At 46.6% G+C, this 72,089-nt stretch overlaps 1 protein-coding gene across 1 annotated transcript; it reads right to left on the reverse strand.

Annotated features, from left to right (window-relative positions):
* Positions 1 to 1,809: 1,809 nt before the first annotated feature.
* On the reverse strand, positions 1,810 to 19,807 carry LOC120843386 (chitinase-3-like protein 1). The gene is made up of 5 exons (XM_040214741.1): positions 19,727 to 19,807; positions 18,643 to 18,849; positions 14,004 to 14,183; positions 6,877 to 7,089; positions 1,810 to 2,079 (listed from the first exon to the last, which is right to left on the reverse strand). Exons 1-5 carry the CDS (start codon positions 19,805 to 19,807, stop codon positions 1,810 to 1,812), a joined length of 951 nt encoding a protein of 316 aa, XP_040070675.1.
* Positions 19,808 to 72,089: the final 52,282 nt, after the last annotated feature.

Consider the following 72,089-nt stretch of genomic DNA (forward strand, 5'->3'; position numbering starts at 1 on the left):
ACGATCATCGTTTCTCTTTTGTTTTTATCGGGGTTCATAGTTGGAGAGTATTTCTAAACCGGATAAACTCGTAGTGTTTCGGGAAAGGATATTAAGGGGAAAAAGCTAAGATGTACCCATTTGTACCCCTTCTAAGATATAAGTGGACTTTTTCTTCCAGATTTCTATGGTGAAATCTCTTTTTATCTGCACTTGAAGTGTATGATAGGTGTTTGCTCCTCCTCTGCGGACCACTTGTAGGCACCAAAGGAATGTCCCGATTGATTTAGACGTACCTCTAGCGTAACGCACATACACGATTATTAATGTATGGTTCAGCGAAATACTAGAAAAGAAAATGGCTTGAAAACGAAAAATGTATAAATTTAAGAAGTGCTTAAATTTCAGAAAGCCAGTTTGTGTCCAGGCTGTAAACATTGAGGACAAGTGTCCGGCTGCTAGCATAGATATAACTAAGTTTAGACGGTGGAATTATACGTTACTAGAAGAAAATATATCGTATATCTAAAGCTAGTTGCAAATATTCCGTGATTTTAAAGAAATAAATATCCCAAAGTATGCATCAGCTCTGGAGGAGGCGCATGTGCAGTTGCCGTCGACAGAAGGCCGGAGTCAGGTGGGTTCGAGATGGCTTTCTTCTTTTCGAGTGGACGCGGTCGTTGCTGTCTGCTCAGCGGTGCTGGTTTTGGATGTCAGCGATTCTGCCTCGGACGACGTCCGCAAACCCTAGCGGAAGGTTAGAAGATAGGTGGTATATAGATGCCGCTCACTTTGCATGCGAGAATTCTTAGCTCTAGTATGGTGCCCGTTAGGGCAACACCTTCTTGATAACAAGGGCGAATTTCTGAGTTTTCAGCGTCGCCTGAAGGAGGACGACTCAGGGCATAGATTGGACATCAGTGCTGTGTTGCCGTTTCATTGGGAACCGTTTTTAACGCGATAGTGTTAATGAGCTAGTGTCTAAAAAAATGAAAAGCCGGCTTCAGTGGCGTTACGCAAAGGAATTCTGATTGGTCGACAGGGTCATGACGTCACAATCACATGACCACGCGCGAGAATTTCAAACAACTCACAACACTCACGTGAGAAGTGACGTCACGCGTGGAATAAAGTGATTAATACATGACGTGCGAGCAAATTAAAAGTCGCCGTATGTCTCAAAATATTTCACTTTATAAAGTAATTCACTTGCCTTAAAGGAAAATGTAAAGTATTTTAGGCGGGATTTGGTCCCATGATCCTCAGGTTGCGAGTCAGATACGTTACTGACTAGGCCACGCAAGGCACGCCTGCGCGGCTAATGAGGAGGCGATGGGAACGGGGCCCGATAATGCTATAGCGTTCGACTTTTAAAGCCGGAGCCTTAAGCGTCATCCAAGTTTTCTTAATGATTAAACACGCCAGACAAACGCGGACGCAGCCTTCATTTCCAATCTATGCTCCGCGTGGGCCTCCTTTAAGGCGGTGCCGGAATTTCAGCACTATACGGCCTTACCATCTACGAGGTGTTGCCTAGTGTAACTAAAAAACAATTTTGAAGGTCACTACGCACGTTACACTTCGGCTGCGCTAAACCTAAGCGATATTGCGCAAAAACATACGTCTAATCTGAAACTTCAAAATCTAACGCGTGTAAGCACGACCATTGCAGACAAGACGTCGTCAACCTGAAACAGCAGATCTTTTTTTTTTTATAGTTTCCCTTTTCTTTTTGTACAAATCAGAAAGAGAAATAAAAGGTTCGTATGCAGTTCTACTAAAAGTTGCAGATATATTATTCCGAAGTTCAAATATCGTTCAACGGTTCCTTCAAGCTCGTAGAAGACTGTCGCAATAGGGCTCGGCGGCTCGGTGTACCTTGATAGTGAGGGCCGCGTCGCTGACGACCTTGGTGAGCGGGTAAGGGCTGCCCGGTTGGCAGACGCCCGAGAAGTCGTCCCATTCCGGGTCCGCGACGCCCAGGCAGCCCCGGGACCCCGTGGAGATGGCCACGTCGGAGAGGAAGTCCCGGAGCGTGTCCTCCGTCAGGTAGCCCACCCACTGGCTTCCGCGCCGAGAGATCACCCCGTACTTCTTCACCTGCGTCGTAAAACCGCGGTAGCACTGCTCATACGTCATGCGAAACACAGTCTGCAAACACTCTCCAAGGCATATACATAATTAAACAGCGCACAAGGAGAGGGACAGAAAAGGAAGACAGAACAGGCAAGCGCTGACTCGCAACTGACGATTTACTATGAAAAGGAGAAGGAAGAAAACTACACACATGAACATATATCGGAAAAGAGAAAGATGTGAAAAAGCTAATAAATTAAATAAAATTACACCTAAAATAATTATAGCTGAAAAGGAAAAACAAAATAAAATGAAAATCAATCTCTCAAAGTCCTAGGCATGTCCAGTGCCGGCACTCCGAAGCCTTGACCATACACCTATTTGTGCGCAGCTGCCCCCATAAACTCATACTCGCTGTCTTGTAGTGTTAATGATGGCTGGCTCACACATTTGGATTCGAGCTTTCTTATCCAAAAGGCTTCCACTATTTCTCTTGTTGTTTTTTCTTTATGGGAAGCTAGAACAGTTGTTGCACAAAAATCTGGATCACATCCACAGGTTCTGCAGTGGATGGCTAGGTGGCTTCCAGTGGTGGTTTGAAGAGACTGTTTATGTTCCCTCAAGCGGTCGTTGAGGCAACGCCCAGTCTGTCCGACATAGGTTTTCCCGCAGGACAGAGGAAGATGGTAAACCACTTGTAGAATGCAAGACACAAAGTGCACCTTGTGGTTTTTCATGCAACAAGCCCTGCTCTTGTCCACAAGCGTGCAAATTCTACCCAGTTTGTTTGGGGCTGAAAACACCATGGGCACGTTGTATCTATTGGCAACATTTTTTAAGCTGTGCGACGTCTTGTGGATACATCCACAAGACGTCGCACAACTTAAAAAATGTTGCCAATAGATACAACGTGCCCATGGTGTTTTCAGCCCCAAACAAACTGGGTAGAATTTGCACGCTTGTGGACAAGAACAATGACAGCAGGGCTTGTTGCATGAAAAACCACAAGGTGCACTTTGTGTCTTGCATTCTACAAGTGGTTTACCATCTTCCTCTGTCCTGCGGGAAAACCTATGTCGGACAGACTGGGCGTTGCCTCAACGACCGCTTGAGGGAACATAAACAGTCTCTTCAAACCACCACTGGAAGCCACCTAGCCATCCACTGCAGAACCTGTGGATGTGATCCAGATTTTTGTGCAACAACTGTTCTAGCTTCCCATAAAGAAAAAACAACAAGAGAAATAGTGGAAGCCTTTTGGATAAGAAAGCTCGAATCCAAATGTGTGAGCCAGCCATCATTAACACTACAAGACAGCGAGTATGAGTTTATGGGGGCAGCTGCGCACAAATAGGTGTATGGTCAAGGCTTCGGAGTGCCGGCACTGGACATGCCTAGGACTTTGAGAGATTGATTTTCATTTTATTTTGTTTTTCCTTTTCAGCTATAATTATTTTAGGTGTAATTTTATTTAATTTATTAGCTTTTTCACATCTTTCTCTTTTCCGATATATGTTCATGTGTGTAGTTTTCTTCCTTCTCCTTTTCATAGTAAATCGTCAGTTGCGAGTCAGCGCTTGCCTGTTCTGTCTTCCTTTTCTGTCCCTCTCCTTGTGCGCTGTTTAATTATGTATAGCAACCACCAACTAGCCCAAGTATCCACCATTTTGACTCTCCAAGGCGCGTGTCTTCCTTGTTTGACGGTCACTGTCCGTTGACCGTATACAAACACTGTCTGCAGGAATGTTTGACGCCAACATGAAGCTAACATGCTTGAAATATGCGTTAGGCGTATCCGCACATTATTGGTCATCATGTCTACAGAGAAACTCCGTGTCTCTTTGTATCAGATTTGTGCAGTGTGACTGGGGCTTAAGACTATGGTGTCTCAAACGCTTTTTTCAAATGGCGTATTTAGCGTCCTATGGAGCACCAAAGTTTTCAAACATTTCTGAGAAAAAAAAAAATTCAGCCTTTCCAATCTGGTGAAGGAGGAAGAGCAGAGGAGCTGTAGCTTCTGTTCTCGACGGTGGCTTTCCAGGCGAGAAATCTGCTCTTCTTTTGCAAGGGAATCTAAAGTGCTCGACCCAGTGGAACTTAAACCGACAGCCGCCTCGCGGCGGTTGCGGAGCAATTCGTGCTGCTGCGCACGTCGCCGCCTCGTTCCGCTCCCGTTCTTCTTCCTCCGAAAAAAGGTTGCCGCCATCTATGAGCGACGGCGGCAAACATTTGTCTGGCTGTCGCCGTCGCTCATAAATGGCGGTAACTGTCCAGAGTTTGGTGTCATTGTTTTTTTGTTGGTGGACACGATCCTGGGGAACATAGCCCTTAACAGCTCCGCTGTAAAAAAAGAAGTGCTTCACAGGGGAGAAGCTGTCGACCACTATACTCCATTTAACCTTATGATGTACCGCAGGAAAGGCTACAAGCGCGAGCTCGTTGCTCTAGGGCACGTCTCGGCGGCACAAGCTCTCGTGCACTAAGGGCTGTTGCCAACGCTACGAGCTCGCGCTTCTAGACTTCGCTGCGGTACAATATAAGGTGAAACGGACTATAGAAATTGTCACGATTCTGGTGGTTGATTGGAGACGTGACAACGTAGTATAGTCAAATGGGCTGGCTTCGGTTGCGCTGGTGACGCGGCGTTCGAACCCGCGGCTATCTAAATATGGGGCAAATAACCCCGCTAAAAAAAAACAAAAAAATTGCGGAACAGGGGTATTTTATATTCACTTTTACTGTCTTGCCACCAGCAGGATCGCAAAGATCTGAAGCGTTCCTCATTTTTCGAGTAACCAGGTAACTATCCAGGGGCCAACAACAAGAAAAAACGTGCGAACACACCACTCAGATCATGCGTGTATCAGGCACCAGAAAGGGGGTTTAAACCACATTAGTACATATAGTCATCATTGCTAGAAGTAAGAAAAATTGTCACATTCATTGATGCGGTTCTTGGAGCACTTATATCTGTAACTAGTAAAACAAAAAATGTTTTTTTTTTTAATTTTTTTTTTATTTGAGCTACATTGAGTGCTTGACGAGATGACATCGTCCCAGACAATATTCTAAAATACCACATAGTTGCGGCTGATGTAAAGACATTTTGTCAAGTCTACTGAAAGTTGTGAACGAATCGTTCAGCACGGTTCTGCCCTCTTGACCTCTTTCCTGACCATAGGAAAAGTAGCAGTTTTCAATATCTCCGTCCAAACGCTTATATTTTCCCAATTAATTTGCGTATGGAGCAAATGGCCATATCAAAACGTGATCAATTAGTTCTTCTGTCAAAAGAAACTGAGGTTAGTATAATGGGAAAAAAAGTATTTTAAAAATTTATTGTTTCAAAATACAAAGTATTCGCGGAAGTTGTATAAATGCCGACACTTCTACGACTATTCAAATTAAACAAGAAAAATACAAACAATTTAGAAGACACAAAATGTGCTCCACGCACACGGCTATTACTTTTGAAAGTTGGTGTACTTTAAGGGACGTTGTCCATTTTTGTTTTGTCTGAGAGTTAACCTCTGTAACACGTGCGTTTTTCAACGAAGGAATGCTTATATAGGTGAAACACAGATAGAACGTCTCAAATCCCTAGCAGAATGCTCTCTTTGTGTTTTACCTTGGTTTTGTCATAACTTTGATAGCAGTTCCTTTATATTTAGCGTTCTTCTCCGCCTTGTTTTGAACATAAAGCGTGCACGCCGACTCAGGACAACATAGAAAATTATAGTGATGCTTACCGAAAACCATCTGTTAAGGGAGGCTTATACCATCATTTAGTGTGTCCCCAGAGCTCTTGAGGTCTAAAAAATATATTACAGTACAGTTGAATTATATGAATAACGCCATCTTTGTTACAAAGACTGATGCAAGCAGTTAGCCGCGTTAGACAGGCGCAACCATCGTTCCCAAGACTATTTATGACAGTTCACGAACTTGCGATGAAGCTCAAACCTATGTTGAAATTGATACTACAGTTCTTCGGCTATCCACGAGATTGTGGAAACTAATTCTCCGCACAAAATTTATTTCTTGAGAGCGCTTGGAAACCATCGGTCACCGGTGATTGATGGCCTATGGGCGCGGTGGGAAAAGTGTTTAAACGCTCCTAGTAAAAAACCGTTGCTTAGCTCGACACTTTTGAGTGTTGTTGCGAAAATCGGTGAGAAACGCGCGCCCTTCCCTCGTTTCGAGGAATAAGGGGGAATTCTGCAAGGCCCAATTAAACAACGGAGAACCAGAACTATTTTTCTTTCACGCGTATTTAAACTGCATGCACTCACACTCTGGGCAGGTGGGGTTTTGTTATCCTAATTGTTTTAGCAAGAAAGCATCGATTAATGTTTTATTGCTCTCAAACCCTTGGAAGGAATGCGTTTGAACCATATTGTACTTTTGAAGAAATAAGCAATTATATTATCAAAATTAGACACTAGTAGACTCCCTTGATAATTCTTTTGTTACAGGATAGCAATAATTGGCACGACTGACATTTCAAACTCGCCCCTAGCAGTACATTATTATCATACATTAAGCACTTGGTACTGCAGATTTGGTATCTTTGGACTACGAGGCACATGCGCTAGCCTATTTTGATAAAATAATGCCATGCAACCTTGCTACCTTGCAAGCACGGCAAGAGTCAAGCTTACGGAGTAAGTTTCAGTGCGCTCTGTCGCAAGGAATTTTAGCTTCTCGGGTGCCTAATGTATCTACAATAATCATTTCACTAGGGTAATACAATACACAATGATCGATATTTTCTTTGGCACTCACATCACTGGTCCTCAGTAATACTGATGTGCTGCCTACCTTAGATCCTATCCAGTGTCGGACGCAGATGTCGTCGAAGGCCACCTGACCGAGACGAGCGCCTCCGATGACCCCGGGGCCCTCCGCGGCGTCCCCGACGTCCCAGTGGTCGCTGTTGCGCAGCGCCAGGGAGGTCCCACTCAGAGACACCAGGTAGCATGACTCGTGCGAGGAACCGAGGTCGAGAGACGCTCGCGCGTACTGCTCGAGCACCTGTTATAGATCACTCTTGATAGTCCCGTGTCTCTAATCTAGCACTTGGCGAAACATCGGCAAGGAATCCGGCGGCCGTGATTGGCCATTGCCGCGCTTGACCTTGGTGCTGGCTCATCACGGCCGCCGAAATCCTCGTCGAATTTTTCGCCAAGTATCTGGAATAAAGCCTGATCTAGGGTAACTCTTTGTCAACGCCAGGTGTTGAGTGCGTAAAAGATCTGATGAAATCTAAACAATCAACAAATCTTCTAGTTGTAAACTTAATAAAAAGGTATCGAGATGAAAGTTTAAAGTTTTTAAATGTAGGCCATTTTCATTAGGTGCAAATCGCGTCCAAAACTTTGGTCGTGAGAAGGTCCAAGTCTTCTTCAAATCTACAAACACAATGGATTTAATGTGTTGCTTGCACTGACATTACACCAGCGGTCGTAGTAGTGGACTTGCTGAGCGTACCTTCTGCAACATAAATTTCACTCTTGACATTGAATTTGTTTCCTTCGGGAAGAATGTGTAGGAATGAATGACCCAGAATGACCACCAGCTTGGTGAGGTGACGTCATATTGAAGCCATCCTTAATGGTAGGAAATAGAATTCCTCCAAAGAACTTCCGACAATCTTAAATCTGGGCAACACTGATTTTAAGTTGCACACTGGCATAGCTTTGATATTGTGCCGATCAAAAGCTTTCACATAGTCTGTAAACCCAAAGCATATCATGGAAGGTAACTTAATGAAACTTTTCAAATGAACCTCTGATTGTATTAACTCTGGGACTTTTAGATGTAAAGTGACTCACTGCCAAGCTTTGTTCTTGAACTACGCCTTCACAGAATTTCAACATTCAAGAACATTATAGTTGCAGCAGACTGGTTGTATACTTGACGAAGATTGCCGAGATCAATGGCCGACAGATTTACACTTCGTTTCCCCTTCATACCGCCGCAATGGATAGAAATCCAGGTTCTGGTGGTAGCCACTCTTGCGCAAGAGTTTCTGCTGCTCAGTTCCCAGTGCCCTCTAAGCTTACCTAAAGTCACTGGATCTGAGAAAGTAGCGCCATTGCCTTCTCATCTTCCAGCCGGACACAAACAAATACCAATATACAGACGACAAAATCTCTCAAGGGGATTGGCTCATCGCTGTCGTTGTCATGGTGACCGCCATTTTGGACCCTTTCAAAGCTTCGAAGCTACGAAAGGGTCGGTAGAACCAGTCGCACCAAGATCGCTACACAGCATCATCGTACTGAAAGCGTTCCTCGGCCAATATGAGTGTCTTTGGCACTGTGCATGCGCAAGAAGAGCAACACTCATGCTTGTGTGTTGCTCTTCTTGCGTGTTTCAAGAAAGTAAAATATTTTTTAAACGCCTCCAAGCACTGACGCAGTGTGTGATGCCGTCCATCTTCGTACCGCCATTAAACGCAACGCCAGTGCTTGTAGGCATTGAAAAATAATTTTACTGTCTTGAAACACGCAAGAAGAGTAACATAACTGTTAGGGAAATAAGCATGAGTAATAAGTTTATTGCACGCGGAGTGCCAAAGACGCTCATATTGGTCGGGGAACGCTTTCAGCACGATGATGCTCCATAGCAATCTTGGTGCAACTAGTTTTAACGATTCTTTCGAAGCTTTGAAGCTCTGAAAAGGTCCGAAATGGCGATCACCATGGCAACCGACAGCAATGAGCCAATCACCTTGAGAGGTTTTGTCGTCTGTATATTGGTATTTGTTCGTGTCAGGCTAACAGGCGGGAAGGCAATGGCACTACTCACTTTAAGCTTATCAAGCGGAACACACGAAATGTGTCTTATCTCATGAAAGGGCTATCCTGGCGGCAGCCGAAGAACTACTTTGCACTCAATAGAGCAGTCCGAGCAGGGGAAGATGTTCGTTCAAGGCCGGAAGAGCTGCTGGACAGGGGACAACACAGCCACTTTTCCTTCAAGTCGATCTACACTTTCCAACCTCATTCGATACAAACATCAAATGCTTCCTGAATTATTCATCCAGTCACTGTCTGTTTCTAAAGTCACTTATTCATCTTCGAAAGTATATATTGGTCGGCAGCCAAAACTGCTGGGTGCCCATGGTCTAGCGATTGGACTCCCATGTTTGGGCCGTTCCATTGAGTGCATTGTCATGCAATGCGCTCAATGCGTTCAACGCTTCGGCCGCCGATAGGATAGCACTCTCGCGATATAATACACCCTTCGCGTGTTCCGGATAAGATTGAAGAGCACTGTACTACCACGATCAATATGAGTGCGAACACCGCTCCGCGTGTCACGCGGTACTATCAGTGCCCCTGTCGACTTCTCTTTGAAGTACACGTGCAGCTTGGTCACCTTGGCTTGGTTTCGAGACGTATCGCCTCTAGCGGTCGCCGCACCACTCTGCACTTCCGGGTCGTCTGCTAGCGAAAAACGGCCGGCGAAACCGCGAAACTGAGGCCGGATTCTCAAAGCGAACTTACGACGAAAAAAAATGCGTACGACAAATTTGAGAGAAAATCCGTATTCTCGAAACGAAATTGTCGTAACTTTTGCGCAGGTTACGACAAAATCCTACGACAGCTCCGAAGCTGTCTTACGCACTTTCTACGATCAAATTAACATGGCCGACAACGTCGCTCAGTTGCGCGGTCGCGACTACCAACGGACATTTATTTTTCTACCTGCTCTTCTTGCGCGTCCAAACTTCAAGCAGCAAGAAAAAAATCAAGTGCTTGAAACCGACCACGACGAACATGAACGCTGGATCCACAGACACCCGGAAACGGCAACAAAGGCAACGATCCAACCGACCAAGCGAGCTCGGCAGAATATATAGGCCTAGCAGGCACTCTGACCCATTCCGGTGCTTGGCCAAGACTGTCTGCCCACGACCGGCTGGCTTGCTGAATGGAATATGCCCGCGCGACCCTTGTGGACCCTCCCCGTACGAAAAGTTTGATAGCTGAACTAAATTTCAGAGGTCAACCTATTCCCCTTATCATCTCGATCACCTTGTTTCCCGAGGCAGAGGTGACGAACGCTGTCGTCGAAAAGGGACTCCTCGATTCTATCTTTTTGTTTAGTGTGATATAGAGCTCAAATAAACGCCGTGTGGATTACCTTCGCAACACGGTATGTACACTTTGTTATTAGTATGCCATTTTTAACTGTCGAGCTATATCAGTTTGTGGGAGCTACGCGATGCCGGTCCAACCTTTCTTTGCCGAGTGTCACGTCAGTATCGAGTTGCAATCGTAGAAGATCGGTCCCGAAGCGCTTACCGAAACGCAGTCTGAATCCAGCACTTCGATCAAACGCACGCGTCCGCTCCGAGTGTGAACAGGTATTTGCGTGACTCTTGCTGACACTCTCGTAGTTCAAACGTATCTTTTTTAACGTCGGCTCACTCCTGCATTTCCGAGGCCGCGAGAAACGCCGCGCCGGTTTGTTTCCATCTACGTCGCTTTGCAAACGACTGGCACGGGTCTTTTACCAACGATGACAGTTGTGTTGACTTCGTAGCGATCGAGTTTGTAGCAGTCAACGAGGCGTTTAAATCGTGTTAGCGTCGATATACCACTGCACGGACACGAACCCCAGACAAGTGGTGGTGGAAAGGCCACCCGTGTTTATAAGAATCAGCTTGAACACTAAACATTTACACACAGACACAAACCTCCTTGCACAGACAGGACAGGACATACACAGAGCTGTCTATCAACGAGTGGTCAGCCTGTGTTTGTTATTAAAAATCCACGTGCTCCGAACTATGCCTAGCTCTCTAATTGGTTGTTCGTTTTGCCGAAGACGCCGTTGCCATAGCAACAGCACCGGAAGTCATCGTTTCTCCGTAAGAGGTCGTAACTTTCCTCCTCTCACTTAAGAACGCGTTTGTGAATACCGTTTTCGCCTCATCTTACGATGATCGTAACTTTACGAACTTCGTAGCTAAGTTGTCGTAGGTAAGAGGTTTTTTATGAATCTGGCCTCTGTTCACCAATGACGAAGATAATTTTTCGCTCGCAATGTGCGCCCGCAAAAATATTTGTATAAATATTTTTAGGGTCATCCTTTTGATTAGGAAGTTTTAGTAGACTATTCCCCTGATAAATGCGTTCGAGCTGCAAAGTAGTGGTCCGGTTATCGAACGATAACCCGCAGCGACACTGAACTTTATGCTGTGTCATGTTGCTTTTACAGTGCTAAGGAGCGAAGGGTATCATTTAAAAGAATGGATATTTGGGCGAGTTGGGTGGGAATTCATCATAAAAACAACGCGATAAAAACGACGAGGACGTCCCGTCTGTTTCTTAACGTCATCGTCGTTTCTTTCGCGGTGTTTTTTTATGATGAAAAGTATCACCCACGCTCGCACCGCGCTAACTTCTTGCCTGTGCGAGTTGGTGGTCCTTTCTTATCGCAAAACTCACCCGAAGAAAATAATAGGCAGTCTTAGTTGATTTTAAATATAGCACAAAAAAGACGGGACAAAAAGGGCGAAGCAGCACACAGGACAAGCGCTTCTTCGTCATTTTTGTCCCGTCTTTTTTGCAATATATTTAATATGAATGTCAATTACCAACTTGGCCAGCAGACCAAGCTTTTACCGAGCTTAGTTGATTGTTTTGAAACCTTCGATAACAATATATTGCATGCTTAAAGTGGTCGGCGAACTAACGGGTATTGTAATCGGAGTCAGGGGAATATTCTACTAAAACTTCCTAATCAAAAGGATGAACCTAAACATGTTTATACAAGTTATTTTTGCTGACACACATTGCTAGCGAAAAATACTTGTCATTGGTGAACGGTTTCGCGGTTTCGCCGACCGTTTTTCGCAGCACACAACCCGAAAGTGCCGAATGGTGCAGCGATCGCTAGAGACGAAATGTCTGGAAACCAAGGTGCACGTGTACTTCAAAGAGCTGTCGACAGGGGGCACTGATAGTACCGCGGGCCACGCAGAGCGGTGTTCGCACTCATATTGATCGCGACAGTACATCAGTGAGCAATGAGCTTGTGCTTGTGTCCTTAAGTTGGCGGTGCAACGGAGCGTTGCACCATGGTCATTTTGATCCGTGCTATCTTCTGCCAGATCCTCGCTCGCATGCTGATCGGATTATTCAACAAATCAAAGCGTCCAACAAAAAATTGTAGTGGTACACATTAAGAAGATTTCTCAAAGAAACGTTGGACAGTCTTAGCTTCGGGACATCTAGATGTGGAAAACACGTTGAAGGCTCTAATTTCAGCCAGACAAAAACCTCCGCCAAATATTCAGACACACCGAGTATCGCTATGGTCGATTTCATGAAAACCCTCTGCAGAAGGCCCCAAAGTCACTCTCTGTTTTGCAAAGCAGTTGCTATAGATTTTCAACATTAAGTAACTCAGAGCGAATCCCGGAGAAAAGCTCACGAGAGAAAAGCTCGCTGGAGAAAAGCTCACCGGAGATAAGCTCACCGCAAACCCGGCGGATGCGGAGAAAAGCTCACCGGCCATTGAGCGGATGCGGAGAAAAGTTCACCGATTCTTTTTTCTTCTTTTTATATGGAGGGTGTTGGATCATACGTAACATATATCAATTTATTTTCATGAAATTCGTCAGTTCTGTAAAAAAAGAAAATGCCATTTTTCATATTACTTGTAAGCTTATTGGGTATATTGCTGCCTAATAAATAATTGCCGGTGAGCGTTTTTTGTGGCTTACTCTCTAGGCAACGAAAGCCTAACTGAAAACTTGACGAGAGGAAAAAGTTCAAAAACTTAATAATGTCTGTCTAAAACCATAAAATCAAAACTGTAAATGCCGAAAATCCGAAAGTGCATGCGCAACAACGCGGTGCCTGAAATTCTCTTTGAAGCTTCTGTTGAGCTTTGAAAGCAGGATAAAACAGTCAGTAGGATATCGAGGCTTCTTTCTTCCACGAACATGCACGTTTTCTAGCCGTTCGTGCTGGTGTTTCGACACGTTGCCTTATGTGTGATAGTGAACATCTACGGTGAGCCATTCATGACCCCCCGAGCTGCACACTGGCACCGTTGTTACTCGTGACCTATATAAAAAGTAGTCTCCTGTAAAATAGCGAATAGGACAAGTTGGTAAACGCTATACATTATGAAAGCCGCTCAAACGACGCGCGGAATGAATACAACAAACACGACAGGGCGAAGCTGTTCTCGCAACTAAAGTTTTGTTAGTTAAATTAGCAGAAAGAAAACAGTGTAGCCGACATTGATTACATCAACTAACATCTACTTATCTATTAGGCACTACACAATATTTGAAGCCGAAACGGTTCACACACCGCTATTCATATTTTCTCGCAAAGAACAAATCTCTATATTTGGCAGAGCTAACGACGGCGCACTGTCAGTTGTCAATAAATTGTTGTCTTCTTTTACCGATATACGATGTTCTGATTTTATACTTGCGGCTTTATTATTATACAAAATGGGTGATTACTAATTTCTGAGGAATTAGTAAATATGCCCAATGAACTTCAAGAACATTACAAAAAAAGAGTGACGAATGTGACGAATGCGAATTGTGTTAGATTGCCACGTTTGACGCAGAATCCGCTAAGTTAATCAAACGGTGAGCTTTTCTCCGCATCCACTCAAAGGCCGGTGAGCTTTTCTCCGCATCTGGCGGTTTTGCGGTGAGCTTTTCTTCGGTGAGAGTATCTCCGGTGAGCTTTTCTCCGGTGAGCTTTTCTCCGCCGCTCACTCAGAGCAGTGTCAGCTATCGTTTTGGCAAGTCACCTAAAAATATTTCGCGGTAACTTATAAGAAAGTCGGGTGCCGATGGAGCAACGCTAGTAACACAATTAGTTTTGAGTGTTTAATAGCCAACCAGTATTTCAGACTCCCTTTCTGAGGATTGCATTGAAGCGCATACGTAGGTTACTCACCTCCTTTGAGTAGGGCAGGAATGTCCGGTTGAAGGACCTGTCCCTGGTTTCTTCGGGGATGATCAGTACGGAACGTTGGTCGAGCAGTTCCGTGACGGCCTCGGCGTCAAAGCGTGAGCGCAGCGTGTCGTCTAGCGGAAGCACGGCACCCAGCGACTGACCCGTCATGTCCAAAGCTACCTAGACAGATTGCAAAAACCATTATATTGTTATGTGTTTTTCATCTTCGGACATCTTGCATTACCACGATTATCTCCAGTGACTCGTGTGGTCCGGTCGTGCAGTACGGGTCGATTCGAGCAAAAACATGGCTGTGATCCATCCCGAAGTCTCTGTCATTCTTAGAATTGATTCAAATCATAAGTACACCACTTAGAGCTCACAAAACCAAACACGTTTTGCTTTGCACTACGTAGCAAACGGTACCTTCGTAATATTGAAAAGAGCAATCAAACCTAAAACAAGACCAGTTCTTTTTCCCAAGCTCATGATGCAGTTCTTTGAAATTGCACTTTCATATATACAAACTTTTTCACCTGTTACAAATGAATAAACATATTTAGGGTGTAAAAATTACTTAATTTTGTAATAGCCAGTAATTCAAGGATAACGTGTGCTATTTCTTGACGTTGCACGGTGGACTAATCAAGTCACCGAGACACGCTACCGAGTCACAGCTGAAGCATTTGTGAAGGAAGTGCACAAAGTGATTCACCACATTGAACGTTTCTTTATAGGGGCACACAGGTGATTAAATAAGTATAAAAAAGGTTAGAAATTAACATTAAGACACGTCAAATACGATACGCTCTTTGATATTTGTGTAATTTAGCGGATTGAGATCACACGCGCTCGTAAACGCCCAGGGGAACAACTTGAGGTCAGGGTTGCGAAGACCAATCTGCACAGACACCTGCTCTTGCAAGAACGATGGCAGAACATTGCGTGGAAATTTTTTTTTTTTATTTAAGACGAGCCTTCTGAAAGCATTGAGATTCAAGTATACTCACACGCAATGCCACAGACCAAGGTCATTTGTTTTTATTCCGGTTTAATTTCAAAAGTAAAAGCGAGTGTTTTTGTTTTCTTTCTTAGATGTTCTTCACAAAACGTGATGTCGTTGCTTGGAGTTCGTAGTTTTGGCATTGCACCTGAGTGGCGATATTTGAATACAGCTTATAGATTGGACCCGGGCATTGCGTGATTACACTGATTGGGCTCGTGATAATGAAGAATAGTTTTTTCCAAGACCGATCCATGACTGGAAGTTTCTCCCAGAGTATGTTGTCAAAGAAACTTCCGATTCAACGCTGTCTATCATTTTATTAAATGTATAATTCTCTTCAAAATATTCCTATACATTTTGTGGGTAGTTTACAGTTTATGATGTATTTGTGCTTAGAAACACTGCTTTTCTTCTCGATATTTCTGTTTGTATTGCATACTCTTGTGAAATATTTGTGCTTTGGTACACTGTGTTTTTTGTATGAGTACAGAACTATATCTTTATATTATCGAACTCCTCTACAGTAATGCCCCCTGGGTGATGTCGGTAGTAAATGAAATAGCTCGAGAAGCATGCAGGCATTGTCTCGTGTCTAATCGCTGCCATAACCAAAATAGCACGACCCTAAAGTGGCATAAATATGTGAGAAAAACCCCAAGTAGCACCGCGTCGCTGCTTGGGGTTTTTCCATAGAAACCACCACCGACGTCGGTGCCGGGCGGTAGAACGATGCCACGCCGCTCGGATCAAACCGAGTTTGATATTTTCCCACCGCGGGGCGACGCAGTGAGAGAAAAAAGAATATGGCGCCCGTTTGCTCACAAACGGTGTAGGGCGTGTATTTCGGATTTGTGGGTGTGATGTTTTCTCAAAAGGTTAGCTATACCAGCGCTGTGCGTGACAGATGTGCATATGTGATGACATCAACACCCGCGCCTCAAAGGTACCGGCCACGAATTCAGATGTGCTTCGGTTGTCAGGTGCTAGGACTGCCGCCCTGTCTCCACGTTCAGGACTGTGCCCCTAGACACGATGCCCTTGTTTTTGTGTCGATAAGTTCTTAAATCACCAGCAAACTTTGCGATCTCATGCAACAGCCCTTTACCGATAGAAATTCACCATTAGACCAGGAGCGCACCTCGTTCTATGTGCCCCTGGGCTGCCCGAGGGTTTGTACGAATGCCTGCAATGAAGTTTTGGGCAGACTTCTTTGCATATGCTGCTATAAACGCTTGAACAAAATAAATATTTGGCTCTTTTTCCCAAATGAGGTACAAGAAAAGTTTAATATAGCAGCATGATATTACATATATCTGTGTGAATAATCAAAAAAGTTTCTTTCGTCCAGGAGTCACCTATGGTTTCTGCTTAAATAAAACACAACATGCTGATTATAAAGGCCACGCCACGTTTTCTTCAACGTTAAATGTTATAATTAAATGTTTTTTATGAGATATCGCACCGATTGCATTGGAATCGGTGCGACCAATACGTACCTATAAGGAGTATTCACTGGGCGCCATATTTGTGGGTGATGTCTAGAGCGCATGCTCTGAACGAGCCCACATCAATTGGCTGCTAAGACCGGCAATCTTGAGGGTGCGGAACGCACGTTACAAAATAACTGTGGAAGCTCGCTATCAGCACGCGCTCAGCAGTCGTGCACACAGCTATGGCCGCCAGTGAATACTTCCTATTGCATCGCACCGATTGAATCGCAATCAGTGCGATGCGTCGCGAAAATACCACGTGCTCTGCTCCGCAATTTTTCGCTCGCGTCGTCGCTCGGTTTCTGTACACGTGCGTCACCCGCCTCGAAACCTCTGGGACTCAGTGCACGCCGTGTGCTTTATCGACCCGCCAACGCGTAAATGTCAAAAAAAAAACAAAAAACGACAACAATATTGAGGTCATTTAAACGACCCCGGATTACGGGGCTGCTTGTCCTGGCTAATAGTTTAGGTTGTAAACGCTGACCGTTTCTCTTCAATTGTTTAGACAAATGCGTTTGAGTGAGGAGAAACAGAATAACACGTGCTTTATAGGTTACAAAAGTCGTGCGTTCCTCTAAGTGGTATTTGTGCAAACGACAACAATCGTGGCACCTCCTCTTGGAGGACGGACGGACGGACGGTTGCGGCGGGATAATTTGCCTTAAAATTACTCGATAAAAGGCGCATTCCTTGAAAGGCTTTGAAGTAGTGACGTTCTTTGAGTCGGAAACGCGTCGGTGCAGGTTTTGCAAAGCAAACGGCGGCGCATAGCAACAAAATGAACTGAAAGGCGCCATTTTGTTTTCGCAAAATGTGCTTTTTTATTTGTGTTGGCTGCAGTTACTTGAAACAAAGGGGCTTAGAGTGATCGACAGCTTAAGAAACTCAGAGGGTGTGCTTATATGATTATACTTCTCGCTTTATACTCGTTTCTTCGGCGGTACTTTGGTTGAAGACGAGCCCCAGTTTAACGGTGAGGCAACGTCCGGCCACGTGGCCCGAGCGCTGTGTCAAAACACAAATCACCTACGTTGTTGTTTGTTCCCATGCGTGTAGTTCTCGATTTAGCCATTAGGGCGCGACGGTTGGATCACCTTCCCACAAGAAAACGCTCCAGAAGATAATATTTCTTTGCGAAACACTTGCCATAACGGTTTACACTTTCGAGCCTTTTTTGTATATACCTATTGTTGCTACAGCCTAACACACTCAGGACAAGGCGACTCCGGAGCATCTGATTATTGCTCCCCAGGCAGTGAAAATGCGGCATTATTTTAATTAAGACCACTGTCTGCGACTATAGTATAAAGGAACTTTAGATTGCCTGATCGAAGAACACTCTCATCAGGAACATTGTAATGGGACGAACTGGGTCTGTTACTCGTAGCTCTGAGACAGATTCGTGGGTTTCGAACGTATTCCAGCGATAACATGTTGCGGTCGCTAGCTTTATGTACACCAAATTACGCTACCCAGAAGTTCCAATGATGCGAGATAGAACTGAGATGGCGCAAAAGTGAAGACGATAAGCGAGCTGGTAGAAGTTTTTTTTGGTACGTGCAACTATTGTCTCGCTTGTGAACCCACGTGTCATCCTTACGGCAAGTTGAATGGCCAGTCAGGTTAGGACAACGGGGTTCACACATGTGCGGTACTTCGACACGGAGCCTCTGCAATGCCCGGCTCCACGGATAACTCAACGGACAAGAAACAATCGCTTTGTTGACAGTCGTTAAACAACTTGGATCGGTGGCAACACGCTCCGCCATTCAGCGACCTTAAAGTCAAACACAGCTTGTCACGTAAAGGACGTGGCTAGTTTCGCCTAACCCATCATCGCTCTAAAGCCAACGAGATCACGGCATTAGACTACAAAAAAACGCCAAAGAACGAACCATTAAGCAAATTGCGCGGGTAATTAGCCGTGCCCTACGTTTATCACCCTGTTTGTGACTATATATATATGCGAACGCGCTTTTTACAAACAGGCCTGCGTTTGCCCACACCACTGCGCGTGCCCAGAAACCTGATTCAAGGGAGGTGAAGCTTGTGCGCATGCGTCTTGTCGACAGCAGCGCCACCGCAGCGGCATGACGTCAGAGCCGCGTCTTGTTGTGTACGGATGGATTGTAAGACTTGCCTTGAGCGGGGCGAGGACGCGCACCAAGAAGTGCCTCTCGTGGGCTTCGGGGAAAGTCCAGTGGAGCAGCAGGCCCTGGTAGCCGAACTCCTGGAGCCAGTCGACGGCGCAGCGTACGAACTCCCGGTTGGCCTCGTCGTCCAGGGCGGCGCGACTGAAGCCGGTGCTGCGTTCCGCCGATCCGCCCACGGACAGCCAAAGCCGGAGCTAGCCACGGCGAGAGATTCGTGAGGACTCGTATGCGTTGTAACAACTACACTGCGCGACACTGCTTTTGCGGATAGGAATTTGGCATTGTCTATCCTTTTTCATCAAAAGTATTTTAGCCGGAGTTCAATGGAGCAAATCGAGCAGGGCCAATGTGCATCGTCATGCATGCGCTTGTTTATTCTGCGGGTTCGCTATGACCGGCTTAGCCATTCACGCAAAGAAAAAGCGCCGAATGACGCTGTACTCACTCTGCAGTGTGCACCGATAGCTCGGCCGGTGATAGCGAGTTCTCGAATAGCGGACAAAAAAAGTTTCGCGTACGCAAATAAAGAGCGTCGTCACGAATAGGCATGCGCAGAGCGCAAACCGCGTTTTGGATGGGCACATGGCGATGACGCAATTTTCCTGTGTACGGAAAGCTTTTACATGCGCTATTTGCGAACTGACTAGTTAGTTGCAGTATTAGACGATCAGACACAAGCACTGTGCGTTTTTAGCGATGCGCTTTCCACACTGCGCGTACGCGGAGCGCCCAGCCCGCTTAGTGGATTCGCGCATGGAGCGGACGCGCATACGCAGGGTGGAACATGCAAGGCTAACACAAACGTTCAGCGGTAGCGTTTGGTCCTATACATAATTCTAAAACTAATAATATAAAATGCACAAAAAGGATGACATAGTGTTAGTTGCGATGGTACCTAATGTGCAACAAGGTATGATGATGGGGGAAGTCGACCCTACCCCGGTCCCTTAACGGCACACGCTCCCGTCCAGGCTTCGGCATGGAAGCAACAATAACGGAATTATGGTAATTCTATTTTAGAAAACGTCTATGGCACAAGGAAGCTCATAGAGCATAGGAATTGCGTCGTACCTGCGGGTTCTTGAACCTGAGGGCTGCAAAGCGAAGCGGCATGAACGTGTCCACCTTGAGCGCCCCGCCTTCCGTGCCCATGGCCGCGCAGCAGTACACCGCGTCCGTGCACAGGTGGTACGGGAAGGTCTCGATGCCGTACGCCAGACCGCCGCGACCCGTGCGTCGCCGCAGGCGGGAACCGTCCGTCCAGCGATCCGCGTTGAACACGCAGAACAACCGGCGCCCGGACAGGTAGGCCTCGCGTGGAAGCAGTGGGAAGGATGGCGGCCCCGGCTCCGAGCTTCGACTCGTGGTCGTGAGGGCGGCACCGAGCTCTTCTTTCTGCCGTCGGTCCCAAGGATTAGAAAAGCGGGAAGGCTGGTTAACACACTTGCGTTTGAGTGTGTACTCGGCTATGCTGCTTTCTCTTGTGCCCGCTTACGACTTGAGAAGACACTGACATACTGACGACATCTCTCAGGTAGTGCTGGCGCATTTTCGATCTGCTTATAACTAGACTGAGGGTCTTGCATGCAAGACCCCCAGTCTAGTATCTCGCAAATACTGCAGTATTTGCGAGATAAAATATACGCTTATGACTAATTCCAGGTGATGTCAAGCCACATCACGGTTACGTAAATAGTATCTAAGAACCTCACTTCTTTCCATACTTCATCGAAGAAAACCCGGGGATGCAGGCAGTTGCAAGCAATGACTTTGACTGGTACAGTGGGGACTAAAAGAGATTAGCGTTGAGGAGGCATTGCTGGGCCTGAAGAGACTAGCGTTGAGGAGGCATTGCTGGGCCTGAAGCCTTTTGATACGTTTGTGTTTGCAAGTAGCGGCCAATGCAACACACGCCTCGTGCAAGCCTTGGGAGCAAATGACTGCGACGATACTGAAAGTAGTGGTCTTCGGAAGCGAATGGCGACGGAGCATTCGCTTGTGACGTCTGTCTTACGCCTTGCCACAACAATGGTTTGAGGTACTTGTAAGATACGCCACGCAAGTGCGAATTTTATCGAGGGGTTTTAGCTGGGCTAACTTAAGGGTGACACATGGCGGTGCGGTAGCGCGAACACAGCTCGATGAAGATTGCCTAGCGGGGGCCATATTTCTAGCAAGGTCGGCAACAGCAGCTGTTCCCAAAGCACGTTTTGAGAACGCAGCTCCTCTGCCTCAGGGTTTCGCCAGGCCTGGCACGAGTCTGCACAAGTGGTCTCTTTTAACCGCTTGTTGAGAGAAACTATATCTTCTTTATTTATTCGCTGCTTTAACGTCCTTAGAACCTTTTAAGACGCTCAACAGTCAAGGAGTATACATTAGTGTACCAATTTAGGACAGAATATGAGGCGGACAATCGCGTCAGGTGATGCGAATAGACAGCGCCAGCTGGTGCGACATTTCGATGATATCGCCGAGTGCATGGCCGAGAGGGAACGTTACTCCGTTCTTGTAGAATATTCATGTTTACTCTTACCCCAATTGTTCGACGCCCGAAAATTCTAGGAGGAATGTTGGAGATGCCGAGTGTAAAAGATAACAAGGCCAACATGGTCTTGCCGTGTCAGCCTCGCCCTAGCTATATGCTCGAAAAGTTTAGGCCGAATATTCGAGGTACCGAGCGTACTAAATAAGAAGTCCGGCATGACCTTTCTGAGTCACAGACTCTCGTGCCAGACAGCTGTCACGCCGACACCTCGACGCTCGTTCTGTATTTTGTTTCTGGCACAAGTTCACTGATTAAACCTTTCTTTTTAGTTTTACGTTCGCCAATCCTCTGCCATCCGCGAAAACTCCGGTGGAGGTGTGGGGCAACTTTATATGACTCTTCGTCGTACGCCCCCGAGGAGCCCTGTACCAGATGGACTTCAAGCCCCGGAGAACTTCCTTTTGTGGAGCCATGCGAAACCCGAGCAAGCTGCTGTACTCAAGACCAGCGGTTGGAATGGGGTCCATTGGTAAAAGAGTTGAGGAAGAAGTCACCGAACCTTGAGATGCTTTCCCAGGGCCAGCCAACAGACACCACTTCTGATGCACCTGCGACGCCGACGCCCTTCCACGGCGAAGCTTACGAAGACGTCGACGACTGGATACAGCAGTACAAACGGGTGACAGGGCATAACCAATGGACACAAAAGCAGAGACTCCAGAACATTTACTTCTCACTGTATCTTGTTCGAAAACCACGATGCGTCAATGACCTCCTGGGAAACGTGCAAAGAGCAGCTGCGTCATGCCTTTGCAAGCCAGCAGCGTCGAAAACGTTCCGCAACTACTTCATACAAGAATTCAAGCAGAGTATGAAAGCGTTGTCGCCTTCGTTGAAGACGTCGTCCGACTACTCAACCGCGCCGATCCCCAACCGCAGGAGGCGAAGAAGCTTAACATCCTCATACGAGGAGTAAAGAAACGTATCCTCGGGGGCCTCGTGCAAAACCCGCCGGCTCCCGTCGAGGCATTCGTGACGGAGGTCAGAATCATTGAGCGGGCTATCCAAGCGCGAGAAAATAACTACCAGCTATTGCCCAACGTCGCTGCCCCCGCGTTGGCTAGCATCGATTCCGGCACTGACCTCCTTCCGGGAATTTCAGAAATTATCCGCAGCGTCAACAGGGAGGAGCTCAGGAAATTGCTTCTTGCTGCCGATTGCCCGGCTTCTCTCTTCATTCCCGAAATATTACAAAAAGAAGTCCAGCGAGTCGTTCAACGGGATCATATCAACCCAGTAACAGCACTTGAGGAAGCTCCGCGGTAACGTGCGCCGCGAATTCTACAGGGTGAAACAAGGAGACGGCAGGCTCTTTAAATCGACCGGAAAATTCGGTTTCTTAACCTATCGCGCTACGACTTTGTGCAGCGTTGCCCACAGATGGTGCATTTTTTTTTTGTAAAATTTTCAAAGAACGAACTTACCAGAGGAAAAAGTAAAGAACGAAAAAGTCTTAGCTCCCATGGAAACGCAGCGAAGCCACCGGTCTGCAAACAACACAGCGCTGTTTCACACGGGAGGCAAGAGGTGGCGCAAGCGGTCACGACGCCAACTGCCGTCAACGAACGAGCAGACGACTCCGAGAGCCGGCGTAATTAGCAGACAAGAAACTGCAGTTCCTTGTTGTTACCGTGCCTGTTTTTGTTTCTGCAACTGTCGCCGCCTGCGGAACGCGCGCCGCTTTTGAGTCGAAAAGATTGTCTGCTAAAGACGCTGGCTCGTGGCGCCGTATGCTCGTTCGTTGGCGGCGTTCGTCGCGCCATCTCTTGTCTCCCGTGCGAAACGGCGCGGTGTCTTTGAAGACCGCTGGCGTCGCTGCGTTTCCATAGGAGCTAAGCCTTTTTCTTTCTTTACTTTTTGCTCGGGTAAGTTCGCTCTTTGCAAATTTTACAAAAACAATGCACCATCTGCTGGCACCGCTGCACAAAGTCGTAGCGCGATAGGTTAAGAAACCGAATTTTCCGGTCGATTTAAAGAGCCTGCCGTCTCCTTGTTTCACCCTGTAGTACTCGGTGCCGCCTCCAGGGAACACCCCGACACTAGAGTACGTCGGACGCCAACACGACCGGGCCCAGTACATCCGCCCGGAACCACCTACGTCGAGGAAGACCGACGTGTAGCGAACGGCCGACCTTCGCCCGCTGTGCGGAAACGGTGGCGACGCAAACTTCATAGACTGCGGTTGCCCCTGCCCGACACTAGGGCTGCGCGGCATCCACCGAAAGGACTCCTGCCACGCTACGGTGAGCGAACGCGGGAGATCAACGAGCACCTTCGACGACCTGAGACTCCCCCGCCTACACCTCGCTGCAGGCCCGGTCGCCGTCACCCCAACGTCCAACTTCGCCGACGCAAAAACCTCGTCGTCAGAAACCCGCCCCTCGTCTCTCGTCGCAGAAACTGAGCACGGCAACCCCCGGAGGTGGAGTTGCTCAAAAACAACAACGCAAATACCATTCACGAACGTCGAAGGGCACCCACTCTAACGACGCCAGGCATCGAAACGACGCGTCTGGTGAGGTGTCGAACAACCTCAACGTCATCATCGACGGTCACGACACATCGGAACTCTTGGGCACCGGCGCGGACTGCTCCTCGGAGCGAACCGTTTGACACTGCAAAAACCTGTCCTGGCTCCGGAGGAAGCCGGAACGACGCGAGCCGCAGTTTTAATCACTGCCAACTACGTGAACCTGCCGCCTGAATCAAGTATTTGCGTACTTCAGACGACCCCGCAGCTTACTATGTACCGTCATTTGGTTTTGCTTTGTGTTATTTTCTTTTAAGTTGCACCGGGACGACGCGCCTTCTTAAAAGGGGAGGGGGGGGGGGGGGCAGTGCTGCGTGCGTGCACAAGAGAGAACGTTACGCTGGACGCTTGAACATTCTAGGCCGAATGTTCGAGATACCGAGAGTACTAGATAAGAGTCCGACATGACCTTGACGAGTAAGGGACTCTCGCGCTAACAAGCTGTCACGCCGAAATATCGACGCGCCGCAGCTTTTTCGACGCTCGTTCATTCTTTTATTTTCGGCACAAGTTCTCCGACTAAGCCTTTCATCTTGGTTTTACTTCTGCCTATCCTTTTCCATACGCGACAATGTAGCGTCGTCAATGATTGGAAATTCTCGTGTTGTTGCATCGCGCGGTGTTTCGCGTAAACCACAACCGATCACGCACAGAGCAGCTACAGTCGATGACAGGTTAAGAGTAAAGTGGAAGCTCGCACCCCCTTTCCAATTTTCCCACCTCAGTCGACTTTAGCAGAACGAACGATGGAGAAGAGGTGACCTCCTCTCCGGCGTTCGCTCTGCTAATGTGGAAAAAGATAGGAGGAGCGTCTACTACATTTAACCTGTTACCGACGATAGCACCAAACACGTTCTCGGGGACGCGCTGCACAAATTTGTGGCTCGCGCAAGCGTGTCAGTTCTTCTCTCGGTATCGTTCTCTTCTACAGGCTGCTTCATGTTCACACACAGCATGTTTTTGACTTTGAATGTGCTCTATCCTTACATTCAAGGTCAGAACGTCGGCGCCTACACATCAACGACGTTCTCTCACGACCGTGTTTACGCCGCCGAGCAGCCGCTGCTAGCTCCGACGTATGCTTCGAGCGCCCGATTCTTGTGAGCCAAAGCTTAAAGCACCGATGAAACGGGTCACCGAGGGCGAGAAAGAGCAGGCGGTGAGGGGCGCGATCACCTGACCGCTAGCGCAATCGCGACTGGCAGAACGCTCTTTGTCTCAACCGCGACTATTATCAGCAAAAGGGCGAGGATATCACCGCTTTACTCACCCCAAATAGTTTACTAGGGGGAATGCATCCTACTCCGCTCAATTGCTTTAGACAGACCGCCTACAGCGCCGAATCCAGCCCTGACGGAGGGGAGGTTTGCGTCAGTCCACGCGCATGTGCACGTGGATGTTCGCGGCGGCCGCGGCGGTGTCGTCTACAATTTTACCTAAAGCCCCTCCATGTTTCAAAATTAGCGCAAGGTGAGTCGGTGCACGAGGCACGCGCAACGCGCAGCCCTTAATTGGTAAGATCATGGTTGCACAGCGCAGCAAAGTATTTGTGCGCAGCACTGAGCTACAGATTTTAGACGCCATGTTCTTCCTAGAAGTGGCGCGCGGCACGTGTCTCGAGCATTTCCACAACAATGAATTTGGTTATGTAGAACAATTATCATCAATATCATAATTTACCGCCCGATAGCTGAGATCTCCCCGACGATAGATGGCTCTCGTCAGCCCAGAAAACCTATCCGCGCCGAGGCTGTTGTATTTGAGAGGAGTGGAATGTATTCCCCCTAGCTAAGTATTTGCTCACACATTCCCGGCGGCAAAGCCACCTGCGATAAGCGCGCGCACGCTCCGTTAGTTTTCGTCAACACGACACTCGCCAATTGCACTCGCCCAGTAGAAACACGGTACAGCTGACGCTCTATGAAGAATATATGGAAAAATATAAGTGTCCGCCGATTCAACTCGGAGATTGCAAGGTGGGAACGGACAAGCCACTTTTGATTTCGGCCAATTCGCGACAACGCAGCGCTGCGTGGGGCGATCTCACCGTTGCGGCTGTCGATAACTTGCGCAAATTTTTTTTAGCGAAGGCAGAACTAGACCTCTTTTGCAGTCACGTCAAGTGCAGTACAAGCTGGTTAACTTGCCTGTCTCTGGAGCCTTGTCCGTTGCTGGTCGGCGTCGGTCTCCGCGGCCCAGTCTGGCTGCAGCTTGCGTAGAAGGAAGGCTTGCAGAGCCACGGAGAGGCCCAGGAGAAACAGCAGTACCGAGAGCAGGCTGGCCACGGACACCAGGACGTTGGCGCTCCTAGGAAGGCGTCGGCGTGTCCGGGTGTCGGCCCACAGTTGGTTCGAAGCCTGCACCCAGGCGTCCGATGGTTCGGAGGGGGCAGAACCATCGGGAGGCCGCCGAGGTGAGTCGTAGAAATCCGGGTCCTCGGAGCTGTTAGCCGCCACAAACTCCGGATCCGTGGCAAGCGGGGGCTGATGATGCGGTTTAGGTTCTCTCAGGTCGATTTCTTCGTAAGATGGTTCCAAAGGTCGCATCAGTTCGTTCGCATGTCAAAGAACAATCCTTGCAAGCACTCGTCGTCTTTTTCTATGAATAGGCCCTCCAGATTTCTCGTGGTATCTTATTCACGCGGTCGGGGCTTCCTCTTTTTCACCATTATTGGTAATTTCTAGGGATGTCGCGAACCACCCAAGGTTCGAGTTCGAAACATTTCGACATTTTCGAACCAAACTAAGCTTCGAAATCGAACGATTTCGATATTTTCGTACCGACCGAGGTTCGAATTAAAAAAATCCGCAACTTTCGAAAACCGTGGAGTTTCGAATTCCAAAAGTTCAAAGCTTTCATGGTTTCTAAAAGTTCGGGTTCGAATATTTCGATACCTGTTTTTAATTGAGGTTCGAGAAATTAAAAAATTTCGAACTTTCCTAACTTGATAGTCAAGACGTTCGAAAAATTTAAATTTATTGGGACCTGAAGTTTGAAAAATTTCGAAGATCTAGAATTTTTTTAAACCTGCAGTTTTTAAAATACGAAGATTCCGGAATTCTTTAGTTCTAAAATTTGAAAATTCAAACGCTTCGAATTTTTATAGACATATTGTTAGAAAACATTCAAGATTTCAAATTTCTTTGAAGTTCAAGTTTTCAAAGTTCGAAGTCCGGTTTTTATGTTCCTCTAGTTTCAGTTTCGTTTCCACGTCTCACTGGTTTTCACGAAATCAGGTTTAGAAAAGTTCGGGTGTGATATTTAGACTCCGCGAAGTTGGTCAGGCAATTAAATGAGACGGCGTGTGGGTCTCCCAATTGTGCTAGAATATTTGAAGTGCTGAGTGACGTGTGACCATAGTTCAGTAATTGTGACCGCCAGTCCGGGGGGGGGGGGGGGGGGGGCGTTTTTAAAGTGCATCATGCACTAGGGATCACAAGAACGCACTGTTTTACGATACTCATCCAATTGGAAACGGCCAGGGGAGGGCAGGAGGTTGAGGATCAGAAAAACCTTGAAGCGATCTGGCCAGAGTGTCAAACCGAAATTTTTATCGGTTTGGTTCGGGTTCAGGTTCGGGTTCACGGCTATCGGTTCCATTTCGGTTCAGTTCCGGGGAGCTAGAAATAACGGCTCAAAGCGGTTCTAACCGGTTGGAACCGATTTGAACCGCTAAATTGAGAATATATTTTCCGGGTTGTTCTGACAATAGACGCTATTTACGCCGTGAAACAATTAATTATATAGATTCTTCTATCGTCTGTGCAATTCACTTTTGTTGCCAGGTACTAAAGATATGAAATTCAGTTATTTAATTTCGACGTGACAGTTAAAGAAAATTTACATTAATCTACATAACGTCGTGTTCATACGACTCAACATCCCTTTGTTTACCAGTCACATATATTTACCTGAATCAGAATGTTTAACTACAACAGTAAAGAGTTCAGCTTGTTGGTACATAACTGTAGATAGATCAGCTTGAAATTTAGAACTATACTGTACTTTCTTCGTATTTAAGTAAAATTCTAAAGTTGAAACTGATCTATTTATATGGTATAAAATGTTGTTGCGAAGTGTGATAGATCGCATAAAATACCTGTGTTTGGTACAACTTTGTGTCACAGTATTAAAAGTTAAATCGTGATTGTGTTCTCAAACTCAAGAATTATTACAGCACATAAAATTATGATGGTCGGCCCTTTATTTAGGATGGTCGGCCCTTTATTTATGTTGTAAAATTTTCAATTATAATTATTAAATGATTAAATATATTTTTATAATGATCAATAAATTTTACTTTATAAAGTTAACATAACCGCTTGAGACCGACACGGGAGGACAATACTCGAAACTACGTGAACTGTTGAGTCTGCGTAAATATGTTTTTTGTTCGCTGATTGGCAGCGTCAAACACCGGGTTGAAGGGTATGCCAAAAAGGACTCTGTGCTCACATGATAGATCGGAAGGCAAATACAAGAAATGTGCGAAAAGAGGGAGATAATTAATGGTATCTTTCAAAACAATCTCTTACAGAACGCCTTACTGCAAAAAGAGATGCATAAAAATGCATGCAATGAACTTCCTAATTCTACATAAATAGCGTGAAGAACAGACAAAGATTCTTAAAATCCTAATAGAAATTACATTTCATCAACTTGCATGAACACGAAACTTCGCAAAATACTTTTTCGGGAGGCTAATGTAATATTCGGTTTTACCTGCACTTGTTTTAAGCCCTCACTTTACAACACTACGCTTAAATATTCATGTGCTCTAACAATTCTCTAGGCTGCTGAATATAATCGCGGGACTGCTATAAATACTGCACAAATATATAATTAGGAGATCTATTGCTAGTGTTGCAAACATCGCATTTCACCAAAAAGATGAACTGTTTAACATGGAATCCACATGAAGTCATCACACCATACGGTGGGGGTCATTTTGATTTCTTCTTGCTGAGAAAATCATCAAATTCAATGGTGCAAAATCCACGCTGCTGGAGGTTCGCGCTCAGTAAAAGCCAAGTATTTAAAGGGCACGTAATATTATTCTTAGTGCATCGTCGTGGGGAACGGCGTGAGCGTCTGGCACAACAAAAACGCGCTTTTTGGCAAGAGTGTTTTTGCAAGCAAACTAGTGTCCGGGGCCATGCTTTTTGGTGTGCGCCGAAGATGCGGGGAAGAGGAACCTTTACAACACAGTATGTTTTTGACTCTAATCCCCCCCCCCCCCCCCCATCTCTTTCTTTTTTTGCTCCTCCAGAGAACATTTTGTATTCCTGTGAATTGCCTCCTCCGTTTGGGTGCTTAAATTTGACAATTATATTGTCACTTGTTGAGAGTAACCCTTGATTGCTTTTATTTTGCACCCGATGAAGTTTAAAAGGGTCATAAAACGATATTGGGTTGGAATGTTTATGACTTTTCAGAGGCGTACTTTACCTAGTCTGTCCCGAGTATGCTCGCACAGACCCCCAATGGTTCAGAAGCTTCTTTGTCGCGGTGAAATTGAGAGGCTAAAATTAGAATATTTTTTTAAGACTTGCCTGCGCAAAGATTAATGACGTAATTATGGGAACAAAACCATCCGCCTGACGACAGTCGAGCGCGGCTCATGAATTGGACACGAGAACTGCGTGAGCACTTGACATCGGCTCGTAACAATCAATGCCTCGGCGGGCACTTGGGTAGTGTCTCGTATCCAATCACTGCGGTCATGAGAATAGCCGAACTGTAACAATTTCCACTTCGTACTTGACCTGTCACCGACCATAGAGCGACTGCCAACGTTCGACTGTCCCTCCGAGGCCACTAGGATCTGGTTTGCTTCTTTAAGTATCCCTCTTGTACAGACATTTAGTACTATGTAAAGTCACATTAATAAGTCACCTTCACTCATTCCAATACTTCTATTGTCGGGGACATCTTTCTGAGGCAGTTCAGCACCAACGAAACAATGTGTGGGTGCCTCAATGATATAAAATTGGTCGTGCAACATTTTTAGTGCTTTCAGTAAATACTCTAAAGAAGTAACCCCTGACGTTTATAGTTTGCGAAAGGATCTATTAGTTTTCCCTTCTGCGCATCAGCAGATGCAGAAAAAATGAAGGAAAGATGAAGCTGTCGATCCCCTCCTCAACTCGCCATTTGAACAAGCGGTTACGTGACCTGACACAAATTATATAGTGTCAGTGTTCATCACAGTCATGCGCTAGGGTTTGGAAACCAAAAGCTTGGGCTGAGCTTGAGATATTGTTAGAGTTGGGCTATTATCATATTTAATTGAACATGAGCCGTTACCCAAATGTTTGGCGATGCTGATTGCCATGAGCCCGAGCACTGGACTCAGGGTTATGAAAATCGCTTACGTAAGGGTGTCACGTGACTCTCGGTGCGAAATCATGATGTCATGTTATGCCACACTGTCGACAAGGTTAATACATCTAGTGACTCCTTCAAATTAAATCGACTTGACGCAGTGAGTCACGTGACATCACGGGGTCACGTGACACTACTTGACACCATGTATTGACACCATGACGACACGTGACAACGTGACACATGGTTAATCATAGTGCCAAGACAAAAGTGCCGCAAAAACCCACAATTTAACATATATTGCGAATCTGTATATGACGATTTGATCAATAAATAGAAATACAGCTGCCCAATTTTTAATTCCCATATATTCATTTTGTAATTCTAACAAAAGAGAAGAAAAAATGCCTTGAACCATTTTGAACCGGTTGCCGTTATATATTTTTTTCGGCTCGGTTCCGGTTCAGTTCCAAAATGGCGGCGAAGATTTCAGTTCGGCTCCAGTTCAGTTCCAAGATGGCGGCGAAGATTTCGGTTTGGTTCAGTTCCGGTTCGGCTAAAAATAACGTTTCGGTTCCGGATTTCGGTTCGGTTCGGTTCCGGTTCGACATCCTGGATCTGGCAGCTACCTCCCCACCCCCTTGCACGCTGGTAGTAATCTGATCGAACGCCGCCCGAGTGACGCTGGCATATAGTAAGCTTAGTGTGTAATTGTTGTGGAAGTTATTTTCCGGGACGGAGGAAACGCCGAGCAAAAGGCACAGAAGCTGACACAACTCGAGGTCGAGAAGCGTTCTACCATACCAGTGGCGTCAGAAGAGGAAAAACGGGGAAGAAGGAGAGGGGGCACTCCAGTCTCACCCCCCCCCCCCCTTCCCCCTCTCAGATATTTCGAACTGCTAAAGAAAACAGTATGCGGATAGAGGGCGTGGTCGCGCTTATTTTAATCTTAAATTATTTATGCATATGTATTGCTATTGTCGCTCTTCACTGCATAAAAGATCGCGTAGATGGTCATTGTAGGAAAATCGTTGTCAGAAGGCACTACTTGTCACATGCTTAGTGGTTCGGAAGCTCAAAGCTATATGTCTTTTCGACCTCAATAACTGCGCCATTGCTTTAAAAAAAAGAAGAAAAAAGCGTAACAATTAATGCGGGGATAAAAAGCTGGAGAAAAAAAACACTATCAAGAACCCGCCGGAAGTGCTGTATTCTTGCATATTCAGAGGCTCAGAACCTCGAAACAAGTTTCGACTATCAAAATTTGTACAGGCTAAAAGAAACACGCTCCAAAAACGTAAAAAAAAAAGATTAAAAAATGTTTTTTTTTATGACGTTGAACTTGAACAATATTAGAAATCTTCCGCATTGAGTTCATTTATTCTTTAACGTGAAAAAGCAAGAAATACATTATTTTGTAGTCCGCAGATGGCAATGATATGTACCGTCTGTGGCGTTAATTTAAAGGCGATACCTCAAACAACTTAGACAAAAAGAAATGACTAAGTTTAGGGCACAATTGCCCGTAGATACATGTTTGGACATTTCTTCGAAACTCATCTTGAATAACGATAATCATATCTTTAGACGACACTTACGCATATCATAGATCATTCTCAAAAAGTTTAACATCTCTATCATAAAGAGCTTCGGCTATAGCGCGCTTCAAATATGGCACAAACGACAACCGTCAGAAACCCGTCGTCCTTCCTCGCTCCTTCGGGAATATATTTCTTTAAAACTTAGGATGCCAGAACGTTGAAATCAACGGCATTATTTTTCGCAAGGAATGCGGCACCGAATGTAAAAATTCGAAACAACGAAATTACGAATGTACCTCACTGCTTGAATTTAAATGAAACCGTCCGCCGGTCTTTCGAAGTTCGACGAACTTTTAACTTTTACTCTAACAGTTCGAAGTTCATCGACTTTTGAGTTTTCAGGAATCGAAAGTTCGGAAATTTTCGAATTACCTGTATAAATAAGTTCGAAAGTTCGAAAATTATCAAAATCCTTAGCGTAGGAAGTACGAAAGTTAGAAAAGCTTCGTCCTTTTTAATGCTTGAAACTCGAAAGTTCCAAAATCATCGAGTTTTTTTTTTGGTCTATCAAGGTCGAAAGTTCGACAAGCATCGAATTTCGAAGCGTAATAAGGTCGAAAGTTCGGAAAGGATCGATTCTTTTAGCGTATTAAGTTCAAAGGTTTGAAAAACACTGCATGTTTGAACGTGCAAAATTCGAAATTTCAAAAAGCGTCGAACTTTTTAGTTTAACAAGTTCAAAAATGCGAGTTTAGTCGAAATTTACGATATAAAAAGCTCGAGCCATCGAAATCTTTCGAACCTTTCGAACCGCTTGATTCGATCATCGAAACTTCGGTTCGAAAGAAGTTTGCGGCATCCCTAATAATTTGCCAAACGGCACGGATTTTCCCTAAGCCTTGGTGAATGGCTGGCGATGGACTTTTGGCCAATGGCTTAAGAGTGGCCATTCATCGGCCAATGCTTGGCCGATGGCCGATGAACAGTAACCTTTGGCCAATGGCCAGAGAAAGGCCTGTCATCGGCCATTGGCTGGCCACTGTACGACCATTGGCCAAAAGAACATTGCCAGCCATTGGCCAATCATTGGCCAAATCTGTGCTGCTTATGTTGGCTCTTGGCTTTATTTGTTCTTCTTTTTCTCCGTATGTAGCTCATTCCCAGATTATAAACTCACAAAGGCACGTTCACAATTTGTAACCGAGAACGAACGAGAGGGACAAGACGGGTTTTTAGGCCTCTTGCGATGTCTTAGGACCGGGTGCGCTGCTCCGGAGCTGGTCCTAAGACGTCATAAGAGGCTTAAAAACCTGCATTGTCTCTCTCGGTCGCACTCAATTGCACGTGGATGAACGGGCCTTAGGGGGCCCATGAAACGAAATTCGGGCTTGAACAAATCAATTTATATTGGGATTTTAGTAACACCACATAGTTCAGTGGGCCAAAAAAAAAAATGTCCGCATCTCCACGTGGTGAATGATGTTGATTGGGGCGAAGCTCTGGTGATGCTTGCCTGCGTGGACGCAGAGCCGTAGCATGCCGAGCCTTTCGTTCGTTTTCATCCATGTCAGAAAGAGAATGTGTGGTATAGAACGTGGTTATATACGCATTTGAGCATTTCCCAGGCAGCACACCAATGTCGGTCCGACATTGGCCTAACATTGGCAAAGACCGGCCTCAATATTGGACAATATTGGAAGCGCTACTTTTCCCAATGTTGGCCCAGTGATCGGTGCCAATGTTGGGCCAATGTTCAGCCATCGTTCTAGCCGATGTCGGCCCCATCATTGGTGCCACTGTTGGGCCATCGCTAAACCATGGTTCCAGCCAAGGTGCTCCCACATTGGCGAAGACCGGCGTAATATTGGACAACACTGGAACGCGACCCGATCCAATGTTGGCCGTCATGCTGATTTTTGGCCATCGTTGCACTCGCCCAGCTCTTTGCAAGTGCCCTCGCCAAGTTGTTCGCAAAAAGGAAGGTAAACAGACACAAGGGATTGTTTTGAAATCACCTAACAGTTTATTACACACAGCTTATTCTGTAGACAAGCACAATCTCAGCACTTCGTAATATGTGAAGAGGTACTACTCAGCTGTGATACAGTTAAAAAGACTGCAAAGCAAGCAACAACCGGGGTAATTCTTGGGTAGTGTCCAGTCTCCCGGCAGCTGACAGAATTGTTTCGCCAAAATTCTACCACTAGTCGGCCCTCATTGGCGGTGCAATCAGTTCATCGAACTACATTTCATAGACAGATCGTTTCATCAACACGCGATGTTTCATAAAAAAACTCAAAATATGTTTTCTCTTCTTCTTTTTTTTGTTGCAATGAACCGCTTCCGATTAGCATGAAGCGGCGTGAAAGGGTGGGCTGGTTCGGTGAGCACGCGCCTCAGGAATACATGCGCGACGAAATGCCCCTACAGCGCGCAATTCGCGTAACGAATGTCGATGAAACGTAAATGTCGACCAGAAAGGTGGCAACGAAACGTGTTTTTGCGAAACGCAGGTAGAATAAAAAAGTCAGTATTCTACTTGCGGTTGTGACATTATTTCCAGAGGTCGGCATTTTAGGTCGCCCTCACTCACCCTCACCCTCACAGCCACACTCACATAAGCCCCTCACTCACCCTCACCCTCACAGCTACACTCACCTTCAGCCCCTCACTCACCCTCACAGTCACACTCACCTTTAGCCCTTCACTCACCCTCACTGAACCTCACGGCCCTCACGCACTCACCGCCCTCACGGCCCTCACGCCCCTCACTCACTCATGGCCCTCATGGCCCTCACGGCACTCACCGCCCTCACGCCACTCACCGCCCTCACGGTCCTCACCGCCCTCACGGCCGTCACGGTCCTCACCGCCCTCACGGCCGTCACGGCCCTCACGCCACTCACCGCCCTCACGCGCCTCACCGCCCTTGGGGCCCTCACACCCCTCACGCCCCTCACGCACTGATGGCCCTCGCGCCACTTAGGCCAGCTTCAGATGGGGCAAATTCGCCCAGAAACTTTACGTCGCAACACCAGCAACACGGGCCGCCCGCGATCACACGCAGCAACCAATTGCTGGAATTTGCCATCGTCATCATAAAATTTTATTTTTCTTGCACTATTTAGACACAATTACGCATTATAAACGTGTTTTTATGCATTTAAATCTCGTTAAGAATACTAATGCACGTTTCTGAAACAGTTTATTTCCAAAAAGAACGATCGATTTCAAACCAGAACCAAGTCTTTCGGTGTCATCATCACCGGCACCAGGTATCACGTGAAAATTTTGCGTCCCTGATTGGATGCAGCCGCTTCAAACGCATTTGAATTGTTCCGAGTTGCTTGCTTATTTCGAGCCGTACCCGATCTCAGCAATTCATGCCGATATAAGGAAAACTAGAGAACAGCCCGCCATTAACACCAAAATTGCGTAGAAAGATGCTCGATCTGAAGGGGCCTCACGCACTCATGGCCTTCACACACCTCATGCGCTCACCACCCTCACGGCTCTCGCGCTTCTCATGCCACTCACTGCCCTCACGCACTCATGGCCCTCACACCCCTCACGCACTCACCGCCCTCACACCACTCACGGCCCTCACGGCCCTCACGGCCCTCACGGCCCTCACAGCCCTCACCGCCCTCACAGCCCTCACGGCCCTCACCGCCCTCACAGCCCTCACGGCCCTCACTCACCCTCACACTCATGAATTTTCCTGTTTCAGAAACTCACTCACCCTCACCTCACCTGTGAAGATGAGGGTGAGTGAGGGTGAGTGAGGGCCCTCATGAGTGAGGTTTGCCGAGGTATGATTATTTCAGACAGATAATGGCAGGCGACTGTCGGTAAGATTGCGGGAAAATTATTCTCCCAGCTGCCAGGAGATAGGCAATGCCCAATTCTAGAGGTTATCCGGAAGATTGCCCATACAAGAACGGACAATGATCATCAAGTAGGTTGCAGCACACTTACGTTGAAAATACTGGACCTGAAAGATGTAATCCGACTTATATATCAACACGGGCACTGCAGAACAACCACTCAAACACAAAAACTACAAGGAAGTGATCCGTGAAGATTCAACACAATGTAGCACACGCTGCCATTTGCCGAACCGGACACTAAACTGTTCACAAAAATGTCTTGGGCCTCTTTGAAGAAATCGACACGGGTAGGACTTTCCGAACGAGATACCATTTACCACAGAAGCGAAATCCACAGCGGGCCTGCACTCCGCAGGCCGCATCACGCGCGAAACTAGGTCCGGTCCTTGCGACGCAGGCATTCCGAGTTTGTCAACGGGCAATGTGTCATCCGTCAAACCACATGATCACACTTCTGCCGTTACCCGCGCACAGAGAGCGGATTCAAGTCCGGCGAGTACGTACAGCAACCGCGCCTTCAGCTTAGGGAGAGAGAGAAAAAAGAGAGAAGGAGTACAAAGCAAGCAGGCCAGAAAGGGGGTGGGGTGCGCTTACAAAGGCTTATCTTCAGGGGCATCTCAACAATGAACGGAGCGAGAGAATTTGTCACTTCTACCCAAGGTTGATAGTGGAGTAGAAGTTATGCGTGACCTTGTGCTTTAGGCAGGTTCCGTGCTCGGCCTTATCGCCAGCTTTGAAACAGTAGTCACGTGGCCCTAACCGGAGACAGGATTGGCCTTAAACACGCATAGCGTCTACCTTGCTGTCATTACCGATTTAACAGGACAGCTCTTTGAAGGTCAGCTTTCGAACTTCTAAAGAAACTGTCCAGTCCAAAAGTGGTTCTAAACGGGGCAAGTGTGACGACAGTATGTTTTGCGTCGTATAACTTACATTATAATTTAGAATGAAGAACTAAGCGCGACTATTTTTTGCGCACGATGTACACAAATATATATAAATATATAAATATATTTTTATCAATAAATTTAAAACTGTTTGTACACTGTTAGGTTCGCGTTTTTAAACTTCAAATTTTTTTACGAAAGAGTTGCACATAAAAGACACCTCGAACAGCACATCGTCCGACTTTCAACACACGATGAATCACCGACGCTCGCAGTAAGAAGGTTGCGATGCTGCGCGATCGGTTTCTGAAATATGCTGCGTAGGGTACGCCGGGCGCAACGGCTTCGCGACCGTTCGAAGGGCAAATGATTCGCGACAACAAAGTAGCGTCTTGCAGCATCAGTAAGCTAACGGGGCTCGAGAGTCCCACGCTCACATTTCCGCAGAGCGAGCGCGGCCGGCCAGATCGAGGCGCAGTATATATGTATCTGTTTGCTTACTTTTACCACTTTGCAAGTTGGTTCCATCACGTGTCGCACTGTCGTGCAGTTTTGCTTTATATGATTTGTCTAATTTTCATGTAAGTTTGTAAAAAATGTTTCAAACAAATGGTTAATTAAACCACTGTTGAGTTCCCATTGATTAAGTTATCTATATGCCATATTTCATTGAGTTTTGAAAACCAGGTGACATTTAGCCTCTACTTTAATTCTTAAAACTGACGAATGCTGGTCCCAACTTGCTCCAAGATCTCGTTTTTGCTGCTAGACTGAATGAAAATAGTTTTTTTCTGCTCCCAAAATTTCTCCAAAGCTGCCTTGCCCAGTTTCATCCCTGTATTTCCAATACTGGAAATTGTGGCTTTAACACTCCAATATTGAACAGCATATGACAGCATACATTCAATATTAGAAAGCCCTTGGCCTAGGCAGTGCAATATGACCAGCACAAGTCAGCATACTTCCAAAATTGGAAATCCAAATTGGCTTTTACAGTCCACTATTGGACCAGCTTATGCCAGCATGAGTTGATCTTGGAAAGCTGTTGGCTTTGACAGTTGAATATTGACCAGCTTACGCCAGCATGTATCCGATATTGGAAAGCCATTGGCTCTAACAGTCCAATATTGGACAGCTAATGCTGGCATGTATCCAATATTGAAAGCCATTGACTCTGACAGTCCAATATTGTACAGTTTATGCCAGCATATATCCAATATCGGAAACCTATCGGCTTTGACAGTCCAATATTGGATAACTTATGCCGGCATATATCCAATATTGGAAAACCATTGACTTTGACAGTCCAATATTGGACAGGTTATGCCAGTATATATCCAATATTGGAAAGCCATTGGCTTTGGCAGTCCAATATTGGATAACTTATGCCAGCATATATCCAATATTGGAAAACCATTGGCTTTGACAGTCCAATATTGGACAGGTTATGCCAGCATTTATCAAATATTGGCAAGCCATTGGCTTTCACAGTCCAATATTGGACAGCTTATTCCAGTGCATCACCAATATTGGAAAAACATTGGCTATGATAGTCCATTATTGGCCCAGGTAGTTCCAATATTGGTAAACGCATGGCTCAGTTGGACCATTGTTGGGCCATTCTTTGTCCCAATCAATTCCAATGTTGGCCCAATATCGTGTGCTGCCTGGGTTGACCGCAGGGCCCTCTCGTCTATAAACGTTGAGCCAATGCATGCAAAGTTTAACGCGATTATATACGCATTTGACCGAAGCGCCCTCTCCTGCTTAGACGTTGAGCGGTTACATGCAACGTTTCATCCAAGACATCCCCAGGTCTTGAGTTACTACCAGATCTCAGAGCCCCTACTCGTCCCGCAGTCGTGGCCGAGTGGTTAAGACGATGGACTAGAAATCCATTGGGGTCTCCCCGCACAGGTTCGAAACCTGTCGACTCGCAAACATTTTTTTCTTTCTTTTTATTTATAAATCCATAAACAAATTATGTTTATGGAAACAATTTGTTTCCATCCAAAATCTTGCCCCAGGCACCACCTAAACTAAGGGAACCACACACCCTATAAAGCAATTGCATGTAAACGCGTTTGGCAGAATGAGCAAGCATGCAGCCAGTTTTTAGAGCGCAGCTCTTAGGCGAACTTTATCGGGTTGAGCGTCGTCGTCGTCGGCGTCGGCGTAACCGTGCTTCATTTAGCGGGGAAAGTGACGTCACGTCACCTCAGCACCAATTTAATTCCCCGCTAAATTTAGCGGGGAAAGGAACGTCACATGACTTGGTGTCACGTCACCTATAAACCAATTCAGTTTCTCCGCTAGATTAAGCGGGAAAATTGACGTCACGTGCGGAAAAAGAGAGAAGGAGGGGAGAGGGGGAATAAGAGGAAGGAAGGACGAGGAGGAGTAAGGGAGAAAATGAGGAATAGTAGGGGACAGGAGGAGAGAGAGCGGCGAGAAAAAGGAGGAAAAAAGGCGAGGACGAGGAGCAGAGGAGGAGGGGCGGAGGAGGGGAAGAGGTATGTGTACTATCGTGGACAATATGAGCTGAAACAGCGCTCCGGCCTGTGCACGGTACTACCTGCGCCGCCTATCGCATCGCTCCGTAAACACGGCGCACCCTGAGGCCGAGATAAATTCTCACTTGCGCTCACTGCGCCGCTGCGCTCTTCCGGCCGTCTGCTAGCGAAAATATTGGCCGACGGAACCACCATCACGATGCGTTTGCCGTGTAGCCCAATGTTTACGTTTTCAGCTAACGTGCATTTCAGTGCAATTCAAGAAATCGCCGAAGTGGAAAATGCGTTGTCACGCTCGTATCTCCTGGAAGAGCGCTGCCTAACGAAGCTGCCTTAGCCCCCAAAAGGAGCCGCTGTGAATATCATCAAAAACATTTGGAGGCGCATCAAGGTAGCCATGTCACGGCGTATCTCCACCGCGCCACTGCCCACAAATTATGGAAAGCAATCAGCGGTGGGGGGGGGGGGGGGGGGGGGGGGGGATGGGAGTGGCGTCGGGCTGAGCCAGACTTCGGGGCCGCGTTCTATGATTTCTTACCAGAGAGGATGAGAGCCGTGGTCGCGGGTCAAAGGAGAATGACGCGGTATTCAATTATTTTGTAAGTTTTACTATGCCTCAGGACCCCTGAACCGGACTTCTGCCGATTAGAACGAAGCTTGATGCTACGGTTCCAACACACTGTTTAACGCCGTTAACCACGCATACTTTTGTGTGGTGACTCCTCACTTCCACGCCGACTATTAATCGTTTCTGTCTTACATTATCGTCTGGAAATTTTCTTTCAATTAAGTTTAAATCTCCTTCTTCGGGAAAATATATGACTGTTTGTCCCCCTTTATTAAAACTAAAAATGTGTAAACAAAAAAAAAAAAAAAAATTGGTGTTTTGTCAGCAACTTGTTTTGTTTGAAACAAACAGGTGGGCCCAGTAATAGAGAAATTATATTTTTGAACCTTTTCATACCAATGAAGGTTACTAAACCTTCTCAGTAATATGTATGCTTACCATTTTTTTAAACATCTGTGATCAATGAAAAAGAAAAAAACAAAAAAGTAAATACCTTGGAGCCGAACGAAATCCGGCATACAGATTTTGGCCTATATTTTACGATGTCCTACATTGTGCATGCCAATATAATCAAACAAGAACAACCTCCAAGGTCTTTTGATGTGACTTTCAAAAACGATAATCGCAGCTGAATTTTAAGACACTTCAATATTTTCTCCTTCACCAGTCAGCGAAAAGTACGGGATTCTGCGTGACAGAGTAAAGTTACTCAATTCCAAAATAGGAACGACAAATGTAATGTTTTGTTCCCCCTGCCGCCCTACCACACACATGCCCGCTGTCGCACCCGCCGTCTCGCTTGCAGACGGCCGGAAGAGCGCAGTGGCGCAGCGAGCGCAAGTGAGAATTTATCTCGTACTCAGGGTGCGTCATGTGTGCGGAGCAAGGCGACAGGCGGCGCAGGTAGTACCGTCCGCCGGCCGGAGCGCTGTTTCAGCTCATACTGTCCGCGATAGTACTGTAAGGTATCGGGTTGGCCGATGAGACTCGTCGACCGTTGCCACGCGCAGCCGAGCCACCGGGTTGAGGAGAAAGAAGTGCATGGTAGCTCGGGGGCAGTTGGTTCTGGTGGTTGGAATGAGCGGCCATGATTTGCGGGTGTCTTAGAGCAAGTGTTTAAAAGACGTTGAAACCTGACAAGTGGGGGCTCGTCCGGGATAATAAGATGTCTCATCGACCGCTTTTCGTGCCGCCAGACTTTCTCCGTACGATGATGCAGCAAACGGATGGTTCAGCGCTCCATCGGGAACAGATCGCCGCCCACATACGCGAGCTCTTGATTGCCGCGCCCATCGAGCTTGCAGAAGGTGAGCTCGACACTGAGCTGCCTCAGCCCTTGCAACCTTTGTCGCCTCAGCCCTTGTCGCCTCATCCCTTATCGCTTCAGCCCTTGCGGCCCTTGTTACCCTCTCCGTTGGTAACGCCAGCCGTCACTGCGACCAACGGAGCGCCCGATCAAGATCCCATGCATGCCCTGTGGATCTCCACCCAGCCTCCCAGGTTTTCTGGTTTTGGAGATCTACAGTCACCAGAAGGGTTCATAGAGAAGCTCGAGGGTTACTGCCTAATCCAGGGTGTCAAGCCAGAGGATCGCATCAGCCGTGTCGTACCCGCAGTTCTCGACGGAAGTGCCAAGCTGTGGTTTCGCTTCGCGGGGGAGTTTACGAGCTGGGGCAGCTTCGTCACCGCGTTCCATAGTCAGTTTGCGCCGGTGGACAAGAAGAAGCGACTGAAAGAGGAATTGCGGAAACGAACTCAACACCCCTAGGAAAACCTGAAGCAGTTCATATATGTCATCAGCAGTTACTACGACAGGATCGGCGAGCCTGTGACAGATGCGCAGAAGGTGGAGAGGGTACTCCGACAGATGCACCCGCAGTTCCGGGATCTCGTTGAAGGAAGGACCTTCGCCACGCTCAAGGAACTCGCCGACGCTGCCGATGGATTAATGGAGCGCGTGTGGCGACGTCTCCAATACGTACCCCCTCCCCAACTTTCAAACCAAGTGGCCCGGGACTCTGTGTTTCAAAGTCGAACAGCGACGCCAGTGCCTCGCCTAGTTCCGGTGACTCGAACGGCGACGCCAGTGACTCGTCCAGTTCCAGTGACGGATCAGAGTGTAGCAGCCTGGACCACGCCCACCCTCGCTGCTCCAAACGCGTACCCCTGGTGCCTGCATCCGGCGGCCCTGCAACCTTCGTACTACAGGGACCAACTCGGTGCTGTCGAGGCTCACAGCGTAGCATCGTCCCAGACGGGTTTCGGCAGTTTCGGCAGCCCAGTCCTACAGCAGGCCGTGCTCCAAGAAAACAGCTATGATCGCCAGCTACAGTGTCACCGGTGCGGGGGTGTGGGACACATGTCACGCCAGTGTCCCACGAGCGCACGCCGGAGCCGGGGCCGACCTCGCTGTTTTCGCTGCAACGAGCCCGGGCATATGCAAGCGAGTTGTCCCTGCAAGCGAGTTGGGCCTGAACAACAGAAGCGTATTCCGTTTTCCAAGGGTGAAATCCAAAGAGAAGAGTCCGGTCAGGCCAATAACGAACAAGTCTATAGCTTAGAGCGATTGTTCGCCGAGTCAAGTGAAGGCCCTTGTGTGCAGAGAGAACAGCCTGCGGATGATCAGTCCCTACGAGAAAATTACTGGCGTCAGGCCTACCATAACAAGAAGATGCCGACCGATGATCGACATCTGCTGCACGCCGACAATCCTGACGTTGACTATGCAAAGCATCCGGATGTCTTAACCATGCTGGGAAAGTTCGGCACACTATTTGACAAACGTCCTGGCTGCACGGGACTGATGGAGCACACCATCAACACTGGAGATTCCGCGCCGATTCGCTGCAGGCTTCGCCCGGTCAATGCTCACAAAAGGCAGATTATGGATTCCTGTATCGAAGATCTGCTGCAGCAGGACTTGATACAACCCAGCTCGAGCCATTGGTCCTGTGCCCCAGTCCTGGTTGCGAAGAAGTCGGGAGGATACCGACTAGCTGTTGATTACCGGCCGCTCAATGCTAAAACCCAAGTTCCGGTATACCCAATGCCACGGACAGACTGGGTACTGGCAGAGTTAGGCAGAGCTCAGTGGTTCACAAGCTTCGACCTGTCCCAAGGTTTCCTCCAGATTCCTGTCCGCCGCGAGGATATCCCCAAGACTGCATTCATATGCCACAAGGGTACATTTGAATTCAAAAGGATGCCCTTTGGCGTGGCTGGCGGACCAGCCACATTCCAAGCTCTCATGGACAAAGTACTTGTTGGAATCAAGCACAAATTTTGTATGGCCTTCTTGGATGATGTCTTGATATACTCCAGTTCATTTGAAGATCACTTGCGGCATATTGAAGTGGTCTTGTCTAGGATCGCCCACGCTGGGCTTACCATCAATCCGACGAAGACGCAAGCCTGTAGGCGGTCGCTGAAGTTTCTAGGGCACATAATTTCACCGGGAGAGTGCAGGCCTGACCCAGATAAAGTTGCAGCTGTACGCGGCTTCCCAACCCCCCAGAGTGTCAAGGATATTCAAGCATTTCTTGGATTGGCCGGGTATTACCGGTCTTTCCTGCCAAAGTTCTCTGAAGTGGCCCGTCCTTTGACCATTCTTCTACAGAAGAATGTACCCTGGCGTTGGAGCAACCAGCAAGAAATGGCATTTCACCAGCTCAAAACCATGCTGGCAAACGAGGTGGTGGTTGCACTCCCTGATCTCAACCGACCGTTTGTGGTGGAGACCGATGCGAGCGGCACCGGCATCGCAGCAGTCCTCTTACAGGACACGGAGGGACAACTGCGGCCAGTGTCATTTATTAGTCGATCTCTGAACGCAGCTGAAAGGAACTACACCGTGCAAGAATGGGAGTGTTTGGCCGTAGTCTGGGCCATTGACAAGTTCAGGCCGTATTTGGAACATACCAAGTTTGAGGTACACACCGACCACGCTTCTCTCAAGTGGATGTTCACCACCGAACAGACCTCAAGCAGGGTACGTCGATGGGTGCTACGCTTGCAAGGTTTCGATTGCCTCATCAGACACCGTCAAGGAGCAGCAAACATCCCAGCTGATACCTTGAGCAGGTTCCCTGCTCCAGTCACGGTACCGACGTCGGAAGCACTGGACACCGAAACCGATGAGTGGTTCCCCATAGAGACGGTGGAGCCAGAGCACCGACTTCGGTTCGAGGAAAATGCCACAGTGGAGGAAACGGACATATCACTGCTCCTCAATGCATCCCAGCTGGCTGATGAACAACAGAAAGATCCTGAAATCTCCGAGGTAATTCGCTACCTCCAAGACCGAACTCTGCCGACCGACGAAACAGAAGCACGTCGAATACAACATGTTTCTGATGATAGTGAAATCGATCATGACGGACAGCTACTAAAGGTTTCAGGGGAAAGAAAGCTCATCTGGGTTCCAAAACAAATACGCCAAACGGTACTGCAGTTGTCACACGATAACCCTTTAAGCGGACACTTGGGGTACTTCAAGACTCTGAAGCGGGTCGCGGAGAGGTATTTTTGGATCGGTATGAGGTCTGACGTTTCCCGCTATGTGCGATCTTGCCCGTCCTGTCAGACTTTGAAGCCTCGTCGTCAAAAGCGTGGGGGACTAATGGACAGTACCTGGGCAGAGGAACCTATGGCACACCTGAGCGTAGATATAATTGGGCCATTACCTTTATCAAAACGCCACCACAGATATCTTCTCGTGGTCATCGACAAGTTCACGAAGTTTATTGAACTATTTCCCCTTCGAACTCCGACGAGTAAGGCCATCCTGGAAAAAATGATTGACGTGTTTTGTCGACATGGCTTCCCAAAAAGCATATCCAGTGACAATGGAAGAGTCTTCGTTTCTCGGCTGTGGAAGAACGTCATGAAGCACCTCGGCATCAAAGACCGCCACACGGTACCGTACCGCCCTGCAGGGCAGATGGTAGAGCGGCATAACGCAACAGTGAAGCAGTGCCTCGTGGCATACTGCCATGACCATCGTGACTGGGACCAACGTATCCCTGAAGTTTCATTCGCAATGAGAACTTGCGAAAGTGTGACCACAGGGTACACGCCAGCTTTTCTGTGCTATGGGCGCCAGCTCCGCAAACCATGGGAACAAAACCCCGGTCAACTTCCTACACCAGACCGCCGAGCTCCAGGCTTTGTGGCAGAGGTGACATCTAGGCTGCAAGACGCACACGAGCTTGCGCTAGAGAACCAGAGAAGAGCCCAAGAGCAGCAGCGCCGCTACTACGACAGAAATCGACGACACTGTAACTTTAGGATCGGTGATCTAGTTCTCCGTGATCTGCACACTCTAAGCGATGCCAGCAAGGGCGTGGCGGCAAAATTGGCACCGAGACGCTCGGGGCCATTCGTGGTGGTGGGGAAAGTGGGGCTGAACGACTATCGCTTGAAGGACCGCAATACTGGACGACCAGCAGGACTGGCACATGCTGACCAGCTGCTGAAGTTTTGTGAAGACCGGCTGAACATTTAATCTAAGGGGGGAGGATTGTAAGGTATCGGGTTGGCCGACGAGACTCGCCGACCGTTGCCACGCGCAGCCGAGCCACCGGGTTGAGGAGAAAGAAGTGCATGGTAGCTCGGGGGCAGTTGGTTCTGGTGGTTGGAATGAGCGGCCATGATTTGCGGGTGTCTTAGAGCAAGTGTTTAAAAGACGTTGAAACCTGACAGTACAAAGGAGGAGGGGCATACCCCACCCTCCGTGCCCTCCCCTCCTCCTTCTCAAGAGTTGCGCTCTAATTTCGCGTTACCGATATTTGTAAATGTGTTTAAGTAAAAAACAAAACAAAATAAACCTTGTTATTTTTTTTCCTTGTGTAATTCGAATCCACGCAGTGGTCTTGAAGTAACTTTGTGCAAGTTAGCAAACCCGTGCAAGGTTTTTCATGCGTTTTTTTTATATATTTTTGTATACAGGAACATTTCACGTAAGAACAGCAATGTCTTAAATGAAACACAGACGCACACACACGCGCACACGCGCACGCACGCACGCACGCAAGCGCGCGTGCACTCACACACACGCACACACACACACGCACAAAGAATTTGAAATAAAACACTACTCCTCGGAACTCCAGGGTGGCGGATGTAAGTCAAGTGTATATTACTTATCACATACTTATTGAACAAAAATGACTAATAAACGTTTTAGCCTTTCGTTTTAAATAACATTTTTTAATTATAGATTTGCAGCACATCGGATACTGAGGTTACAGCAGTTCAAATATCTCAGCTAGAAATGTCTACTTGGAGTTATTGCGCGGGGAATTTTGGCAAGGACGGCAGCGTGAAATCAAAGCAAACAACGAGAAAGCAAGGAGCGGAAACAGTTTCGCTGGCGAAGAGGTATCAAGGTGCGACATATGCTGATAGGTAGGCTGCTGTAAACACGTTACCAAAAGCTTTGGCCTAATCTAAAATTGGCTCGCGGGAGCAGATGGCGAGCCGATTTGGAATTGGGTGAAAGCTTTTGGTCACCTGTTCACATCAACTTCCGCGTCAGCACACGTCACACTCTGACGTCTCTTCGCCAGCGAAACTGCTTCCGCTCTTGGCACGTCTTTTCGGAGTTAGTCTCGATTTCCCGCTGATGTGGTTGCCAAAAGTTTCCTCACAATACCTCGTAGTAGAAATTCTTTAAATCTTAACGGCTCTAGCCTTAGTAAACGACGGGCTGCAAATCTAATCGAAACGTGCTAGCTGAAAGAAAGGATAAAAAGATAATTAGGAACTCTTTGTTAATGTTACCTCACGAGTACTTTACACTCGCGTTCTAACGTCTGCCGCCGTGGGTGTGTAATTACGAAAGAATTATGTTTTTATTCAAAGTTTTCTTTTTAATAGTGTCGGTCTTACCTGAGACAGAATGTATACGTAATATAACGCCTAATATTATTTTATCCATTTTTTTCTCCCCTTCTTCCCCATTAAAAAAACAAAAGATGGTTTTGCTTGAGAACTATATTTTAAGAACTAAAAAAAATTAGTAAATCTAAGACGATCTCAGGTCTTTATGAAAATGGCGGTCTACACAACAGTCACTGTCGATTTACTTCAATGCTTGCCACCATTTAGCTCCGAGCCAGTGTCGGTGAAGAGCTTACCCCATAACCGGCCCGTAAGATTGGTTGCTACGGAGTCCGGTCCTGTATTTAAAGAGCTTTTTAGGCAGTGAATGATGATGTTTCTTCACTGTCTTTTTTACAAACTTCCTGGTGGATAGTGGCAAAGAGCGTTGAATTTTGGTGTCAGGGCCAGACCCAGAAAACGTGTGTGATGGGACACTGCTTTCCGTTTTGCATCAATATATATTACCATCAAAAAAAAGAAAAAAAAAAGAAAATAATAATAATTTTTTAAAAGTTAAATAAATCGGGTTTTTTTAATTTTAATCAGTGCAATCATAAAATAGCGCTCTTTAATCACTTTACTTCCTTTCAGCTTAAGTCCAGCCGCAGTACACGCTACGAACTGATGGTACCAATCAAACCACGTCAAGAACGCTCGATCACGGTGTTCGTCAAATTTCTGCAGGTGCTGTATCATCCCTGAAGCAATCATAAAAAGAAAAGGCCCAGTGACTAACACTTTTTACGCTGCTTGATTGGTTCCCGCACCTCGCAATGTCGGCTGCGTCTGGCCTTAAGCTGAAACAAAGTATAGATTGATTTCTAAACATGACGGATCGATTAACCGATCCGTCCAATCACTGAAAACAATGCGTAGGAAATACCTATATTAAATTGAAAGTACAGTTTCATTAACAACTTTTTGTTTGAGGGAACCCCGCCATAGTTAAAAAGAAAATAGGTCGATAATATTAAGGTGCCGTAAAAGCTACATTTGCTTTTGCTTTTGCGTTCTGATTTTCACGCGATAGGGCAATGATTTTCTGGAATTAGTTTTTTTTTTTTTTTTCGTGTTCTTATCTACTTGCCCGATAGGACGTTACGGAACTCACAAACGAAGTGCACGATGGTAGAAAGTCAAGGCCCAACGTTCCCGATTTGCTCAGAACACGACTGCTCTTTGCTTGTGTTCAACCTGCCATAAATCTTCCTTGCTTGATGATTCCATGCTTTAACTGCAAGGTAAATTAACAATGGGACTCTCAAATAATTTACAAACAGTAAACGTAAAAAAAAGTAATATTATTTTTGCGGGAAATATTTCATCAAAATCATCATAGTAAATCTGCGATGTGATCTAAATCAGATTTAATTCATATTCATTCTTTTCCTCCACCGTGATTACCGTAGATATGGGGTGCCACATTTGAGATTCGGTGAGCTCTCCCGCAGGGCGGTTGCTTATAAAATTTTCATAGATGCTATATTTTTTTTTTTCACGTGCACCGCTTTCTCTTTTTGGGAACAGTCCTTAAAGGGTCACAGGCAGCCTCAACATGAATACCTTTAACACAAAAGGTGCCATACCAGTCAGCTGAAACCCTTTTTTAAAACTAATCCAAGCAATGTTGGTGGTCGACATTTTTGAGGCACGAAGCGCGTAATTGAATTTGAGTTCTCGACGAACGCTTACGTGGCCGTCTCTGTTCAATACATGTTCGAGGTACGTGGCCAGACGATGTAAAATTCGAAATGTTGGTGCAGCAGCTACCAGGAGACACGAACTTTTGAAAAATGGTATATTTTATGAAAAGGAACGTGAGATAGAACCGTTATGAAGAACTCTCAGAAGAACCGCCTTAGAGGACTGCGGCATCCTGTGACACCATTATGGCACGTGAAAGTGTGACGTCAGATTACACCCTGACGACACCTGACGCTGTAACGTCACATGTCACCTTGACGTCGCGTGACGCCATAACGTCGTGGGACTTCACAGTCACGGGACTTAATGGCGTCACGTGGCGTCACACGTATCACGCGCCCAGCTCGTTTACCACGCATTTTGTGCTCCTGGTTTTTGCCAGCATGATCAATCTAATGTAATTTGTTTTTTAATCTCTACAAAGGTTCAGAATCTCGTGACAAATCCCCCACCTAAACTCATTAAAATTTTCGAATGCCACATATCAGCCTGACAATTTAATGCCAGTTCCTTTGAATGACATTTGAGTGATCGGCCAATCAGCTCCCGGCATTCCCGGCATAGCGCGTTCCACACACGACAGACCGCGAGCTGATTCACCGATCACACATACGCCATTCGATGGAATTAACATTCAATTGCTAGTCTGGCACGTGTGTTAGAGGGTATTTTTAAGATGTACTTGGAGGTTGTCTTTGTTGTGCCTAATTGCCTTTCATCGACATCCGTTGTACATGCTCCAGTTGTATTCTAAGTAGGCTCAACGGAAACGATGACAGCTGTATTAACTATTTTTGCTGTTCGTTCTTGTTAACTATATTGCTCGTTTTCAGTGCAACGCTCCAAAAAGACGTCAGAAAAGCCACGATCTTTACGCCAAGCAGTATATCATCGCTCGACTCACTCAGGTTTTCGAAAACGAAATCACACGATCGTACCAAGGACGGGTACCGGAACAGCAGAAAAAGGGGTATTCGACGCGTGTCGCTTCGTTTTCGTTTGGCGTCATCAGTCGGTCCAATCGGAAAGACGCAGCCAAGAAAACGGAAGCGCCGCGAGGAAACGGATTACGGCAGCAGTCCCTCGGAGAACGTAGACCTGCCGTGACGCTTATCGGACGCGTCAGGAATGACTAATGGTCAGACCCGGGTCAGTCGCTTCCGGAACGGGGTCCGGAGGTCGAGCACGTCTTGGGCAAAACGCGCTCGATAACGGAGGCCAAGTATCCGTCTCCTCGGCCCAGAAGGAGACGGAGGCCGCATCGCAGCGCCAAAGCCCCCGAGGACGACGAGTCGATCCAATGCCGCCTAGGCGACAAGGCCCGAGTCTCACCCGTCCCCCACCTCCACAGGCCTTGTCCTCTAGATGGTATTGGCCGAGGCCCGGCGCGGGTCCTGCGTTGTCCTCCCGCGACTGTCTCCGTAGGCCGGCGGCAGCCCTTGGGAAGGAACGTAAATCTTGCTCTGAGATACGCCCACGTTCTGATGCTGCCGACGAGGGATAGGTACAGGGGAGAAGTCCTTCGGGGACGGGGATTTCTGCGAGTGAGGAAGTTACGAGCGCAACCTTAAAACTTCGCACGCTTTGCTGTCTGTGCGTGCCAGGAAGATAGGTGTCAGTCGCCCCCCCCCCCCCTCCCCCCAACGTCAATTATATTCGGTTGTCAATGGGGGACCTCCGCTTTCTTTCTTGTTCAGAATCGCGTGCTCGGGACCTTAGGATCGACGTGGTGTGCATGGGAATGTATTTTTAAGGTTGCGGCCTAAGTAAAGAAATAGGTAGGCTGAGGCCCGAATAAGACTGCTGGGTACTCTCTGGCGAACGTGGCATTAAAATAAGACGAGAATGTCAGGACGTCTGTATCGTTCACAGTCCGCCATTTCAGTGGGGATGCATGACAGCTATGCTCCAGTTGAGAACAGAACCGAACATAGCTTTATGTGAGGAAAATACATTTCTGAATGTACAATAGCGAGCCGGTGAAAGCCTCAAGGGCTTGTGGACCTGCTCGGCAGGTGGCGATACAAATGAACACATTGTAGCGAGGTGCGTTCCAAAGAAGTTTAAAGTGTTATTTGCCTTCAAAATTTACACGTTCTCGGAATCACAAAATCAATTTGTAAAGCTAAAAAAGAAAAAAAAAATGAAAGCCGTTTACAACTCCCTTTAACGCCGAATTAAAGCGCAGCTCTTCAGGAGGTGGAGGAGGAGGGGAGAGTAGTGAGGGGGGCACGTGACCTGGGGGGCGGTCACGTGACCTCGGGGTGTCACGTGACCTCAAGGGGGGGGGGGGGTGTCATGTGACCTCGGCGTGTCGCCGGATTGCATGCAACCCGGCGACTCCGACGGACTGCATGCAATTTGGACTAAATGCAACCTGGGTTGCATGCGACGCGCGGTTACGCCGTCGGCGACACCGACGCCGACGCCGACGGCGACGCCGCTCAAGCCGGAAGCGGGCGTCTAAGAGCTGCGCTCTAAAAACAAAAAAGCAAATCCTTGGTACACATGAAAAAAAAACAAAAAAACTTTACCTTACAGCTCCAAATTCCGTAATGCTTTCCTGAGTTTTTGGCTCGAAGTTATGGAATAAAAGGATTCCGCTAGGCTGTTAATATTTGTGGAACATGATACACTCTCGTGCCCTCACCATACTTCGTTCTCATCCGCGGCATTTGAAACCGAAGCGATGGCCTCATAGGTCCCTGCGCTATGTAGGCTGTAATAAAACTAGAATTCCAGAAATGGCGATGTACGACAGTTTCTCTAAAAAGACCCCAAAAAGATGGCAGATGGAGCTCTTGAAATAGCGCTTGAAACATCTGGCTTGTCAAACGAAACACTTTTCAAAATACCTCTCAGCAAGGAGTCAAAAAATCTCGCACGCCAGAAGAGGGAGCACCCTGTAAAGATGGTAACACCGCAGAGCTGGCCAAATTACTCATATTTTGTAATTAAATTACATTACTAATTACTTTGCTGAAAATTGTTGAAATCTAATTAAATTACATTACAAATTACCACAGCCAGAAAGTAATTAATTACCATTACAAATTACTTTTAAAAGTAATGACATTACTTTCGCATTACTTTTGTATACTTTTAAATATAAAGGAGCTATTGATAACTTCCTTTTACAGATAACATTATTTACATTATTTACACAGTTCATGCCACACAGCTAGAACTCTCTGTTGCATCTCAGGAGCAGCTGCGCTTCAAAATTTTCGTCGGAGAGAGATCCCCTCTTAGTGCTAACCCTAACCGAGTGGACTGTGATTTCGATAGCCGCAGCCTGTGTAGGCGCCATTTCAAACACTGCTGGCGGCTAAATTCTTGTGTCTTCCCATTGCATTTTGTGTTTCATGGCGCATGTATTTTCCCGAGGACATTGGGAAACATTGTACCACATTTAAAAAAAAAAAAAAAAAAAAAAAACAGTAAGCTATTTTTGTTGGGTACGCGCGAGACAACGAATGCGACTGGAATGTTAGTTATTTTTTTTTACGGTAAGTTTTGACGGCGCCGTTCGATTAGCCGCGTGTCAAACGACAAAGCGTTTAGCTGTCGAAAATAATTTACAAGAGAAGATAGCCGAAAGGCATGCATTTTTCACGCCCACAAATAACATGTTTACGGATGGACAGAGGAACGCACGCGACTGATCCGTTTCCCACCCCAACCCGGACAACTATTTTTGGAGATGACTGAGGACCCTACGCGGATAATCTCTGGGAGGAGGGTACAACAGTTGTCATTGTTCGCAAAATTGCGTCGAGGGCCGTTTCACCAGGGGCCTTAGTTCGACCTACTTCCCCTCCTACGTTTCCCGTGGATGTCGAGCAGAAAAGCTCGAATGGCAGGCACTTACCAGCCCTATTTCTCACAGTGGAAGATAACACAGAGAGGGTACGCAGCATGCATCAGAAAAAGTAAGCGGAAACTTTCAAGAGGGGCCAGAAAACGTCAAATGCAAAACCGCAAAACATAGGTAGAGAATCGCGCTGAGCGGGTTTTCACAGTTCAAGAGAGTGGCAGAAAATGTCTAGCTGATAGCGGGCGCGAGAGTCGCACCAGCCGCATTAGCATCAGCAACATAGCGGCGGCCAAAAAGCGTTTTAGAGCGCAGCTCTTAGGGGCCCGTTCCCGGCTCGAGCGGCGTCGCCGTCGGCGTAACCAAGGTCATCCCAAGGTCACGTGGCCCCCAGGGTCATCCCAAGGTCACGTGACCCCCAAGGTCACCCCAAGGTCACGTGACACCCAAAGTCACGTGACCCCCCCCCCGAGGTCACGTGACACCCCCAGGTCACGTGACCTGGGGGTGTCACGTGACTTCGGGGGGCATCCGCATCGTCATCGTCATCATCACAGATGACGTCATCAGTGACGTCACTGATGACGTCACCGACATCCGCATCGTCGTCGTCATCATCGCTGATGACGTCATCGGAGTCCGCATCGTCATCGTCACTGATGACGTCATCAGTGACGTCACTGATGACATCATCGGCATGGTCACGTGACTCCCCAAGGTCACGTGACCCCCCCCAGGTCACTTCACCCCCCAGTACCCTTCCCTCCTCCTCCTCAAGAGCTGCGCTCTAATTCGGTGTTACAGGGAGTTGTAAACGGCTTTCACTTTTTTTGGAAAGGTGTAGAGGTAAATGAAAAAGTAAAATAAAAAGAAAAGCGCTCTTGTGTATTGTGGACACAAAAAATATGCCTGGTGCGAAAAAGTAATTAGGTAATTTAATTACAATTACCGTCGCTGGAGTAATTCATTACATTACTAAATTACCTGCTACAAAAAGTAATAAATTACATTACTAATTACTGGAACAAGTAATTAAATTACTGTAATTTCATTACAGTAATTACATTACTGCCAGCTCTGTAACACCGTATCGTAAACAGCTGTAAGCCAAAGCATGCGTTACCAGTTTTCGCACAGAAAAACGCAGAAACATTGTAATATTATGCAAACAACATGCAACGCTTCTTAATTTTTTTACATAGATACGTCATATGTGTGCACCAGGACAAATCACTGTCAAAATATATTCCTAGGTATTTAACTGTTTTCACATACGGAATAGTTTCGCAATCGCACGATGTGCAGTTGGAAGTGTGCAGCGCTACCGGGACGGAAAGTCCGAAATGTTTTAGGGAGTGCATAAAATAGGCCAGCTATGTTTTCGACACATTCAGTTTAATTAAATTTGCACGAAACCAGTTCATTGTGGAGATAATATCATTTTATAGATTTTGAATGGCAACATGATAATCCGGATGATCCGACACTAAAAGCGTGTCATCGGCGTATTGAAAAATTTAACATTTAGAAATAACAGCGGGGCGTACGTTCACGTATAAAGTATAGAGTAATGGAGATAGAACTAAGCCTTGTGGGACTCCAGCAGTTAAAAAGGCCTTACTGCTTTTTCGATTTTTAAACACCACCACTTGGGATCAAGCTGAAAAACGGACCTCTGAACCCCAGTCTGTACAGTTTAGAACAGAGGACGTCATGACTTATGCTGTCGAAGGCTTTCGAGAAATCCAAGAACACCGCACACGTAAGCACAGTCTCATCGAAACCAGTATCCAGGAAATCTCCAAAATCTTTTAGTAATGCCTGCAACAAAACCATACTGACGGTCGAAAGGTAAGTCGAACCTTAGACAGAAACTAGTCATTGCCCTTAAAACGTGTTTTTCCTGTAGCTCCAAAATGCATTACAAGATTGAAATGGGTCGATAGTTCTTGAAATCATTCGTCGCCCCTCCTTTGTGGAGCGGTTTGGTAATAGCTATTTTCATTCCCGTTGGCCATTTTCCGGTTGAAATTATATCGTTTAGCAGAAATAGAAGTATATCCTTAAGGTTTTCAATATTTCTACGTAGATCCCGTTTATGAAATTCGTCAATGCCAGGAGACTTTCTTTCTTTGGAAGAAGATACATGTGGAGCTTTCTGTGGTCCTAGCTAAAGTCACTGGATCTGAGAAAGCAGCGCCACCGCCTTGCCATCTGCTAGCCGGACACAAAAGAATACCAACATACAGACGACAAAACCTCTCAAGGTGATTGGCTCATCGCTGTCGGTTGCCATGGTGATCGCCATTTTGGACCCTATCAACGCTTCGAAGCTTCGAAAGGGTCGTTAAAACCAGTTGCACCAAGATCGCTATGGAGCATCATCGTACTGAAAGCGTTCCTCGGCCAATATGAGTTTCTTCGGCACTGTGCATTCAATAAATCTATCACTCTTGTTTATTTCCCCATATCGCGGGGGGATCGGTGGCCGAGTGGGCTGAAGCGCACACCCAGCTCGACGCGCGTGGAGCGAAAGCTCGCGCTGCAGAACCCAGGTATCCTGGGCTCAATCCCCACCCCTGCCCGTTTTGATCTGGATGAGCATCGTACCGGCGTGCGGTCGTGCATCATTACTGCGTGGTGCACGTTATAGACTCGAGGCTAGCGGTTGTACTGCACTGGATAAATTGCTCATCTACAGCGAATGACTCGTCGCAACTTTAAAATGGCTGACCAACGACTCGCTGTATAAATATCCACACAAACCCAATCCCCATATCGCCCAAATATGACGATAACTCACTCTGCGGGCTCTAAACATCCTAGAAATCCAGAAATCATAGCGATGCGCGGCCAATGTCCCTAATAAAAAAAAAAAAAAAAAAAAAAAGACAATCAAAGATCGAACTCACCGAGGACTTCTCCGGCGATGTATGTTCATATATCTTCAAATGTGTTGCAAGTTGACTTCCCTCATTGTAAAACCAAATGGTTTTACCATTCATTTGCTTCTAAAGCTTATTTTTGATGGGACCACCTTGCGGCTTGTATTGTATGTATTCCTAATGGTCAATAGTTTTAAATTATTATGAGCGTAAACTTAATTTTTCCCCTTTGTCTATAATATCGACGGCCCTGAGGGTACGTAAATGAATGAATGAATGAATGAATGAAGGAATGAATGAATGAATGAATGAATAAATAAATAAATGAATGAATGAATCAATCTATTTATCAATCAATCAAATAATCAACCAATCAATCAATCAATTATTTTAAAGAGCAGGGTGTCCCCGAAAACAAATACTTTGTGTTTGTTATTTAAAATATACACTAAGCATCGTCGAATGTTCATTTTTCGCCCGAATACAGCATAAGCGGTCCGAACCAGATGCCAAAGCTTCAGAACGAACCGCTTTCTTATTCGAAATTTATAAGCGATTATCTGAAACTTTCAATGGTAAAAATGGTGGCCGACGAAGCACGGAAATGCATAAGGTTTAAATTTTTAGCGCAAAATACCAAGGACCAGCCCAATATTTCCAATTAAAGTAAAAACAAATTACTAGTACCTTCTAAATAATGTAACGATTACCTATGAAACTTTTGCACCTTGTACGGATTGCTAGCCCTAAATTCGGGAGGGGACTGAGATGTTTGTAAAGCTTTCGTTTATTTTTGAAGTGAAAAAAAAAGAAGTTTCATTCGTTTTTGTGTATTCGCTATAAAGGCGGAAAGATTTCTTTTGTGTGTCAATTTTAACAAGGTATAAAAACGTCGTAAATACGGTTAACACGGGAACCGGCAAAGACACCATTAACGAAGCTCTTTCTGCCAAGAAACGGAGACCAACTGCCATCTGCACCTTCAAGTACGTATACAACCACAAAAGAAGTCGTGGCGGGAAGCTCTCCATTGCATAAGCGCGTTTCAAAGGTCTTTATTGGAGAGCTGCGCCGGCTGTGTAATCCAGTATCCACTCGCTTTCGCTGTAAAGACTATTTTTTGGGGGGTTCTCGGAAGCGCTGGGAAATGTTGCGAGCGGCGCAAGTTTGGAACGACCGGGGGATAAACCCGGCGCCGATGTACTAGATGAGCTGTCGGTGCCGTGACGTTGATCGAACACGCATTTCGCAAACTGAGGGGAATCAGAAGACGGATAGTCGGCGCGTTTGTGTGTGTGTGTGTGTTCCAGTGCTTCGTTCGCTTCGCCGTGGAATCTCGACGAGCCGTGGAGTTCGGAATAGGCACAGGGGTGCGTTGCTTACGTACAGGCCGCCAGTTTGATCAGTCCGGCATTATGGGGCCGTGCGCTGCTGCCTTGGATGTAGGAAGCGAGGCTGTTTTGCTTCAACGCCACTCGCCGGTAAACGCTGAATTGACTTCAAGGAACTACGAAACCGTTAAAGGTACTTCGTGTTTGGGATGTTGCTTGCGTGTTTGACCATTACGCGATGGTTCAATTCGCCGAATGAAAGCGCAGACAAGATTAAATTTCCACGTTAGGTGCCCGCTGCGTGCTCTCTAGCATCCTTACCAGAGTTTATTTTCGGCGCCAGTAATATAGTCTATATAATCTCTGTTACATCATCGTTGTCTTAAAGGAGCTGTGCAACGATATTTAATTGGAATGTTTTTCTCTCTACACGAGCTTACTGGCACACCTGGGACTCAAGGATACTCACACGCAACGCCATTGGCCAAGAAACTCCTTTGTTGCGGTGTAATTTCAAGGACAAAAGCGATCATTTTCATTCAATCTCTCCTTTGCAAAATTTGATGACGTAACTCGGGGATCGCAGTACACCCAAGTGACGATATTTGAATGCGGTTCATAGATTGGGCCCGAGCATTGCGTGGGCACTCGACTTGGGCTCGTGACAATTGCTAGCTCGAGAAGCATTTGGGTTGTGACCCGTGTCCAATCGCTGCAATGACGACAACAGCCGAGCCATAACAATGTCTGGAACTCAGCGCGTGTCCTGCGCTTTGCCAACCCCAGCGCGTGGCTATGATCAACACTGGCGGCATATAATCGGCTCCAGATCACGTGGCCTCTTGTTCTGGCTGCGAGTTGAGGGGGTGAACGCTGCTCGTTTTTCTTAAATATTTTTTCTTGGACTTCTATTCCGTGGGGTGAAAAACAAACGCGTGTTTCATAGGTCATTAACGTTAAGGATCCGTTTTAAGCGGTATTTTCGCAAAGTACAAAAATTGTTGCACCGCTCCTTTAAGTATTTTTCTATATAGGGAGTATTGTAATAAAAACAATATTTAACCCACATTGACTTATTTTAGGCAGTTCTGAGTTATAGAGACGTTAAACTTAAACGGCAAAGCATGCTTTTAGTAATCTTGGTGATATCCTGAGAATATTACCCATCAGGACAAAGCTTTTGTGTGCCAATAAAGTTTTAACAATATAATTCCACTTTGGTTCCTCTATTAATGGCCTAGGGCACGTTCTATTGTGCGCCGTTATGAACGTGTGACTAGAGCGTGACGCCATACTTCCGATTGAATAAAAAAATGAATGAATAAAAAATACATTTTTTAATAAAATCTTTACTCGGCTTTGGATCGGTTGCCCTGAAACAAAAGGGGGGAGGGTTACAGAAGGCAAATGGGAAGGGACAAACCTCTATATGAAAATCTGTATGAAGTGACGGGCTCCAGAATCCTTGATGTAGCGTATAGGGAGTCTAGAATTTATTTTATGTGCTGCGCCATTCCATTGATGTAAGTCTAGTCATCAAGCGTCGTTGGCTTTTTCTCGCTCGGAAGTGAATCCCACTCCTCTGCACTGAAGTTGTCTAGTCCCATGCATCCCCAGGGTATGTGTTTTGCCGTTGTCGCCGTTCCCTCTGCGCATGTCTTGCACGGTGGATCTTTGTGGTCCTTCAGTTCAAAGGAAGCTTTCTTCGCCGTAGTTTGGGCCGCCTCAGTCCTGATTCGTCGTAATCGATTCGCCTTCCATCTCGTGTAGCCTGGTAGGATCGGGTATATTACTGTTGGTAGAAGAACCTCGAAGTAGAGCTTCCTCCCTTATTGGATTGCTCGGCCGTTTCGTCTGCTACAATTGAATGTTTTCTCATCAATACGTTCGATTCGAGATCAAGCGGGCAGGAAAGGCAGTTTATAGCTTTGAACGAAATATCTTGTACAAAAGACACACGGGGCAAATAATTTCGCCCATTTAGCACTGTAGTATTAATAACAAACATGTCAGGACAAAATAAAGCGGCTACGTGGTACTAACTGGTGCAAATCGCATATGACTGCTCCAGTGATACATGCATCTGACTTAATATCTTAGCTTCATCTTGTGAAAAGGTTTATTTTTATCAGGAGTATACGTTTTTGTCTAGTGCAATAAAATGTTTAAAAATCGTTTTTTTTTGTAACGTTCAATACCTCTTTGGGCAAGAGGTTTAAAATATACTCCGCAGTGGCAGCGCAACCTCCACACACCAATATTGTTATACGAAAGTGCGATGTACCTTGGCCCGTAGATGGAACAAAAATGAAACGTCCAAAGCACGAGGTTGCAAAAATAGCACAATATTCGTTTATCCAAAAGCGAAACGTTGTTAACGTTCGTCGATTTTCGTCATCGCAATGTCTACAGAAGAGCCCATTTCTATTGCTCATGTAGGAATTGACTTTACCACATTTGTCTATAAAGCAACTCGCAAATCTGAGATGTTTCTGTAACAGGCCTGTTGCGCTGAAGTTTTGAAGAAACTGTGACGCTGTCGTTTTGGGTAGCACAAGTTCAACTGATTGGGCCTTGCACACTTATAGCACGTTGGCTGAACGTTTTTCTTTCTTGACGTGCTGAAAAACGGAAAAAACACCTTTGGCCATCCGAAATCGGCTAGATTCAATGCCGCAATACAATCAAAAGTGCGAAATTCATGCCACCACCACTAGTGTACGCGTCTCTTATCTCTTGGTGGGGACGTCAAAAGACCTGGCGCTCCGACGCTTCCCCCCCCCCCCCCCCCCCCCCTTCCCCCTTTTTAGTTTGGAACGTGTGAGACGGCGTCTTGGCTCACGCTCTTAGCATCTTAGCTTTGACCTGTGCTTCGACGGCGTCCGAATTCTAGTTGTTTCTTTATATTTTCTTTTTAATCTCGCGTCCCGCACCAGAGCTGGTACGCTTCCACATCTGTGGCAGTTTGAGACGCTCAAGTCAGTACTACCCGAAACAAGTCCCAACAGGCCCCTTTTCGCAGTGGCCCCTTGGCAACGCAGGAGCCCTATGGCGCTGCTGTCGGCACGGCGCGTGCGGAAACAGTTCACTTTACTCGCACGCGGTTTCTGCGCAAGAGCAGTGCCTACGGAAGGCGAGCAATGTACGCGCCATACGCACGAACGCTGAAAACGGCATCGACCAGAAGCGCTTCTCAGAAATGGTCTACAGATCTTTTGCTAAATTACTTAAGCATCAAGGAGCATATTCATGCCACAAGAGTAGTTACACGTGGTGACGCCTGCAACAATAACTTTTCAAGACAAAATCTACAACATATGGCGCGTTCCTTCAGGTCATACGAGCGTGTGGGGCATCTGTACGCACATTCCGAGCATTTTCCTCGGTGCTTTGGCAATTCGTCAAAAAATGTATTGCGTGACTCTTCGACCTTTCTTCGCCAGCCATCTTCTAATAAAAAGAAAATGGATTTACTAGCGATATCACGAAACTAGCGAGCCGCGGCTTGAGCTTAGTGAGTTGCAAAAACGGTTTTCTGAAAATTGCAATTGCTCCCGTTTTTCGTTTCTTTTTTTTTTTTTTTTACTTTTTTATAGTTATGCACGTAGGCCAAGGCCCCCCCCCCCCCCCCCCCATACTTTGTGCAAATATATAGTTATCAACTTAAAACAGCACGAACGCCCAGGTTTTCTTGCTGTTAGACGCGAGAAAGGCGGGCGCGAGCGTACCCGATTGCCGGCCACGCGCCTCGCTGCACACAAGTGACGTCACGCTTCGGCGGTGGGGAAAACTGGGGAAAAACTAGGGGAGACCGATGTGTACATTTCGGCAGCAAGCAAAATATCACTTTTTAAATTAACTAAAGTGAATCTGGGAGAACGAGATAGCATTTCGGAATCAGGAAGCCATCCGCATTCAGATTAGGTCTTCTCGAAAAGTCGGCGGAGTTCCCCTTTAAGGCGTCCAGTATTCAGGTATGTCTACTACCTATTCAATCAAAGCCAATGAGAGCTCAGCGTCGTTCGGACATCACCGCAATCCCAGCACAAGGGGCAGACGGCTTGCTCTCTGCATACGTCTTGGCCAGAGCATCCATTATAAGTTCCGTAATTCGTTCAGCTCGATACTTTAAAGCGCTGTGATTGAATATACGCATCCTTTGTGGCAAAGTAGACTCGAGGGCACTTTCGTCCTTTTTCCCCCTTAGAATGCAGTGTTTTATTTCCGCTGGTACTGCGCCGAATCAAAGAAATGGTACGCGGTGCCCTTTGAAGAAAGCACGGAACTGAAAGGAAACGAACGCAACGACGGGGACGGGACGGTCGTTAGGCTTAATGAGGAAGACTCTTGTTTCTTGCCGGAAGAAGTTTCCCTCCGAGCTACTTAACAATACCACCGCCTAATTCGAGAAGACATCTGAGACCGGGCCCGCGCTCGAGAGATAATTAGCGGACGAGTAATAATATTCGAGGCAAGCAAACACGGAACCAAAAGCCGTGTGCGATTTTCTCCAGAGGAGTTCGAGAAAGGGGGGGGGGGGGGGGGGGAAGGGGGGGGGGGAGGGGGATTCTCCCCTCAATTTCTTTACGGACGTTTTCCGTCATTAGCATCAATACATATGTGGCATATGCTCTCGTGCTCTCTCGTGAGCCGTTTCCGGTGCTGCATCGGACGGCTGGCGAACGCGTTCGCGAAGAGGGAAAACTTGAAGCGCGTTCGCCCGGTCAAGAGTGGCAAACTTTCCCCCGATACGACCGCAGTCTTCGACTCGAACGACTGTGCGTGTCAGTAACGAGGAAGGGGGGGGGGGGGGTGCAGGAGTCGCGTCTCGGAGGCTACTTTAGCGGGTTCGTAACTGCTTATGCGCTCGTCGCGTTTATGTAAATGCGGCGTGCCCCGGAGTAGTATCGTGGTGGAGCTTAGCATCATGCACAGGCATCGGCTTCGTACGGGCTTTGCTCTGGCGCCTTCTCTCTATACCCCTCTCTCCTCTCTGTAACTTTCCAAACAAGGGGTTCGGCTGGCGTGATCTGCAGCTGAGATGTGGTCAGCGGCTTTGCGATCGCGGCCCGTGTGGCATTTGACTCGAAGTGGTCTTCCACTTTGGCTCGACTTCAGTTGGCTCGAATTTAACCGAGGACTTTGTGGAGGCTTAAGTAGAGGCCGCCCCTCTTGCGATGTAATGTTATTTGTTTTGTGAACGCGTGTAGTTTACGAGTTTCATGGGGTGATGTGTAAAGGTTTCTTTTTTTTTTATTTATAACTCTGCAGTGGCTAGTGTTGTGTCTGGTGCAGAATACTGGGAGTCAAATTTTGGGTGATTCTCTCAAGCTATGCTAAAATGGTGCGAATCGCCCATGTGTCATGGGAGACGGTAGATGCGTTCGTACACCACCTCCAGTGCACTCAAATTCGGAGTGAAAGTTTGTCCGCTTCATGCACGGGGGTCGTAATAACAGCAGAACTGTGACTCTGATTGGCTGATTGAAAAAAAATATATATAGTGTGTAGACTTCAAAGCGCCTATCATCGAGGTCTACCCTCCATCCATTCAATCAAAGACAATCAGAGCTCGGCGTCGTTCTGACGTTACCGCGACTCCTGCGCAAGAAGCAGACAACTTGCTCTCCGCATACTGACGCCATCGCACTACGAGGGAGCGCGAGCATGGATTGAATACAAATAAAATTAAGTGCTGTGCCAGTATCCGACTGGGATTTGTATTCGATCTGTGTTTTAATGTACGCTTGGTGTCAAATCCATCTCAGGCTTTACAAGTTGTCGATTAATTACCGGCTCGCCTGCACTCTATCAAATTGATAAGTCGACATTGTCAAAGTGTAACGACTCTTCCTGAAGAAAAAAATAGGAGGAGGACGGCTTTCATTAGTCTTCGTGGTGTTGGTTCGACTAGATCGCATTTCGTATGCCGGCGCGCAAAAAAGTAGTCTTATGGCGCGTTCACATTGAAAGTGAATCCGCAACTGCAAAGCAGACCCGCAGGTTCTGGACCCTATAGGTAAAGCGGCTATGATCGAGCTGTTGGGGCGCATTTTTCCAACCGCTTCGAGACCGATTTCTCCCAACCGCTTTCGCGAACCGCGAAGCGGCAACCAATCGAAACGCGACGTTGACGATGGAGACGTCGGTGACTTTCGAAACATGATGGCACCTGTCGCTGGTGAGGCGTCCAAGGCGCAGTAGTCCTAGCGTTGAAGCAGACAAATCAACGAAGAAACGTGATGTTCGCGTGAGTCACTTGAGTCCGCCGTGAAAAGAATTGACCTCATATCTTAATGGGCTTCGCTCCAGCAATTTGGTTCGGGTGAGGGTTTGTTTAAAATTCGGGGTGCCAAAGCCCATGGCTCTTTGCCTTGTTAGTCTTTGCCCATAGAAGATCATAACCCGCCTTCGATCGATCGAAGTGGCAGCTTTTGCAACCACTAAGGCAGTCGTGTGAACTAGTGAAAGCTTTCGACGCCGTGTATGACCACCACGATGGCGATAGAGACGTCGTCAGTCCAATTGCGTAGGCGACACAGTACCGCGGACATGGCAGGGGTACCTGCGATAGCTAGACCTGTAACGTTTACTACTACCAACAGGAACGAAGGGAACCTACTGAAAAAATAAAGTGTACGTACCAGATGATGCATAGGTAATCCATACGGCGTTTATTTGAGCTCAATGTCAAACAAACGGTAGACTCGATCGACGTGTGAGTTACGAGAGGAGAGCCCGTCCTCAACGAAGCCGCGACTGGCTAGCACCCAACGAATTCCCCCGCACCACGGTCCACCAGTGCCGCTCACAAGTGCGAAAATGGTAAGAGCGAAGAATGCTGGAAAAAAAATTGAAAGACGTTTGAAATCCCGTGTAACGCCGAAATAGATCGCAGCTCGGAGGAGGGGAAGGTACAGAGGAGGAGGCTATGCCCCTCCTCCTTTCCTCCCATTTAGAGGAAAATTTTCCGCTAAATTTAGCGGAGATACTTTTTGGCTAAATTTAGCGGGGAAATTTTCTCCTAAATTTAGTGGGTAAATTTACCCATAATGCGCCGCGCGGTTACGCCGACGGCGACGGCAACGTCGACGCCGCTAAAAGCGGAAACGGGCGCCTAAGAGCTGCGCTCTGAAATGGTGGCCCTCTATCCCCAAAACAAGATCAGCTATTTATGCGGGAATGGTCAACTTCGAAGAAAAGGTCGGGGGCATATTTCTCTGAGTCAGCAAGGCGCGCTTACACGCCTGGCTGGGTTTTGCTTGTGTACAAAACCCAGAGAATTGCAGGCGGGTTTTGCGGGGTCCATGTTTTGTTCGCTGCCCGAAACTCGCAATGCGAGCGAACAGCCTGAAGAGCAATTTTCAGAGTGCCATAATAGGAAAATCTTGGCTTTGGATCGCGGATTCCACTTAATTTTTGATTGTAAAACAGGGTTGCGGAACGCAAGTGTCAAAAACTCACGCGTGATCGCCGAGATACCGCCAACCGCGTCTCGGTGTGGCTGAACGGGTTCGCTTGTGAACCGCATTCGTAACCGGTTCGCAAATGCATCTCAACCGCTAGTGTGAGTGCGCCATTAAAGCAGGGCAGTGGATTCTTCCAGCGGGCGCTTCTGTAAGGCGCAGCCGCACTGCTCTCTTGCACTTCGTACAAAAGACACGATGGTCGCCGCAGACATGATGTCATAAATTATCTGCGAACACACGCCTCAAACATGTTCGCGGCATGTTCGCCTCAAACGTATGTACGCTTCGGACACGTGTGCTGGCAGTTATTGTTTGACCAAAGTTTCAGAACCCTCAGACCGTGTCTACAGACTCTTTTGTATGATGATTCAGTAGTGTAACTGCGGCTTTTTGGGTCGATGCCTGCGAAGTTACATGGCACTGAGCAAGCTTTTTTGATAAAAGAAGACCAATAAAGTGCGTGATCACATGAAAGTTGGACATTCATAACAGAATTTGAACTGGTTGGCTAATCGGTGCGTATTGGTAACAGAAGAAAAATAGCAGAAAAAAAATGCGCACGATCGAGTAGACGAAAGACACAAACATAGCGCTGTCTCAGGACTTTGTTTTCCTTTCTCATGTTCTCCAATACATAGAAGCGATAAACTAGGGGAAAAAATGACATTCGTGGGGAGACATTTATGTCAGCCATTCTGAAATATAAAAACGAAGTGTTACAAAATATCTAACAAATTTATGAATTGAAGAAACTAAAACACACCTTTTGCGCTTACGTTCCAATTTTAGTAATGATTTCAAACTATATGCAGCACATTTTAACTGACCCCCCACTAACGCAAACATCAGGACCGTATAGACTCCATTAAAAATAAGCCTCCCTGCACGATAGAAATGACAATTGTATAAATTGCATACAATCCTTTAGAAGTATTATATAACTTGCAGACTTGCCTGCTAGTTGGTGTTTTTGCGCACGCCACTTCGCGGTAATTTTAAATCTACTGTCAGAGGCGCAAATTTTGAGTGAGTCAATTATAGGCAAGTGTATTATGCCCAATAAGTTCTCTTCTTTCATTCCCGAGCGCGCTTCAGACATCTGTGTGGAGCGGCTTCATAAATATCAGCAATTTCCGAAAACAAACAAAATGGTCGGGAAATCGCGTTTGCTGCCCTTTTTCTTCTGTGTGCTAATGCAAGATTATTCAGTCAAATCGGTCTAATGAGCGAGTAGGCAGTCAGCAGGTATGCCACGACATGATATACTTCATGTGCCCTTGTAGGGGTGAAGAGTTGCTTTACAGAACCACGAGGTTGTTGACCAAAGTTTTCTCGCGTGATTGCTTCCGTCTTTGTCAAGAATGGACAGAATTTGAATGATTGTGTTTATAACATAAGGAGGCAGAAAGAACATACGTGCAGGAAGTGAATCAGGGCTCGACAGCATGCATAAAAAATTATCTTTGTCAATCGACTGTTTCCCTGGAGCTTTTCACGCTCATCCCACAGCAGGGATTACAGGATGTCACGCACGTGCAACGCCAGTTTGTTTTGAACCACTCAAGAGTGGTAATTACCAATTGGTCTTATGCTCTCTAGGAGTGAAGCTCGAGTTTTGATGCACGTGCCCCGGAAATCCGGTGGTTTTCGCTTATACAACAGAATGGAGTCTTTCACGAAAGTGAGCTGCATTTGACGGTGCCGCCCTAAAAGGTACAGCTGTTCTCAACACACAAACCTTCTGAACGGCCACCAAGGTCAAGTCACCAATTAGGCGTCCTCGCGCACAATGGAGCTGTGCATTAGTCAGAATAGAATTAGAAATACTCTTTCTCTAAACCCTGCGCAGGGTAACTAGCAAAGACGAGGGCCTATATAAATCATTCTGCCGAAACGTTCCCAATTCGCCATAATTTTTCACTGCCCAACTTCGAGTTCAGGGGAGGTCGAAGGGATCGAAAATTGATGGGCACTGCTCCATCAGTTTCAGGTCCTCTCTGCCGTTGGGCCGTTTTGTCACATCGGAAAGATCACGTGATGGTGCGGGGATCTCGCCTGATTGGTCGCTTCGGGGGTCGGGGGCGACGAAGGGCGGCTCGTCGGAGCGCTTACTCACCGCGAACTGTTATTAACCCGGCCGGGCTCGGGTTTAGGGGCCTGATGGGTTAGAGGATATTAATGGCACCCGAGTAATGGATTCGCAGTCTCCCTCGTAAAGCCGTTGGCAAATCGGGAAATTGGGCGAAAGATGCCGCAATCTGCGGGTGAAAAGCATTTTGTCGTGGCGGTGCTTTTCAGGCTTTTCGTAGTACACACGCGCGTTTCTGTTGACCGTTGTTTGACTTCCCGAATGACGCACCTCGGGAAGGTTCTTAAAGGCCGTGTTTGGTGAGGCTTTTGATGAGTGATTGAGTGTTGAGATAAATTTGAACCTGCGTGTCGTACACACGTCCCAAACAAATCAGCTGAAGGTTTAGTCTTGCGTACTTCTTACCGCCGCAAACAGTGGGAAAGCAAAGCGGAATAACGTATCTATAGTTACTAAATACAAAAGCACTTCTTTCGAAAAACGCGGCAGAAAAGGTTGTCATTTGCGTTTTGGGACAGTTAGCGTTGCACCTGCTGCATGATGGGAAATTTTAGCGCGCCCACACCGTTACCACGTGCTTCAAATCTTTATAAAATAACCTGATTGGGTGGTTTTATACGACGCTAAGGAAGTTTTTATTTAAACCATATGCGTATTTCTACTGATCATAAAATAATTAACAATATTTAGGTAATTATTCGTCTTATTGTTAAGATTTGCCTCCTATATTATGTCCCCCTGGCCATCTTACTCACCTGGACAAACCATATTAGTCTACCCATTCTGTTCCAATTAAAAATAAACACCTCGTATGAATTTGCTTGAGACTGTTTCCACCCTTTCCACTTGTTTAAACTATTGCGTTACCTTAAGCTAAGCAAGACCTTCTTCTTTAGCGAGGTGGATCGTCAGAACACTTGCCCAGCAGATGCGGGAGGCGTAGATCAGGAGGAAAAAAAAAATCTGTGGAAAAGCAAAATACGCTCTAGAAGATGTAATGCGTTTTAACCGAACCGAATTAGTTCTTTCGTCCATCCGTCCGTTCGTCAGTGCATTTTCACAATACAATTAGCATATAAATTCGCATCAATAGCCTATACCTGCCGATTCCGTTTGCCTGCCAAATTATTTAGAGAGGGAACTGATGTCACGTGACATCGCATCACGTGACGTAAATTTTTCAGCTCACATTTGCGGGGAAATTGAACTATAGAATATTGTTCACTACATCAGAAAGGACTGTTTAATATGTTATGAGACGTTTACACTTTCTCTCTTAAATAGTGCATTTCATGATTAGAGGGCCTTAGAGATAAATGTCGCTGGCACCTTTTCTTCTTTCAAGAGTTTAAGCGTCGTCATCGGAAGTGAGCACGTACCATTGATCGCGACTTACTCCCACTCAAGGAAAGTTGGTTTCTTTTAAATTTTGCTATCATTTTCCTCAAACTTCTCAATGGGAACTCCGAAGGGAAAAAAGTGAGACAAAGCACAGAAACCAAGGCGGAAATGGCTTGATGTCTTGGGAGAGGCACTCGGGAAGAAAGGACCGGAAGAGGACCGAACTTTAAGGGAAATTGAGTAAGAGAGAGAACAATGAACGATTGGGCGGAAAAGCAGGAGGAACACATTTCTAAAGAAGGCGCGTTCAAAGAGGAAAAAAAAAGTTAAGAACCTTGAGTGAGAGAGATTGACAAGGTATTGTATTTTTCCCTTAGTAAAGTGACGTCCAAGTGCTATGCCCCAGCCACTGAAATCCAGTAGCTGCAGGGCTACTTAATTCTGAAGCTATCTGGGTATACCAAACTTGACCATCTCAGTATTATAGTCGCAGGAAAGTCTAAAATTTTCGTTTGCCGCAACCTTCTATCAACCTAAAGTGATAATAGGTTGTGATGAACAAATAATACCGATAGTGACAGGGATTTACGAAGCGTTGGATGAATGCTTCCGCCTAAAATGGAGAGCATCTCGCGACCTCTGGGCAAATGGGCCCACAGACCACATTTACCTCCAGCCTGTAATGCTGACAACTCGACTTTGTGATGCGTTTCGGTTTGAAGGACGGAGCAGAGATACACCAGAACGCGATTTCAGCACTATTAGTCGCTGGATATATCGCTGACCTCGCCAATTCAACGCTCACTTGGTGGCTTATTAGTGATATATATAGCGCTGAGGATGCTCTGCATGAAAGATTAGTTAAGCTCAAGGAAGCGCTGCATCACTGCTGCTTGCTTTAGCGCCACGCTGCATGTTAGAACGTCTTTCAGACAGGGGGGGGGGGGGGGGGGGGGGGCTGATAGCAACCCCTTGGTCTACTGGCGTCTGACGTCTGGTTGGCTATGTTGATAAAGCGCTCCGCTGGTAAGGAAGACGTCTTAAAAGCAAAGCCCGGACCAAGCAAATTATTTACAGCTGCGCGCCGGTCGCCTAGAGTGCGTTAGTAATGCTCCATCTTTGGTGGCAGTATTCATGTATCCTGTCCTAAAGTGGAAATATATCTGGTTATCTTTTCGGAGCCTCTTCAAGAGAGGTTGGGGTAAACTGTGGCTTGTTTGTGATCCTCAAATTCTATGTGTGTGATCCTCAAATTTTAGGTGCAGAGAGACGTGTCTTTAACTCGCTTGTTCCACAAATTAAAAAAAAAAAAATAAATAAAGAGGTCGGGGTTTGTTCGGCCTCTAAGATTCCCGAGTTGCGCGGCCTTCCACAAAGTTTTCACGCGCCTGCCGCGTTTACCTTCACTTTTCGTGCGAACTGACGGTCTGTTGTTCTGGAGCGAAAGCCCCAGGCTTTCCGCTTATACAGGGGGCACGGTGATACATTCTTCTGTTTCACGGGTACATTCTCTTGAGCAGATTTTCAAACAGCTACGGCAAATGACCCGGGCTTGCCCGGTGTGATACACTATACTATGTCGACCTGGCTGCAGGATAGTGCCAGGGTTCCAGACTTTCGTCCATACCTCAATGTCAGAAATCAACTGTTAGTGCATAACGAACTGTTGATGCAAGGCGAAAAGATTGTTGTTTCGCAAGCTCTCAAAGGGGAGGGGGGGGGGGGGGAACATCGTAAATATGGCTCATGAAACACATCCAGGAATCGTGAGGACCATCAGCATTGTCAGTTATCGCTATTGGTGGCCACGGATGGATGAACACATCAAGCACAAAGTTGAGCATTGCACAGTTTGTAACTCAACTGACAAACCAGTCAAGACAGCACCTGCTCCGCTGCAACCAGTTCAATTTCCAGAACCGCCCTGGGATAAGCTTGGTTTCGATATTGTGAGACCAATAGACAAAGCACCGCCAAGCCAACGATTTTTCATAGTTCTCGTCGACTATCAATCCAAGTTACCAAAAGCGCAACACACGTCGTCGGCGACATCAGCGACAGTCATCTCATTTCTTAACCTTTTAAACGCCGCACTATGACGCAATGCTCTAAACACTAAAATGGCTATTGATAATTCACACATGGCTCCTGAATTAGCTATGAAAAAAAAACTATAGCAAAATTAACAATCACTAGGCATGTTTTTTTGCATGTTCCATTTTCGGAACATTGGCATTTCCAGTATACAAAATGGAAGCGTCGTCTGAAACAGCATTTATTGAGTGTAAAATGGGAATTTCCTCTTTTTATTGAAGAGAACCTTTTAGCTACTTGCGAGGGCTTCGAAGACTATGAAGATAGAAAAGAATGCTTGAAAAATATGTTTCTTCAATGTATGTGTTACGTGGCAATCAGCGCTTCACAATCACAAGCCGTGGTAAGCTGCAAAGCAATTCTTGTGCAGCCGCTTTTCGCACTGGGGGCATTGTTGGTAGTGTTTTTTTTTTCTTTTTTTGCACTCCGCGAACCTTTCCTGTGTAGCTGAGACAATGTAGTGACCGTCAGTCTTCTTTTCCGCGATGCTGGGATGAACCCGAGGTCCAGGTCGCAGGGCGAGTTTCTGCTTCAGGTGGAGCAGGCATGGCGACGTCCCGCCTGAAAGCTAGGTGCGTCATGGCGGCATCTGTGCCCTTGTGAAGCTCACGGTGAAGGATCCATCCTACGACTACAGTCATGTTGAGACCATTGCTGAAAAGATTCCACCACCACTTTTTGTTTCTAAGCCTTGGGCGGTAGCTACCAAGGAGGCGGTACATAACATCCACAACCCCCAAGCCTTTGTTATATTTTTGATCAGATATGGTTTCGCAATATCTACCTTTTTCTTGCAGCGTCGTGAAAAGCGCTTTGCAGTGCAAACAGGCTCATGGCTGAGATGGTTAGAGGCAACTATGACAACTGCGTTGTCGTGCCATCTGCATGCGTAGACCGCACCGTCAGACTTGTAGTCGAAAGCTCCTCTCTCCCTTTTCGCGATGTCTTTCTGGCTCCTCAGCGGGTAACTACCAGTTCTTGTTTCTCGTACAGTAACCGTCACTCTTAAACCTTCATCGGCCAATTTGGTCAGGAGACCGTAAGAGGTGAAAAAGTGGTCGAAATAGACCTCACGTTGCTCAGGGCTAGACAGGACAGATACCATGTTGCTGACCACCCTGAGCCCGATGGGAGTCTTGTCATCCTTCTCTTTTCTTCCGCAATATATCTCCATCGCATAGGGATACCCATTTGGAAAGCACATCATTCATATCTTATAGCAAAATCTAATGGGCTTCCCGCTTATGAATATTTTACACGAGTGGTGGCCATAATAGGGCACCATGGACTCGTCGATGCTGAGGCTTTCGTGGAACACTCCAAACTGGAGGAAACATTTTAAAATCCCGTCGTAAAATGGCTGAATCTTCGCCATATTTTCACCTGCTTTCAACTGAGTATTGTCCACAATGTGAAAAAATCTTTTCAGTTGCCTGAACCTATTGCGGGACATTACTGTCGCCACTAAAGGCACGCAAAGGTCTTCAGCCGTACTCCATCGGAGGGAACGGAGTGATAGCCACTGGGAAATAAGAGACCAAAAAACTGCCCACTATCCGATGCTGTGACGTCCAACTCGGTCCCCTTCTGGAGTCCATACCTTGTGGTCATTTCAGCGAGCAACCCGAGGTATTCAGGAGAAATAAATTTGCTGAACAGAAAAAAGGGGCTCATGTTTGCAAGCTCAGAAAACTCCTATACCAACGGTCGAGGGTGCTGGCTGGCAAGTATTTTGTGGAACGTAGAATGTTGATTCCATTTCGATCTATTAGAAGACTTCGGGGTCTTGTTCCCCGCCTTGGTAGAAGCTTTGCGCGCTTTTCCTGCACACGCTGAGGTACCCACTACCGTTTCCTCACGGGATTTCCTCGCGGTCTCTTCTGCTGTGGCTCGAGACTGGTGCACTCCGGAGGATCAACGTCAACATCGCTGCACTGCATGACTTCGACGTGACCACCAACATCAGCGGGAACAACCTCAAAGAGGGATGTTCGTTCACGTGCTCTTCGTCAGTAATGTTGCCATCTTCGTCAGGTGGCAACTGGCATATAGATGCACCTTCGCGTTCTTCATCGGAAAGGCTGAACAAAAGCTCAACTGCAGCCTCCAAAATAAAGAAGCGATGAGCCATGTCTTAAGAGGACAATTATTGCACGGTAAGGAAGTGTGCCACCACAAAAAGGAAGCCATAAGGTCGTTCTCTACTTACATTGACAGGTGGTGAGATTGCCACGTAGCGCACGTGGCCGCCGCGGCTTACTCGTGCTGAACAATCTCAAAAGAACGGCAAGGAAAACTGCCAAACAAGTTTCTGCCGACCGCCCCACAGGGGGCGCTACCAACAAAACTAAAAACTATGCCGAAGTGCAGGCTCCAGTTAACGTTGAATTTTGCTGCTGTCAAATCCCAATGTTCCAAAAACGGAACGTTTGCAAAAAACTCAATGCCAGTGAAAGACGGACAAGCTTTGGTTATTTATTTTTATCACATAATCGCCAATGGTTTTGCTTTATTTGCTTTGCTCATTTGAACGCGATTTTTTCTTGCGAAATGACGCAACCCACAATTGGTTGTGAAAAACCCAAAATGCGTCATTTCACAAACACTGAATCAAAGATCTTAAGATGACTAATAGTAAAAGCTAAAATTGCGGTGTTTTTCCCAGTCATTGAACAGTATGCGAAAACAAAAATTGAAAACAAAGGTATATTCCGAAAGAGAACAAAAAATCGAGTTTCACACGTTCCAATTTTGGGACATTGGCAAGTAAAAGGTTCAGAACATTTTCGCTCGAGAAGCTCTTCCTCGCGATATCATTACAGATAACGGTGTTCAGTTTATCTACCAAAAATTTGAAAAGTTCTTGCATCAGCACGGGATAAAACATCGCAAGTCATCTTTGTATTACCCACAGTCCAATGAACAAGTCGAAAGGTTTAACAGGGTGTTGAAATCTTGTTTACGACTGGCAACAGTGCAACGACGACCCCTCCCCGAGGTAGTCCAGGAGTATATAGAAGCGCATCC

Source organism: Ixodes scapularis, unplaced genomic scaffold, assembly GCF_016920785.2.
Source record: "Ixodes scapularis isolate PalLabHiFi unplaced genomic scaffold, ASM1692078v2 PGA_scaffold5__190_contigs__length_132052651, whole genome shotgun sequence".
Taxonomy (NCBI): Eukaryota; Metazoa; Arthropoda; class Arachnida; order Ixodida; family Ixodidae; genus Ixodes; species Ixodes scapularis.

Excerpts from the sequence above, each read along its gene's own strand:
- LOC120843386 (XM_040214741.1), bottom strand. The coding sequence starts at position 19,807 with ATGGGCACGGAAGGCGGGGCGCTCAAGGTGGACACGTTCATGCCGCTT. Across the intron at positions 7,090-14,003 it reads TCCTGCCCTACTCAAAGGAG|GTGCTCGAGCAGTACGCGCG; the intron begins GTGAGTAACCTA and ends GATCTATAACAG. Across the intron at positions 2,080-6,876 it reads GACACTGGATAGGATCTAAG|GTGAAGAAGTACGGGGTGAT; the intron begins GTAGGCAGCACA and ends TTTACGACGCAG.